Source organism: Podarcis gaigeae (assembly GCF_964106915.1).
Source record: "Podarcis gaigeae genome assembly, chromosome: 2".
NCBI classification, from domain to species: Eukaryota; Metazoa; Chordata; class Lepidosauria; order Squamata; family Lacertidae; genus Podarcis; species Podarcis gaigeae.
The window spans coordinates 22,612,550-22,683,234 of NC_139679.1; the positions used below are offsets into that span (position 1 = coordinate 22,612,550).

The following is a 70,685-nucleotide window of genomic DNA, read 5'->3' on the forward strand; positions in this document are numbered from 1 at the left end:
TGCTATTGTCAGGTGCTGGACTCCAACTCCCATCAGCCCCTGTGATCATGGTTGAGCGGTCAGGGGTGATGGGAGTTGTACTCCAGCAACATGGGGAAGATACAGGTTCTCCACCCCCACCCCTGATTTGCAGTCTTGCCACTTGGGCCAGGGTTGCCATCTTTCAAAAAGTAAAAACCAGGACACCCCAAATGTTGTTTTAGGAAGACCCCAAAATTGTATGTATGTATGGACGCGGATGGCACTGTGGGTTAAACCACTGAGCCTAGGGCTTGCTGATCAGAAGGTCAGCGGTTCGAATCCCCGCAACGGGGTGAGCTCCCATTGCTTGGTCCCTGCCCCTGCCAACCTAGCAGTTCAAAAGCATGAAGTGCAAGTAGATAAATAGGTACCGCTTCGGCAGGAAGGTAAATGGCGTTTCCGTGCACTGCTCTGGTTCGCCAGAAGCGGCTTAGTCATGCTGGCCACATGACCCGAAAGCTGTACGCCGGCTCCCTCGGCCAATAAAGCGAGATATGAGCGCCGCAACCCCAGAGTCGGTCACAACTGGACCTAATGGTCAGGGGTCTCTTTACCTTTACACACACACACACACACACACACACACTTTCCCATTTTAACAATCCAATAAGACCCACATTAACACATTCCAAATTATAATATCCAAATTTTATGCCAAATTATAAGTCTTTGGTTGACTTCCCATGCTCTGAGGTTCAAAGTGTTGAGCTTTTTTTAAGGAAACCACTGACTTGTATCTGCCCAAGTTCCAAGCAGTGACCTTGGAAGAACCTCAAGAGAGAGATGCTTCACTCTGCTGAAGAAAGTTAAGGCAGGATTCTGACTAAGAGCTGGAGTCCTATGTGGGAAGGTGGTGGTTAAAAAGCTCGATCTCTTTGCAACGGTTACAGGGAGGAGAAAGAGAGTCATTAATTCTCATTTAGCTTAGATGAAGCAAGGTGGGTGTAGCTGAATGGAACAGAGGCTGCTGCCTCATTCATCACTACCCATTGGGCATGACAGCTGCAATAGAAGGGAGCCAGACATCATTTTTTAAATGCAGCATCCCCTCTGTCCCAGAACGTAGCCTTATGGGGTAGGAGGCTACGCCTTTGCCCCTGTGGAGGTGGGGACCTTCGTAAACCCAGAAGACAGTTAACTACAGTTTAGGCTGCTGTATGAACAAAATCCTAAAGCAGGGCTGCCATATGTCCGAATTTTCCTGGACACTACCGGAAATTAAAAGGCAGAATCGACGTCCAGGGGGTAATTTCCAAAAGGTGGTGCTTTGTTCTGGATCTTGGGGAAGTCAATCACAAAATCTTTGGTGCATTTTTTGTAAAACAAACAAACAACAGCTCAACAACTTAGGGGTTTGTCTTTAAAAAAAGCTCAACAACTTTCAGGGTGTCCTGGTTTTCACTCTTTGAAATATGGCAACCCTACCATTTGCTCAGATATTTTCACATAGTTCTATACAGTGCTTTTTTCTTTAAAAAATGTTTAGGGGTTGTTATGTATTGAAGTACTCACCCTGGCCACCAGGTGTATCGTGTATACTGTATAGTTTTCACTCAGGTCCACGTCAGTTAATTTAGGCGAGAAACCCTGGGTTGTTGTTGTTACAATGTTGACAGCCGGCTGCCTATAAAAGTAGGCCGGCTGAGCTGTTTGCTGTTCAGTTCAGTTCCAGCTTACTATAAAGAACCACTTGGAGAGGGGGAAAATGGGGGGGGGGGGAGACCCATGAACTGAAGCGTATGTAACCCGAGGTACATACGCTTCAGGTTACATACGCTTCAGGTTACAGACTCCGCTAACCCAGAAAGAACTTTGAGAAGAACTTTGCTTCAGGATGAGAACAGAAATCGCACGCCTGCAGCGCAACGGCAGCAGAAGGCCCCATTAGCTAAAGTGGTGCTTCAGGTTAAGAACAATTTCAGGTTAAGAACGGACCTCCAGAACGAATTAAGTACTTAACCTGAGGTACCACTGTACAGTGGTACATCTGGATGCAAACGGGATCCGTTCCAGAGCCCTGTTCGCATCCAGAGCACAACGCAACCCGCGTCTGCGCATGCGTGGGTCATGATTCACCGCTTCTGCGCATGCGCGTGACATCATTTTGAGCATCTGCGAAACCCGGAAGTAACACATTCCATTACTTCCAGATCACCAAAGAGCGCAACCCAAAATCGCTCAACCTGAAGCAACTTCAACCCGAGGTATGACTGTATACACATGGCTTTTCAGGCTGCATGATGTGGTCTGTTTGGTCTTCCTTGTTTATGCATAGGAAGCAAGAATCTCACATGCATAAAACTCTTCAAGGGATGGAGGCCTTTCGAAAGCAGCAAATGCTTCCAAAGCAATTCTACGTCAAGGTACAGACCAAAAGCAGTGCTTGAAATCACTGTGCACCATCTGTTGGCTTTTACCAATGCCGCCTTGCCAAAGGCTAGTTGAAAATCTTCAGTCCCATTTTGTGAGAATGTTTGCCAGCACTTTTCAACGTGGAACTCTGCTGGCCCCTTTTGGCCTTTGGCTTGAATATGCTCTACTGCGGTTCAAGTAGAATGACACTGAGCTGGAGCCATATTATGAATTCTGAGCAGTATTATTTTTTTGAAATCATTTTTATTTGACTTTACAAATATAAATTTATAACAATCCAAATGTTTATCCCTATATGGAGATTTCTCTGAATCTTGAGGCTTCCCCCCATCCCTCCATGGGGTCCTATTCTCAACATTTATAACTGCATATTATTTCAGAATCTATATTTTGTATCCAACTGTATTTTCCATACTATTTGGTACATTACAAGTGAGATTAAAATCCTGCTAATGTTTTCATCTGCTTGCAGTGGTCTCTTAAATAAATCATTAATTTTCCCCCATTCTTTTTAAAAGTTTTTGTCTTCTTGGTTCCTGAGCTTTCCGGTCAGTTTTGCCATTTCGGCGTAGTCCAACAAGCTTAGTTTGCCATTCCTCTCTGGTAGGGACTCTTTCTTTTTTCCATCTCTGGAGTAGTAGCATCCGTGCTGCTGTTGTTGCATACATAAAAAGTATTTTCTGCTCCTTTGGAATGTCTGTACCTATGATTCCTAATAGAAAAGCTTCTGGCTTTTTAACAAAAGTTATTTTAAACCTATTTTTTTCAGTTCATTGTATAGCATCTCCCAGAAATCTTTTATTACACGACCACCACATATGATAAAAGGAAGCTTCTTTCTTTTTTACATTTCCAGCAGGTATTTGTACTTGTTCTATACATTTTTGCTAACTTACTAGGAGTCAAGTACCACCGGTACATCATTTTCATATAATTTTATTTCAGTGTACAACATGTCGCGAATTTCAGGTCTGTTTTCCGTAATCCTTCCCAATCTGCCCTCTGAATATTATGTCCCAAGTTCTTTGCCCAGTGTAATGTTACAGATTTAACCTGATCATCTTTTGTATGCCATTCCAAGAGCAAACTGTACATTTTCGACAATAATTTAACATTATTTTGTAAGGTCTTTTTGAAATCTTGATATCTCACAACTAAAATCTTTCTTTTTATCTTTCTTTCTTTCTTTTATCATTTAGTTGGTGAAACTGTAACTAATTTATTAATAAATGCTTTATCGCCTCATAATCTTTGGGTTTCACCTGGTGTTCTACTTCGGTAAACAGCTCTCTGTATGTTGGCCGGCATGAAGTCTGAGCATTTTTAGGGAGCCTCGCTATAGCTGCTGTTTAGCGTCTTGTCCTGTGTTCTCCCCACAAAAGGCAGAAGGAAAACCCACTCACGCTGCAATCCTAGGCAGGAACATAGCTACTTGGAAACTTGCTCTCATGCAGATGCATGAAAGATCACCACACTGGCAAATGCTAAGAATCACCATACAGTGGTACCTCAGGTTAAGTACTTAATTCATTCCAGAGGTCCGTTCTTAACCTGAAACTGTTCTTAACCTGAAGCACCACTTTAGCTAATGGGGCCTCCCACTGCTGCCATGCCGCCGGAGCCCGATTTCTGTTCTCATCCTGAAGCAAAGTTCTTAACCTGAAGCACTATTTCTGGGATAGCGGAGTGTGTAACCTGAAGCGTATGTAACCCGAGGTACCACTGTATTCCCAAAACTGAAAATCTGGACAAAGTTGTTGAGCTCAATATAAGAATTAGAGACTGCAGGTATATATTTTTATTATTTTAATAATGTTTAAATGTTTCTCTTTACTTGTATTTAACTTTTTAGAATGGATTAGGCTTGATTGTTGTGTGTTCTGCATTTGAGAGTCTGCCTCTCCCACGCTGCATTTCCTCGCTCCTTATCTACCCCTGAAAGTGGTCCAAATGGCAGGATGTTTTAGCACCAGAGTGCAAATCCGAGACCCAGGAAGAGGATTTTATGATGTTCTTCCCTCGCTGAAGGCTAGGTTGCCAGGGTAACGCCAGACATCTGAGACCTAAAATGGTCAAACCCACGGAGCCAAGCATGTTTAGCTTCTCATGAACTGGCCATGTTGTGCGGATGCCTGATTATCGTCTTCCAAAACAACTACTCTAACTTTAAAATGTAAAGCATAATGCTGGTGGCCAACAAAAGAGGTTCAAAGACTCTCTCAAGGCAAATCTTTAAAAAAAAAAGTAGTATAAACACTGAGAACTGGGAAACACTGGCCTGCCAGCGCTCCAATTGGAGAACAGCCTTGACCAAAGGTGTCATGGGCTTTGAAGACGCTCAAACTCAGGACGAAAGGGAGAAACATGCTAAGAGGAAGGCATGCTTGGCAAACCCTTACCAGGATCAACTCCTGTCCGGAAACCTATATCCCCACTGTGGAAGGACGTGTGGATCCAGAACTGGCCTCCACGGTCAGAGGGCCATCTCACTAGTGGCGCCCTCCCTGTGGAACGCCCTCCCACCAGATGTCAAGGAAATAAACAACTATCAGACTTTTAGAAGACACCTGAAGGCAGCCCTGTTTAGGGAAGTTTTTAATGTTTGATGTTTTATCGTGTTTTTAATATTCTGTTGGGAGCAGCACAGAGTGGCTGGGGAAACCCTGCCAGATGGGCGGGGTATAAGTAATAAATTATTATTATTATTATCATTACTACTATTATTATTAGCCCCTCAAGTTTGCTGATCCCAGCAAATAAGAGACCCCACACTCCAAGCTGGTCTGGGGCTCTAGCAATGGAAGTGAAACCAGCCACCATTCTGTTGCCTGGTAGTGTTTAGCAGAGTTTGCCCCAGACATCAGTGCTTGAAGTAAAGAACCTGCAAGGACCCTAGAAATCAAACAAGCTGAAAAGGTTTCCCTTTTTAAAAAGTCTTTATTGACATCATCGTTTATTTACATCGTTGTTTATGAGTCACCTTTTTGTCCAAAAAGGACATCCCAAGGAACTTACAGTTTAGGAACTTTTAACCTAGAAGCACCGCTGCTTTTAAAAAAAGAAAAAGAAATTCAGTCCATTAAGTGTTCTAAACCCAAGGACACTGGAAGATGTTACTAACCCAATCACAGTCAGAGCTTGACACCAAACCCATCTTTCGAACCGCACCCTAACCCACCATCTGTGGTCAGAAATTATATAAAGCCCCTCTCTGCCAACTATTTCCCAAAACTGTTACAGGCGTTTACATACAAAGAACGTAAAACACCCACTCACAAAAATTGACAAATCGAGGCAGCTCATGACAAAGTGTGGCTCACTGGAATAATCCTCCTCACCCTTGGGGGAGAGTTGTGCTCTTGCTTGCAAAAATAGCAATTTAAAGCAGTTAGGAAACGTTTTTAATTTTTCTCCTTTCTTCCCACAAAAGGTATGTTTCTTGCATACCATATTAGCATATTGCCTTTTGCGCCAATGCTTTGCAGTTCCGTGAAAGCTGGACTGCAGGTCAGCTTTCCCCTTTCACAGCGCCACCAGCCCCATCTTTTCTGCCATGCACTAGACGCTCTCGGAAAAGGAGGGGAGATTTCGGCTCCTGGTCCTCCCAGGCAACCCCACTGAGATTCAGAGTCCCAACAAGATTCGTCGGTGGTCAGGGAGTGAGCTTGAAAGGTAGCAGCTGGAGGTGGGTCTTCTAAAGTTCAGAAGACAACAGAACACCACACGTTGGTTCTAAGGAACTTCACCACACTGTCTCTGTATCCATGTGTCTAGCAAGCAGACATCATAACCCAGACCTTCACGAGGGCAAAACCCTTTCTGCTTCCATGGATCGGGATGGGGTTGCAGAGATAGGTATAAAGTGCTGGTGGATAAAAACAAGAGCAAGAAGTGTTATGCAATGAGACACGCATGGGCTAACCAGGAAAAAAAAATGTTTCTCTGCACATTTGACCCAGAACAGACTGGAGGAGGGTGGCCAACTTTTAAATGCCACATCTCAAGTAAAACTTAAGAGTTTAGGCTCCCAACCTGAGCTCAGGATGCAAGGGAGAATGCAGTCACAGAGCTCTGACCCACAATGCCAGCTCCAGCATTTAAATTTCTTTATTTATTGTTATTATTATTACTATTATTATTAATTCAACTTATACAACTAAAGCCAGAGGTCTCACAACAAGACCACAACATATAAAAGCAAACCATAAGCAGTAAGTCAACAACACCCCCCCAAAAGCCACATTCTTAAAGGGTGTTGGATGTCAATATGATCAACCAAAGGCCTGTTTAAAAAGAAACATTTTTGCCTGATGCCTAAAGGTGTGTGATGAAGGCGCCAGGCGAACTTCCCTGGGGAGAGCTTTCCATAGACGGGGAGCCACTGCAGAGAAGGCCCACCCTCCGGATCTCTCAAGGAGGCGGCACACGAAGGAGGGCCTCAGAAGATGATCTCAGGATCCGGGTAGGTTCTTACAGAAAGAGGCAGTCCTTGAGGTTTTGAGGCCCAGAGCCGTTTAAGGCTTTATAAGTCAAAACCAGCACTTTGAGGTTCTACTGGATTACTGGCATGATGGGGCTAATTCTGAGTTCATGCCATGAGCTCCTCTAAAAAATATATGCATCAATGCCTTGATTTTGCGTTGCCACAGAGAAGCTTGGGCCATGCCTTTCCCACACCAAGAGGTGGTTTGGAATTAAATGTGCCATGCATACAAACGTGCTTTGAAGAGAACATGTTTCTGTCAAAGGGAAGTTACTGGTATGTGTCTACATCTGACCAGAAACAGGTTCTTCAAATTGTGCAACTGTATATGTGGCATGCAGCACATATACACCCAACAGCACATTCGCACCCAAGGCATGGACTACGTGAGCACCAGGGGGGAATGTGTTGAAAAGCTCCTCAAAGGCTGCTGCTCCTTTGGAAAAGAAATGGAAAAGAGTTGATCACAACCCACCACTGAATTAATGGGCATGGGTTCACAGAGCGGAAGACTCCACATCGCAGAGACTTGTTAAATGCTGTCCTCTGCCCAACCTCACGGGCAAAAAGACAGGTGCAGACATCTCTGCACCACCAATTCCCTGCAAAATACGTCAGGTGGAGTTCACCTTCTCGTGCTGTCGTAGCTGGAAATACAGCCTCTTACGTGAATAAAAGAATGGCGAGGAGTCACCATTCATAATTGATAATAATAATAGTAATTTATAATTTCTTACTATTTATGCTGGGACATGGGGGGCCCTGTGGTGTAAACCACTGAGCCTAGGACTTGCCGATCGGAAGGTGGGCGGTTCGAATCCCCGTGACGGGGTGAGCTCCTGTTGCTCAGTCCCTGCTCCTGCCAACCTAACAGTTCAATGTGCAAGTAGATAAATACCGTATTTTTCGCTCTATAAGACGCACTTTTCCCCTCCTAAAAAGTAAGGGGAAATGTGTGTGCGTCTTATGGTGCGAATGCAGGCTGCGCAGCTTTTGGTGAAGACAGGAGAGCAAGAGGGATCAGTGCACACCGATCCCTCTTGCTTTCCTGGCTTCACTTCGCTGGAAAGGTGCTGCACAGCTTTCCCTCTCTGTGCAGCGCCCCTTCAGCTCCGTTTCTCCTCCCACTTTGCTGGAGAGGTGCAGAGCAGAGAGGGAGATAATTTATTTTTTCTTGTTCTCCTCCACTAAAACTAGGTGTGTCTTATGATCGGGTGTGTCTTATAGAGCGAAAAATATGGTAGGTGCCGCTCCCGCGGGAAGGTAGACGGCGTTTCCGTGTGCTGCTCTGGTTTCGCCAGAAGCAGCTTAGTCATGCTGGCCACATGACCCGGAAAAACTGTCTGCGGACAAACGTTGGCTCCCTCAGCCAGTAAAGCAAGGTGAGTGCTGCAACTCCAGAGTCGTTCGCAACTGGACTTAACTGTCAGGGGTCCTTTACCTTTTACCTTTATTTATACCCCACCCATCTGGCTAGGTTTCCCAGCCAGGCTTTGGAGACCTCCAGTCTGTTCACGGAGCTATATGACACTTCCGCTCTTCACGGAACATATTCAGAGTCCTGGGAATGCTACCAATTGCTCCGGCTAAAGGCAGAGGGGTGTTTTGCACGGGGCAGCTTGCTATGGCATGGCGTGCAGCCCATTGGCAAGCCACATTCATCCAAAAAATTTTGTCTCGTGAGAAGAAGTGCTTCCATTGTGCGGTGGCACCATTTGGAAACCCGAGGAGCAGCCAAGGTTTCATGCCTATGTGCAGCAGAAGGTGGGGCAAACCGCTGTGGCACACTGCTTGGTTCAAAAACAACCTTGTTTACCCCTTGCTGAAGGGGACTGGAAGACAGCACACAGCTCTTCATCAAGCTGAAGCACACTAAGATGCTTACCATGGCATCCTGGACCTCCAGCATTTTGGCCACAGGCTCTTTGCATCGCTCTGCCAAGGGCTGCGTGACAGAGGCGAGGCGGGCAGTGTAGAAGGCACATTCATCATTTAGGCGTGCCTCGTGGAAGCGCATAGGTGCACTAAGGAGGTCATCCAAGCGCTGCTTGACTTGGTCTACTGGGGAAAAGACAGCAATGGCAAAGATATAATAAATAATTATATATATATATATATATATATATATATATATATATATATATATTCATACATGCATGCATGCCTGCATGCATACATACATACATACATACATACATACCCTGCCCATCTGGCAGGGTTTCCCCAGCCACTCTGGGCAGCTCCCAACAGAATATTAAAAACACAAGAAAAAGTCAAACATTAAGATATGGACTATTTTGTAATCAATGATTAATTGCAATTATTACTATTACCCGTTTTAAAGTGTCCTAGCGGCAATTATTTATGGACTATGGCCAAATAGTTCTTAACACCTGAAGGACGGGGAAGACACACAATGAGAGCCAAGTGGAAAAGCAGGACATTTAAATTAATGTTATTATTTCAGATAGGATCCCTACCACACCAGTTGGTAATACAGGGGAACCTCGGTTTTCGAACATAATCCATTCCGGAAGACCGTTCGACTTCCGAAACATTGGAAAACCGAAAACTGAAAGCAGAAGCCTCAATCCAATAGAGAAACTCAAAACAGAAGCTGCGTAGCATTCTGCTGGAAATCGTTCAAAAACCGGAACAGTTACTTCCGGGTTTTCAGCATTCGGGAGCCGAAACGTACAACAATGGAGGCGTTTGGGAACTGAGGTTCCACTGTAAAAGGATATTAATATTATCACTTGCCTTAAAAAAAAATTAACATGAGAATCAAGTTAATCTATCAGGTCTTACCTGCGCTATTTCCACAGGATGACATGAGCCCGAGCAAAGGCATGGAGGTACCACTGCCGCTGGATGCCGGGAGCTGGACTGAAGGCATCCGAGGGATGGGGCAAACAGGTTGCTGGCTGGAGGTGGTGGCATGTGTTGTGTCAGGCTCGCGTGCCATAGCAACAGACCCTGGCGCCAGCTTGCAGAGGTGTGGTCCGGGAGACGGCACAGGGGTAGTGAGGAGACCAGGCTTGGGAGCCTCCTGGGCAGGCGAGCAGTGATCCGACAACAGTTTGTGCAATTCCCCCAGCGCGGGGGCAATGTCATGATTGACGCCGTCATTCACCTCCTGTTGCAAGAGCTGAGCAAGGAGCTTGATGCGCTGGGGGAAGAGGAGGACAAGGGCTGAAATGGGGCAGGTAACTCCAGCTCAGCCGCTCGATAGGCTTCATCTTGTCTATGGTGGGACCCCCAGGCTGAAAGTAAACCAGACCTCCCAAAATGCCAAAAGCTACCCAGGGGTCAACAGGGACTGAGATGTTCCTCTGCAGCCATGAAAGCTAGATAATCCCCCCCCCCCAAAAAAAATGTATGAAAGCACAATTTGTGCAAAACTGTTTCCAATGATTCCAAGCTCTTGCAGTAATAATAATAATTATTTATTATTTATAGCCCGCCCATCTGGCTGGATTTCCCCAGATACTCTGGGCGGCCCCCAACAGAATATTAAAAACATGATAAAACATCAAACATAACAAACATCCCAAAACAGGGCTGCCTTCAGATGTCTTCCAAAAGTCAGATAGTTGTTTATTTCCTTGACATCTGATGGGAGGGTGTTCCACAGGGCAAGCGCCACTACCGAGAAGGCCCTCTGCCTGGTCCCCTGTAACCTCACTTCTCGCAGGGAGGGAACCACCAAAAGGCCCTTGTAGAACACAGTGCTTCCGTTACAGCAGACTATTCTGATCCAACAGCTGCCTGCTTTTCCCTCTGCAATGCTCTCAGCTTCACCACCCACACCAACCCTACCAGTACTACAGGTAAAGCCAGAATTAGAACTTCATCCTTCTATTTCTTTGAAAATAAGTTTATTTTCCATCTTTCTCCAACCGCCTCTCTGCAGTAAACTCAACCTCACAATAGAAGAAAATTCAAAAGTTTGAAATGTTTCAGAAAACCACAAAAGAGAATGGTGTTAAAAGTAACCAGAATTTATCAGAATTTTGTTATCAGAATTTGCAAGCAGGGCCGGTTTAAAGGATTAGCCGAGTTATGTGCTTGGAGCCAGTTTCTACCTGGGAGAAAAATTAACAAAGATGCTTACCTGGAGTTTTCCCATTTCTGGGGTGATCACAGGAACAGCTGACACCTTCTTTGCCGATGCTGCTATCTCATCCTTAAAGAGCCGCACAGCAATGCTTTCCTGCGAGAGAAGGGAAAAGTCATCTCGCCTCCCTGGGTTCCACTTCCACCCCACCAAAGCTACCAACCATCGAGAGGGCAGGTGAGGACAAGGAAAAAGTGGGAAAGATGGCAGGATCCCAAACCTACTGCTCCCTGCATGCCAGTACCAACAGGCATTCTGGCTATATTCTAGGAACCAATTCAGGAGTAGGCTAAAGTTTAGGGAGGAAAAAAACCTACAAAAAGATATCAAGCCGGAAAAATGACCATTGCATACTTGGGTTTAGCAAGTCTGCTGCTACTGGCAAATTAGGCAGCATGCATATAAAAATATACCCCATTTTACAAACATTCAAAGCCGTAGCCAGGAGATATGCCTTTGAGCACCTCATAAAAATGGGAAGAGGAAATAGAAGACCTTCCCCATAACATGTCCTCCATATCTTTACTATGGTGCCCTCCTAGAACTGCTGCTTGCAGTCTACAGATGTAATGCTGCAAACACCTTTTTTAAAAAAAAACTTACACAAAATTAGATCTGACAAATAATCCTCACAACCTATCTTACATGGGGAAGGGGGCAGAATGCATGATCTGATTCAGGGTTTCCCAAACTTGGGTCTCCAGCTGCTTTGGGGCTACAATTCCCAACCGAAGTGTTCCGGTTTTCAAATGTTTTTCAGAAGCTGAACATCCAGTGCAGCTTTCATTTAAGTGCAAGAAGCTTCTGCATCCAATCTGAAGCCGCGCCTTTGTTTTTGAACGTTTCGGAAGTCAAACGGACTCCCAGAACAGATTAAGCTTGGCGCTTTTGTTTTTGCTATTTATTTTGTGTTTTTGAGGCTTTTTCAGTTGTGGTTTTTTTATGATTGTGTGGAACCCAGTTCAGCTACTGACCGATTGATTGTGTGACTGTGGAAATGGATAAAAGCCGCCCCCCTCCAAACAATGACTATCATCAGTGCAGGTAAGAATTTTATTTTCATTTTTATTTTTTATCATCTACAATACTGTCTTATTTATTTTATAGTACAGTACATTGACTATTAGGGACACAGGTGGCGCTGCGGATTAAACCACAGAGCCTAGGACTTGCCGATCAGAAGGTCAGCGGTTTAAATCCCCACGACGGGGTGAGCTCCCGTTGCTCGGTCCCTGCTCCTGCCAACCTAGCAGTTCGAAAGCACGTCAAAGTGCAAGTAGATAAATAGGTACCGCTCCAGCGGGAAGGTAAACGGTATTTCCGTGTGCTGCTCTGGTTCGCCAGAAGCGGCTTAGTCCTGCTGGCCACATGGCCCAGAAGCTGTACGCCGGCTCCCTTGGCCAATAAAGCGAGATGAGCGCCGCAACCCCAGAGTCGGTCATGACTGGACCTAATGGTCAGGGGTCCCTTTACCTTTTCCATTGATTATTGCTTGCATTTTATGGATCAATATTCTCATTAGATAGTAAAATTCATGTTAAATTGCTGTTTTAGGGGTTGTTTTTAAAAGTCTGGAACAGATTAATCCATTTTGCATTACTTTCTATGGGAAAGTGCACCTTGGTTTTGGAACAGACAGATTAAATTTGAGAACTAAGAACTCAAACAACAGAAGCTGCCAGACTATAAAGATTTACAAATCGCTAAGAAACCACATACAAGGCGTTCTTAAGCAGGTGCTCAAGCATAACTTATTAAGTGACCGGAATGCATCGGAGCAACATGAATCCAAACAGCTGCTCCCATGGGAAAGGGCTCAGAGTTTTATCCACATGAATTTACCCATGCCACAGCAGTGTCATCCTCCTTGGAGTCCACAGAGTCCTTCAGTGAGGTGATCTTGCTTGCCAAATTAACCTGGAAAAAGCAAAATGGACAGGGGTTTTTTTTGGTACCAATGGGTTTCAAACCCTGCTACGTTTTTACTGCCAGCCTAGTCACACAGCCAGGAATTACTTTCTAGTTCTACAACCAAGGAACCTTTAGGGGAAAGTAAGAGAAATCAAAATCCTGGGAGCATTTTTGTAAGTAACACACACCAAGTTACCACAATCCCACAATACCTCAATCTCTTTGAGCTGAGGCTCAAAGAGGGGAAATTTTTTACACAGTATAACATACCTTCAGCAGCAACTCATTGCCGCGAATAACGCTGACATACACGTGCACACACTTTTGCATTTAAAGAAAGAAGCAAAAAATCAAGTACATGGCAGATGAGTTTGCTGGTGGGCCAAAGCGCATGGAAATGCTGTTTACTTTCCCGCCGCAGCAGTACCTATTTATCTACTTGCACTGGTGTGCTTTCAAACTGCTAAGTTGGCAGGAGCTGGGACAGAGCAACGGGAGCTCCCCCTGTTACACAGATTCGAACTGCCAACCTTCTGATCGGCAAGCCCAAGAGGCTCAGTGGTTTAGACCACAGTGTTGCCTGCGTCTATATTTAAGAGCATCCTACTTACTAAAGATTCCAATACCTGCTCACAGAAGTAGGAATGGGACATTTCAGAGGGTTTTTGGTAAAGGACTCTCAGATAGTTCATTTTCTGAGCATTTTTAGAATATCAGTTCCTGCCCTCCAACTTGGTTTAGATAAAACATTGGGCACCCACCTTCTTAGCTTTAATGCAGGAAGAAACAGGCGCCCGGTTCCGTATCCAAGGACTGCGATGCTGGTCCAACATAAGAGAAAGTATTCAGAGGATGGCGTGATGGGAGTCACAGTGAACAGCAAGGCACATAACTTGAAAAAGGATGAAACTAACAACTGCATCGTTCTGCCCGGATACTGAGGTCCAGCACCGAGGGTCTTCTGGCGGTTCCCTCACTGTGAGAAGCCAAATTACAGGAAACCAGGCAGAGGGCCTTCTCGGTAGTGGCACCCGCCCTGTGGAACACCCTCCCACCAGATGTCAAGGGGAAAAATAACTACCAAACTTTTAGAAGACATCTGAAGGCAGCCCTGTTTAGGGAAGCTTTTAATGTTTAACAGGTTATTGTATTTAAGTGTTTTGTTGGGAGCCGCCCAGAGTGACTGGGGAAACCTAGCCAGATGGGTGGGGTATAAATAATAATAATAATAATAATAATAATAATAATAATAATAATAATTAAAGATGCTCAACAGTCGAGCATACACTCTTCATGCAGAAAGTCAATACATGCCATCTCTAGTTAAGAGGATCCCAAGGGGCAATGCCCCAGACCCCAGAGAGCCACTGCCAGGCACAATAGATAACATGGGGCTAGGTGGCTCAGTGGGCTGACTCAGGATAAGGCAGCTCCCAGGTTCTTGCACCACTTTAAAATATTTATTTCCCACTCTGCCTTTCCATTCATTTCCAACAATAAGATAATCGCGTAAGTTAAAAAGAAGAAGTGAGAAATGAAGTTCAGCTGATTAAGAGAAAAACAGAGAAACATGACAACTATTATTATTCACTACAAGCCTCTGCGAAAGGGGCCAGACGGTCAAAACACATGAGAGTGGGTTGAGAGTCAAGCATTTCTGGGGAGCTTGCACCATAGCTAGTGGGCTACCACAGAAAAGGCCCAGTTGCCACCTGCTTTACCTCCATAGCTAGTGGGCACCTAGTAAAGGGCTTCTCAAAATGATGTTACTGGCCAGACAGGTTCAAAAGGGCACAGGTAGGGCACCCTGGGTACAAGGCATATAGGGCTTTATCTTTTCTGTGGGGTTTTTTAACCCAAACTGCCAGTTGTGTCTGAAATTACACAGGAAGCCAGCACAGATGTTTTTGGGCATGGGTAATATATGTTGCCAGCAGCAGGGATGATGCACAGTCTGCTGGTTTCAGACTATTAAGCCCAAGACAATAAAGGATAGGGCTGGTAACTAATCTCTGGTCCCAGCCCACCAGAGCTACATTTCCCTGTTTCACCCCAGCAGCATCAACACAAACAGTAGTTTTCCAGGACATGCCCATAGCTAGCTAATAAGTGGATGCACACTTCTGGGGGAGACTTTTAGCGGCAGGCAACCTCGCCAACCCCGAAGCACAAACCGAGGATTGCGGGGAAGCAATGGGAACCCTCCGAGCTAATCCATAGGGGGTATGGTCAGCAGCTGAACACCTTCCGCCTGGTGTGTTGGCTAGCTGGGCTCCAGAAGCTTCCGATTTTTGCTGACCTGCAAAGTGGGACAAAAAGGGGGGGACCAGTTATATTATTTTATAATTTTCAGTTTAATACATTTCAATAATTTTATAATCATTTTAACATTTCAAAACTCAACTTCCTACCCCCTCTTTCTGTGCTTCCTTAAATTTGTTTTTTCTATTTTCTGCATATTCGAAATGAACTTAATTTACGCATTATTCATCTACTTTAAACGTATGCTCTTATAAAACTGTAGGTTATCACAATAATCCTGTCAATGTTTACAGTTTATTTGTAAATATTCAATAAGCCATTTCCATTCTTTCATAAAAAGTTTGTCGTCTTGATTTCTTATTCTTCCAGTAAGTTTCGCCATTTCTGCATATTCCATAAGTTTTTGTATCCATTCTACTTTCGCTGGGACTTCTGCTTCTTTCCATTTTGGGGCAAGTAACATTCTTGCCGCTGTAGTTGCATAAATGAATAAATTTCTATATAGTTTGGGTAGTTCTATCCCGATAATTCCCAAAAGGAAGGCTTCTGGGGTTTTTTACAAACCTTATTTTAAACGTCTTTTTCGATTCATTATATATCATTTCCCAGTAAGCTTTAGCCTTACTACAAGACCACAACATATGATAAAAAGAAACTTCTTTCTCTTTACATTTCCAACACTTATTTGATTTTGATTTAGGAAAAATCAATGATAAGCCATGTGCTTTGATACCAGGAACTTGCAACTCCAAGCAGCCACAAGGAGGACAAACACCCCAGCAACTCCTCTCTTAAGTATACCTTTAAGACGCTGTGTGGAGCGGCAGGACACACGCCCAAACTTTTCCGTTGAGCGCACACTCGTGCAGGGCAATGGCAAACAGACACTTTCCCCCTAGAGGAAAAGAAACAATCAGTTTGCAACTCTCAACAGTGCAAGCCTTGCTCCCAGAAGGTCTCCCCCTACCCAGACAGGGTCACTCTGTACACAACTAAGAAAGTACTTTTGCAGGAAGACTGTGGGGAAACTGCGTTGAGCAGACAAAGAATCCAGTAGCCAGCCGGTGGTGGACCAGTGTGCCCAACTGTTTTCATATCCATTTAGACTGGGGAGGGATCCTTTTTTAGCCTAAGGGTCACTTTATTATTATTACTAGTAGTATTAGTATTAACCTTTGCGATTAACTTGCCTAAGATTCAGGACAAAGTGCCACGTTTCAGAAATCCACCCCCACCCCACCCCCGACAATTTCGCCTTTAAAATCCTGGTCATGTCCTGGGAAATCCAGACATATGAATTCGACTGGCCAGCTAAACCAGGTGAGGGTAGGGCCCAGGGCTCAGCAAACTTTTCAGCAGGGGGCCGGTCCACTGTCCCTCAGACCTTGTGGGGGGCCGGACTATATTTTTTTTTTTGGGGGGGGGGAATATTAACAAATTCCTATGCCCCACAAATAATCCAGGGATGCTTTTTAAATAAGCAGACTCATGTAAAAACACGCTGATTCCCGGACCATCCGTGGGCCAGATTTAGAAGGCGATTAGACCAGATCCAGCCCCCGGGCTTTAGTTTGCCTACCCATGGGGTAGCCGATAGGTCTCAAACCCCCAGTGAGTTAGGGACTTTCCCTCCATGCGAAGACAGGCTCTGGTGGATTGAGCAGATGAGACCAACAGCGGGCCCAACAGACAAGAAGGCAGTTTCTGCATGGACTACAGAGGGAAATGAGGGGTAGATGGGACTCATTAGCCTGGGAAGGTAGCCCATCTAGGAGAAGGAAAACTCTGATCCTAAAGCTCCACTGCCTTGTGGGATTTCTTGGGGAGAAGAAAAGGCTAAGGAGTAAACCCTACACAAATCCAGAGGAGAATCCCTAAGACGGTTGGATGGCGCCTTGTACACCTCCTTCTGGCAACTCCTGCAGCCCAGCTGGTGCCCGATGTATTGCTCTGCTTTCCTTTGGAGGTCTTGCCGTCTGGGCAGCCCAGGACCTCCATGAACACTGCCCAGGCTTGTGCCCCAGGGAGGTCGCTTCGGTTCTGCAAACACAGTGGCTTGACTTCACCCCCAGAGGCGCACTCTATTAACTCTTGAGAAAGACGGATGCCAACAACAGCAGCAAGGAACAGAGCAAGGTCCCACTTGTTGTATTCCAGAATGCCAATGGGCATCCTCAGCTGTTTCACACCAGACACCTTCCTTGGGATTGTTCCACCAACCCTCTGGAGATTGCAGCTGCCTCTTGCCACCTGAATGCCCACCTAGGAGCAAATCAGCACCCAGGAAGTAGAGGAGTGTGAGAGGAAAGCACATGCTGCTGGGACAGTGGAAACTGGGACAGACACCTGGTGACAGGGAGGGCACTACAGAAATCAAGACCTCCAATACTGTACTCTGCTCACCCTAGTGCTCAGATCGGCAGTCGCCCTTAGGGCCGAATGGCTCACGCCGATGTTCAGCAGGATGCTAGCTTTGGCAGCGGGGTCAGGCACGAACCCGTCATCTGCAAATACAAGGGACAAAGTTGGCAAGCAGCCTCACCATTAGCTCCTGCTGTTCACATTCCAAAGGAAACCAAGAACAGCTCTCTGCGAAGCAGGTCACACAGCCTTTATAACCAGTTTGGTTTTGCTCTGTGTTATTCCCACTTGCATGCTTTGTTCTCAGCAAGACATGAGAATTTCATGAAGCGGCAATTCAGGCACTGTACATGGAATGCCAACTGAAGGTAAGGAATACGGCTGAGACCATTATTATCAAATTGCACACGCAAGCTCTATCTTTCAGTTTTTGACTTTCATGCTAATTAGGGCTGGGTGATATATCAATAGATCATCGAAAAGCAGTTTGAAGTCTATATTGTGATATCCATTTCATCGTCTGTAAGCTTACAATACAACACAAATAGTGCTGTGTGTGTGTGTGCATGTGTGTGCGCGCATGTGCGAGCGCGCCATGCAAAAATCACAATGTGGGAAAAACTGAAGCCAGACGATGCTTCTCTCAATTCCTGCAGCCTCTGTTAATTCTGACAGCTCAGCAGTCCCCTTTCTCATGTGGGGGGCAGCGAATCACAAGAATGGGAAAAATCACAATGCAGGAAAAACCGTGAAGCCAGCCAATGCCTCTACATAGCTCCATCCTTATTTCAGACATTGTAATATATCAGTATATCTCGCTGGTGATATAACATGAAGTTGAAAACCAGGTATCACCCAGCCCTACCATTTGCCTCCACAAAGCTCCATTCTAATTTCATACGTTGTGATGTATCGGTATATCGCAATGTTTAAATGGAGATATTTTGCAATGTTGGAAACCAGAATATCTCCCAGCCCTACTGCAAACGCTTGCCATCAAATTTTTATCTACACCCATAGTGGGCAAGAATGCAAGCCTGTTGGTGTGCTAAAAGGGGAGAGTGTGCTGGATTTTGGACAGTGCTGTGACGAACATATTCTTACGCACGGCATAGGCACTTGAGAAGTGGTTCTGGCTGATGGCACTGTGCATGAATCAGCTGGGAATGACAGCGTGTATGGGGTTTTTTTTACATTTTTTACATACAATGTTAGGTTAGGAAGAAAGAAAAAGGGGGAGTGGGGAATGGTGAGTGGGGTGGGGTCGGGTGGCAATGCTTCTATTCTTCTACTTAGTGTACGTGTGGGGTTTTGCGTCAGCGTCACTTGTGTGGGTTTTCTTGTTGTATTTCTTTGGTGGTGAGAGAGGTTGGGGGTGTATGTTAACAGTTTAAATACTAAATTGTCAAATGCATTACGTGTGCCAAGTCTGGAAGATAATCTATTACCCATATCATGTCTTGTGAAGCAAGGGTTCAAAGTATCTTTTTCCAATTCAGGTCATACAATAGGAGAAGGCAGGAAAAGTTGCTACAGCTTCACTGAAAAATGGCCGACTTGTGTTACAAGACCAACCAAGCTGTGAGAATGAGTCTGAGGCATGTGTGAACGCTGTCTAACAAAGCTTTGCATAATGTATGCAAACACCCCTGTCCATGTGTCTGGATAGAAAAGAATGAGTGTGGTCACTCACCTTTCCATGGTGTCCCTGTGATTTCCTTCCTCCCAGCTGAGTCGCTGTTTTAAAAGCAGACAGGAATGAAAGGTTACACAAGCCTCAAAACAGCCGACATATGTGGAACACCTGTCTGCTGGCACCCCCCTTTACAAGGACACAACAACTATCTCACACACACACACACACACACACACACACACACACACACACCGTGGATTTATGTTGGGATGTATTAGTGGCAGAGGGTAAAGGCACGATTCAGAGAGGAACAAGTTGCAAACTTTTGCATTCTTCCCATACCTACTGATCAAGGATGAGAGACACTCTGTAACCTTGGCTGTAGACATCAATCTGAAATGTGCAGGCAAGGTGAGCATCTTCCCGAAAGAAGGTGGAATACAGAAGAGTTGGAATGTAGGACTTTGCTGTGGAAGCAAGAAGGGAGATGGGGACCCTACCTACCACCACCACCCCGAGAAATATTGGGAAACCAAGGCAAGCAGAACAACAGAATTTTTTATTAGCTGTGCCTTGTGGCTTCACAATACCCTTGTGTTTCACAAATGACGCAAGCTGCCGCCCCAACTGAGCAGCCAGTTCTTTCCTCACCTTTGTGTTGCAATGCCCCCCTCCACCGTGCCGTTCAGACCTTCTGCCTCGGGCCTGGGGGCAGAATCTTGGCGCTTGCCCACTCCCGGGTTCTCCGTGGGTCGGCTTGGCTTCGCCACCTCCACCTGAAGCAGACGTCAAATAGAGTCAGAGGTGCAAGGCAAACAGCCCCCAGGCACTATTCCGGAGGAAAGAGGCACAGCGCCAGGCAAGACAGCATTCACGCAACGGGACTAGCCATACATACAGCAGTGTAGCTAGCTGCTTGGGCGCCCAGGGGGGCGTGGGCACCATGCACCGGGGGGCGAAGCACTGTAGTGCAGCTGAGGGGGAGGAGGCAGGTAGACCCAAGCCCCCCACTGCCATTTCGGGCAATGCAGAGCCCACGTCACACCCAGGAGAGACGCGTGGCTCGGGCGCAGTAAGTGCCACCCCCCGCAGTATGCAGTCCAATTCACACACACACCGGGCTACGTCTCTGCATACAGAAACACGTTGCCAGGTAAAAGGGAAGCCTATCAGCTTTGGGCAGGGGGTCATAGGTACAGATACTGCTGTCCACAGACCTCGCTATCAATGCACACTAAAAGGTGGAGTTGAGGACAGTCCTCTAATAAAGTCTGTATGAAAGGCTGAACAATTATTTAAAAGTGTAAGAAGCACAAACAGCACCAGGGGTAATGTGTGTTCTTAGGTGTGCTAGCAACTGGGAATGGATGCAGAAACAACTAGAACTACCACCTTTCAAAACATGCTGAAGTTTTCTTCCCCCTAATACCCTGGAGAAGGAGTTAAGTATTCTAAGCCGTTTGTGTGCAACACACACACACACACACAGAGAGAGAGAGGGGGGCGCCCTCCCAGCAATATCCACTGAGAAAGTGCAATGATTCCTTCAAAATGCTGCTGCATCTGGTGCCACTTTGGAACAATAATTTCAGTGGAACTGCTCAGTACCCACTTTGGGCAGGACTTCCAGCGAGGAGGATTTAGAGGTTAAAAAAAAAGTCTGGATGGCTGGTCAAGTTTGCATCCATTGCATTACACCCTGATCTGCCACCCTACCTCACGCTTAGAGGACACAATCCCAATTCTTGCTTGCCGGGGACTCTTCCAACCACAAGCCTACACAGTGGTACCTCGGAGGTCGAACGGAATCTGTCCCGGAAGTCCATTTGACTTCCAAAACATTCAGAAACCAAGGTGCGGCTTCCAATTGGCTGCAGGAAGCTCCTGCAGCCAATTGGAAGCGTTGCAAGGTGTTCGTTAACCAAGGTACGACTGTATGCACTTATTAGCTAGCACAGCAGCTCCAAAGCAAACATCTCCAGAGGCAAGTTCAACCTTTTCACACCTTCCCAAATCCCAGCATTCCTTGCCAGGGTTGCCACCAGATTGTCAGAGAAAATGAAGAAAAGCACCAGTTACCTACCCGAGGCCCAGGGTTCTCAAATGTAGCCGACCGCATCTTAAGCTGCTGAGTGTTCAAGGACTGTGGCTGATTCACATCTGTTGCGGGACAAGAGAGTTGGGTTTTTTTTAAGGAAACCAGGGGGGGAAAGTTTCATTTGCCATTTGAGAGCAATTTCTCTACACCCATAAGTGTTTGTTTTGAATATTTCAAAGTCCCACCAGATTGCAAACACAAGGAGCTGCATGAAGACTCTGCCTGACCGAACCCTGTTCTCCCAGGTGCCAAGAAAGAAACCCAACTTCAGTTGTACCTTTTGAAGTTGATCTGGAGATGTACGACATGCGAGGAAGATTCGCGGCAGGAGCCCCTGTGTATAACGATCCTCGACCAGTCTACAAGGAGAGAGAAATGGAAGTCCAGCATTTCCAAGTTACTGCAATGCTAGGCCTGTTTCCCCACATTACAGTCACCAGGATCCCATGCAATAGCTTCCATAGCTTTGAGAAAATGGCTAACTAGAACAAGGCATGCATCTAGGCTGGATGGGCAGGCTCAGACCCAAGACAGTGTAAAATCAGGACAGAGTTATGCTTAATGGTTGTGTGACTTTAGCACCAGCATGGAACACCTTTCCCAGTACGAAGACGGACTACTTTGTTCACATCCCTATGGGCCAGCCCGTCAGTTCTCGCTATTTATATAACTCTTCCGACAAAAAGTTGTTAAAGATGCCTTAAGAACAGGTTTTGACAAACATTTCAGCAAGCCTAAATGCCAGCACACAAAAATTAAACACAAGTGCACAACAGCACAGCACTGAAGCCGAAATCACAAAACGTAAGTCAGAATTGAATCCATACACAGACACAGACAGACAGAAGCAGATGGTCAAGCAGAATTTCCTTCATTGAAAGCTCCATCTCGTGAGCTATAAGGGCAGGGTCGGCCCAAGACATTTTAGCACCTGAGGCGAACCATGAAATGGTGCCCTGCTCCATGCCAGGAAAGAAACGATGGGAGAACGTCTACATCAGGAACAAGAGGGAATATTGATCTACACTGGCATCCGTTGCCCCTGTCAGTGGCAGACCGGGCAAGTCTCAAATTTCAGCTGTGTGATGAAATTTCAGCCCTGTGAGACGCCAAAATTTGGTGCTCCCACCTCTTACCCTCCATAGTTCAACATAGTGTGCTCCATTGTTCTAAATCATAGTTGTGGCGCCCTCTGCAGCACCCTCGAGGCTCCACACCCAATGTGACCAAACTGGTCGTGCTCTCCTAAATCTGCCTTTGCCCTTGTGGATCCTGCCGCCGGAAGCAGTTGCTTCGCCTTGCCTTATGAGTGGGCCGGCCCTGTGGAAGATAAACTAAAGACCTCCCTAAGCTCAGAGCTCTTGCCCAGAGCAGGGGAGAGACCCTGTGGCCCAACCCAAGGTATTGTTGAATTCTCAACTTCCACCAGCTCCTGGCAACCTGCCCACTGGACAAGAATGAAGTTGAGGGGAGCCCAGCGGTATTTGGACGGCCACAACTTCTCCACCCCAGGCCTAGAGGTACAGACTACATACATGCCGGATAAATGCTCCATTCCAGTGCTCCCCCAACTTGGGTCTCCAGCTGTTTTTGGACTACAACTTCCATCATCTCTAGCTAGCAGGACCCGTGGTCAGGGATGATGGGACTTGTAGTCCAAAAACAGCTGGAGACCCAAGTTTGGGAAAACCTGATCTATTCCATTTCAATACAGCAGACAAGCACACGCCACACAAATGCACAACAGCACTGATGTATACGGTAGAGACTCACCCCAATGATGGTTGAGCATGCTCTATTCCCTCTTAAAGGGACTCGTCCGGCCAGGCTGGGCTTGTGGGCTGCACTTACCATGTGGTTAGTCAGCCCTGTGTTGGACAGGATGCTAGCAAGAGCTGCTACATCTGGCACAAACTCAACTGTGCTCACTTCTGCAAGAAAAAAAAATGTTTGGGGATCACATCAGCAGCAAAGAGAAGTAGATAAGTGTAATCGGTGGGGGTGGGTAATCCAATGCAGTTGGTCAACCCACATACCTCAAAGCTGGTCTCTAAAGCTCTGAAATATTCTCCCAGCCCTGCATGGGACGTGTCCTCAAAATGGCAAGAGCCAACTCCAGAATGATACCAGGATCCCCAATAGAGGATTTAAGATCATCCACAGTATAGTCTGTCACAAGCAAACAGCATGGTACAGTGCAGGAGAAGCTAGGTGTTTTTGCTTCTTCTATTTTACAGACTAAAAAATGGGTTAAAATAGGATAGAGATCATTGCAGGTTGAGAAACTGGTTTAAATCTAAATAGCTGAAGCAAATGAACACAGGGAGCTATTAGAACCACCTTGCTGTTTATTCACACTCATAGGTTGCCTGGTAAACGGCCCAGTTTGATTCCTCCGTCAGATATCCCAACTTAAGAAACAAACCCTTTTTCCACTTCAGTAGCTTCATAAAAAAAGGTAAAGCACCCCGGATGGTTAAGTCCAGTTAAAGGTGACTATGGAGTTGCGGCGCTTGTCACACTTTTCAGGCCAAGGAAGCTGGTGTTTGTCCACAGACAGGTTTTCCGGGTCATGTGGCCAGCATGACTAAACCGCTTTTGGCGCAATGGAACACTGTGACGGAAACCAGAGCGAACGGAAACGCTGTTTACCTTCCCGCCACAGTGGTACCTATTTATCTACTTGTACTGGTGTGCTTTCAAACTGCTAGGTTGGCAGGAGCTGGGACAGAACAACAGGCGCTCACTCCGTCACAGGGAAGTTGCATTAATCCACTAGTTAAAACCCAAACGTGCAATTTTGTTTTCCCTTCAAAGACATCGGGTCTTTCAAAACCAATAATGAGTCTTCTCAGCTGTGATCAGCCGCAGTTTAAGCACCCTGTTGCACCTTCGTGTGTGTGTGTTTCAGGTTATCCTTGTAAGGAACTGAGCAAGGTGGCACATGCTTTTTTCAGTAAAACATTGAATATGCAGAAAAGGCTGATAGCCACGCAACCACCCTTTCTACCTCAAGATATTTATTTGTGCTACATTAGAATCAAGGGCTTTTCACAATGACTCTAAAGCAGCTTATCTTTACCAACAGTCATCAGAGGCAGGTTAGGCCAAGACCACCTAACAAGGATATAAAACAAGGTTTTCTGCATCGAGCGCTGTATTCCAGCTAGCCATCGTCCCCAGGCAGAGGTCAATTCACCTCCCTTACATTTTATGATTTAGCAAGCAGCAGAGCCCAAACAACCAGAGCTCAGCCAAAAACCCATCAGCATGGACCGCTCATTCTATCAAGTTAAGGCCAATCACAAAACATGGTTCACAATGATTCATCTCTGCCAAAAACGAAACAGCAGCAGCAGCACACTAGGAAGATCCTTTGCTGTCGTGATCAATACCTTTGCCATTGAGCACGCGACCTTCGTTCCTGTGACCCGATGTGCTCAGATGCATCTCTCCCAGGGGTTCTCTAGAAAGGATCTTGGGCATTAACCCAGATGCAGGATCCACCACAGCATCATCAGATACTAAACCAGAGTGAGGCATCTTGCTCATCTCGATCCCTTTCCTCCTCACATTGGACGGACATGTCTAGAGAGAAAAGATAGAAAAGGATTCTACTCGTTCCAGTGCTATGTTCCAATCAAAAGGCTTGTTGCCATTCAGGAAAGGGCAACCGAATTCTGGAAGAGGGCAAGTTTGGGGATCACCGATTTAGATAAAAGGCAAGGAAAAGGAGATGTGATAGATAGCTAGACAGATAGATAATGATTATGCACGCATTGAAAATTTGGGAGGATAAAAGTTTTTCTCCCTCCCTCATAAGACTAGAACTCGGAGGCATCTGATGAAAATGAACAATGGAGGATTCAGGACAGACAGAAGGAGGTACTTATTCACTTCCACAAGAAGCAACGATGGCCCCCAACTTGGAGGGCTTTAAAAGAGGATCAAGCAAAGTCAAGGAGGACAAAGCTATCGACGGCTACCTCCAATATCAAAGGCAGTACATCTCTGAATACTAGTGGCTGGGAATCGCAGGTGAAGAGAGCACTATTGTGCTCATGTCCTACTTTCAGACTTCCCATAGGCTTCTGGTTTGTTGCTTTGAGAACAGAATACTGGACTAGATGGGCCATTGGGCCTGATCCTGCAGGGCCGTTCTCATGGGGAATGCTGACAGCCCTATGCACTAAGGCTGTACATCAGAAGTGTTTGGCAAGGAAAGTGCTCCAAAACAGCAAATGAGGATGCAAGGACTGGTTTGACAGACTAAGCGGGGATAGGATCTAGAAATGGGAGATCAGCACAGGGCATTTCCGACTGCTGAAAATTCTACCCAGGTTTCTATTTGCAGCCTTCGGCAGCTACCACCCAAGCAGATTTCAAGCTTGTTCTGAAAACCTCGAGGGCTAGAAACCATTTCATTAAAAAGTGAATACCAGCACTGAAAGAGTGAGAGGCTGCAACAAGCAGGATGCAACACAGGTAATTTTCTCAAATCGGAGAGGGAATACCTAGCCCAAGCCAAAGGCAGCTCCACCACACTCACCTGCTGAAGGTTATTCTGTGGCTGCTGCCAAGACTGCTTCACCTCTCGTGGGATTCTGTTTTTGCGCAGCACTGGGATCTTGCTGCTGCTCAGGGCACCTGCAGCAAGTGATGCACTTTTCTCCCGTCCTTCTCCTGCAGATGTCACAGGAAGGGGCAAGACTTCTTGCAAGTTTTCCTTCCCAACTCGAGCCATTTAGAATTCCTGTGCTGATCCTACTGTCAAATCCTTTGTGGCAGTATTTGCACCTATGGGTAGGGGAGAGAAAAGGCTTTTGAAGCAAGGAAAGAGAGTGGGAGGCACAAGGAAGCCACCCATGGGGCAAGACTAATGCATATAATACTAGTTGTTCCCCACAACAAGTGCTTGGTTTGCTGTTTTCTACCTGGAGAGCACAGCAGGCTAACTGTGTGCCTTCAAAAGTGTACTGAAGAGCTATAACACAACCAGGTACCCAAACTGGAGTAAATAGCAAACCGTCCCTTCCTTTGCCAGCTGTCACCTGGCAAAATTCTTTTCAGCAGGCTGTTAATACAAGGTGTGACCGGGAGCTTTGGTGAATGGTCACAGAAATCAGACAGTGAGAAATATTCGAACATACAATCAGCATCGGAAACCCACAAAATGCTCACAGTTGTGTACGGAGATGAAGCTGTAACTCAAAAGACAGTGTATGAGTGGTTTAAGCATTTCCGTGAAGGGTGGCAAACCATTGAAGATGACCCACCGTCTGGCAGACTGTCGACGAGCAGAACTGTGGCTAATGCCAACAGAGTTTGTGAGTTATTGATGTGGGATTGGTGTCTGTCCATCCAAATGATGGCGGAAGAATTGCACATTCCACAGGAAATCGTTGCTGAGCTCACCGAGTTGTCCCACCCTCCATATTCTCCCGATCTGGCCTCACTGGATTTCTTTTTTTTTCCAAAATTGAAATCTGCACTGAAAGGGCACAGATTTTCCAACATTTCACACGTCCAAGCTGCTTTAACAAGGGAACAGAAAGTAGTATGAAAAGAGGACTTCTCCAAAAGTTTCCAACGGTTCTACCAATGTTGTCAATGGTGCATTGTATCATAGGAAGCCTACTTTGAAGGCCTATAAGGTATATATGTTCAAATATTTCTTGCTGTCTGATTTCTGTGACTATTCACCAAACTTACCGGTCACCTTGTAGAAAAGGGAAGGGAAACGGTGCAGGGTCACTAATTGTCGGCTCTGTTAAGCAGCCAGGCTCTCCGCTCAATCAGCTATCACCAGTCAGCAGTCATTCCATCAGGTTGCAACAGAGGCGGGAAGAAAAGGTTTGTTGGAACACTTCATTAGAACAGCTAAGAGATGGGCAACTTTGTATCCGAGCTTGCTTATTTCCTCCTCCCTCATGACCCATTTTACTTCCGTGCTATGACTTTTTTAGATTGCAAGCCCAAGGGTAGGTACTGCCATTTTTCTCCTTCTCTTTTTTTAGTGATTTGCAACCTACTCTGGGAACCTTTCTTGGCTGAAACACGGAAGACAAATTCCTTCTTTAAATGAATAATTTAAATAAACTGCTGGCAAATTCCCTCTTGTTTGTGAATATTCTATAACAGCTGGTAAGGTCCAGGAAGCTTCACAGCTAGCAAACTAATATCCTTTAGCACATTAATGTACACCTAGAGACCCCAAACCAACACTACAGGCCATTTTCAGAAGGCCATCCAATAAGAGGAATGGGAGGCAGGGCAAGAGCTCGTCTTGTTCAGGGCCATGACATCTTTTGTATAATAATTTATTATTAGTTTCCAATTGCAATAACCCAATAAAAGCCTGATTGTCACAATACCAAATTATAATACCATCAATGATGCCAATTGTTCAGATGCCAAATTGTGTTATTTTGTTCCGCCCCCCGCATGCTAGAATGGACGGTTTGATCATTTACTTTAACTCTGCCTTCCAAAAACTGATCAGTTCCAATGACACCCCAGTCAGAATAACGAACCCTTAATACCGCAGCTGCAATTTTTTTTTAACGACTTCCATTGGCGTTTAACGCATCAAATAATTTACGGTCCCACAAGAAGTGATGACGAAATTCAAACACTCTCTTTCCTTCTTCTCGCGTGCGGCTATTAGTCTAGAATAATTCTGCCTTTGACGTGAGGGCGGGCGTCCGGGAAAATCCGGGCGCGTGGCAGCAGCCCCCCTCCGTGGCCCCTTCAAACTCTTCGATACCAAAGAACCAAAGCTCGTCTCGCTGGCCGCCTACCGAATCCCGGAGCTCAGTAAAGGCTTCCATTCCTTCATTCCCTCAGTCCCCTTCCCTTGAACCCCGGACCCTCTTCTCTCGCGCAGCCCTCCTTCCTCTCCCCCCCCCGCCCACCTGCCTCCGGCCAACTCCTTTCCTTTCCTCCTCCGCCGCCGCCGCCGCCTCCTTCTCCTCAGGCGAGGCCGTTGACGCGCAGCCATCCGCCTCTCCCGAATCAAGTTCATAAAGCAGCGGGACGAGCTGATTGGCCTCTCCGCTCCCTCACGTGGCCCGGCGGAAGGGGCGGGGCCGCAGGGAAAGAGCCGCGGGTGGGGCCGGAAGCTCCGGCTCGCCGAGCTTCAGGAGAAGGAGGAAGCGGAAGTTGCGTCAGGACCGAGTTCCGGAAGGCCTCTCGTTCACACTCGTGCACCAGGCGCGCCTCAATTCTCGAGTCAGGTATTGCGGTTTTCACGGGCGGGAGTGTTTCTGAGCATGTATAAGTTCGTTTCCCCTTCGCTACCCAAGCAGTGGCGGGAGGGAGGGAGGAGCTAGTTTGGGTTGTCTATGAAGAGTGCCGGATGGGAGCGGCCACCGAGACCACATAACACTGGTCTTGAAAGGCCTACACTGGCTCCCAGTGCGTTTCCGAGCACAATTCAAAGTGTTGGTGCTCACCTTTAAAGCCCTAAACGGCTTTGGTCCAGTATACCTGAAGGAGCGTCTCCACCCCCGTCGTTCTGCCCGGACACTGAGGTCCAGCTCCGAGGGCCTTCTGGCGGTTCCCTCGCTGCGAGAAGCCAAGTTACAGGGAACCAGGCAGAGGGCCTTCTCGGTAGTGGCGCCCGCCCTGTGGAACACCCTCCCACCAGATGTCAAGGAAATAAACAACTATCTGACGTTTAGAAGACATCTGAAGGCAGCCCTGTTTAGGGAAGTTTTTAATGTTTGATGTCTTATCGTGTTTTTAATATTCTGTTGGGAGCCATCCAGAGTGGCTGGCGAAACCCAGCCAGATGGGCGGGGTACAAATACTAAATTATTATTTTATTATTATACTCCCTGGATGACCTTGGTCATGTCCTGTCTTTCACAGATGTGAGGATAACATGCGGTGGGTGGGTGGGGAATCCCATCTGAATGCCATCCCGAGCTTACTAGTGAAAGAGTGGAGTTGGGGATGGGTTGGACAGAATTGCCAGCTTTTCACACCCTATTTCTGAAAGGTGTCTCTGCCTTCCAAAATATATAAAAACATAATTTTAAAAATTCCCTATGCAGGGTTGCCTTCAGTCGTATAGTTGTATAGTTACTTATCTCCTTGGCTTGGGGGTTGCATAACTCCATACTTGGTATAACCAGGATTTGGGGGGGGCAGAACCTCAGATTTGTATTATGGTGATTTGTATTCATTTTTGCTGTTGGGGGGCAGGGGGACAGCTACGTCCATGATTCCATATCCTCCTAACATTTCTCCAGTAGGGACGTCCTACATTACTCTCCAACATTTCTCAGATGAAAGTAGGGAAATCCTCAGGAAAAGCGGGACATTGCACTGTACTGTACAGTTCCTAGTTTGAAAAAACATGACAACACTCTAGAAGACTCAGCTGCAAATAAAACATTTTAAACGAGTTGTAAAGTGAAATATACAAATGAGACACTAGATAGCGACACTGAGCCATGCATAATTCAATGTCTTTTTCAAAACTTTTGTTTAAAAAACATTTTGTCCTTTTTTTCTTTTCACGTTGGTAGCCTGAGACCGTTGTGGACGCCATGGCCAAAATCAAAGCCCGTGATTTGCGAGGAAAGAAGAAGGAAGAGCTGTTGAAGCAGCTGGATGACCTCAAGGTGGAACTCTCTCAGCTGCGGGTGGCCAAGGTGACCGGTGGAGCAGCCTCCAAACTCTCAAAGATCTGGGTGGTTCGCAAATCCATTGCCAGAGTGCTGACCGTCATTAACCAGACCCAGAAGGAAAACCTCAGGAAGTTCTACAAAGGCAAGAAATACAAGCCTCTCGACTTGCGGCCTAAGAAGACACGTGCCATGCGGCGCAGGCTAAACAAGCATGAAGAGGGTATGAAGACCAAAAAGCAGCAGCGAAAAGAACGCCTGTACCCACCTCGGAAATACGCTGTGAAGGCATGAGCCCGAACTGCAGCATTCTGATCCTCTGACCAGCATTTTCCTATTAAAGGTGTTTTGGCTGTTTAAAAAAAATAAAAACACATTTTCACAGCGTTTTTTATATGTGTGTTGATTCCACCTATGTTATGTTTTGAATCGTGGTTGCAGATTTCATAGTGATAACTTTGTTCTCCCTTTTTTGAAAACTGCTTTAACTTTCCAGGTAGCATGGCAACGACAGGGAATGGAGGATTACCCTATTTTTTCTGTGTATAAGACGAGGTTTTTCCCCAAATTCTTAAAGTTTAAAATTGGGGGTAGTCTTATACTCTGAATGTTGCAATTAAATATATAAATAAATTATTATTATTATTATTATTATTATTATTTATTTATTTATACCCCGCCCATCTGGCTGGGTTTCCCCAGCCACTCTGGGCAGCTTCCAACAGGACACTGAAATACAATAACCTATTAAACATTAAAAGCTTCCCTAAACAGAGCTGCCTTCAGATGTCTTCTAAAAGTTTGATAGTTATTTTTCTCTTTGACATCTGGTGGGAGGGCGTTCCACAGGGCGGGCGCCACTACTGAGAAGGCCCTCCGCCTGGTTCCCTGTAACTTGGCTTCTCTCAGGGAGGGAACTGCCAGAAGGCCCTCGGCGCTGGACCTCAGTGTCCGGGCAGAACGATGGAGGTGGAAACGCTCCTTCAGGTATGTGCCATACATGCCGCCACACATTGTCTGGCAGTTGCAGTTCCTTGCAGGGGAGGGGCAGGGCACACTGTGGGGCCTCCGGAGTCTGCCTCCCCCACTCCCACTCAGGCACCCTACAGCTGGAGGGGAGGCAGCGCATGGGTGAGATGACTTCGATCCCCTTGGCCAACCGGAGTGGTTCACGTAGCCAGCGCGGAGCCGGGCAGCTGAGCGTGAACGAGGGCGTGTCCCCGGCGGCCGGGAACTGCAGAAGTCAAATTGATTTTTTCTGCTCCGCTCTCAAGCATCCAGGGGAGCGAGCTGCACTCTGCCCCTTGGGCGTATGCAGGCTCTGCGCTGCCTCCCCCCGCAACTGTAGGGCAGCTGAGTAGGAGGGGGTAGGCAGACTCTCGAGGCCCCGCGGTGTGCCCACCCGTCCCCTGCAAGGAGCTCAGTGATGGCATCCAGGGTGGGCTTAGAGGAACAGTCGCCATTACACAGCTTGCCTCACTGTTTGATGTTTAAAATATTTATTTCTTAATTTTGGGCTTTAAAAATTGGGGTCGTCTTCTACATGGGGGCATCTTACAGATGGAAAAATAAGTGGTCACTTTTCAGTAGTGTTTACTAGTATGCTGTGCATCCACACTGAACCAGTTTGTTTTGATATGATGCATGAACTGTGTGCCACCTTTTTTTTTACTATGCCCCTTTCCCTTATGGCTTTTTAAAAGTTAAAGGGACCCCTGACCATTAGGTCCAGTCGTGGCCAACTCTGGGGTTGCGGCGCTCATCTTGCTTTATTGGCCGAGGGAGCCGGCGTACAGCTTCCTGGTCATGTGGCCAGCATGACTAAGCTGCTGCTGGCGAACCAGAGCAGCACACAAAAACACCGTTTACCTTCCCACCAGAGCAGTACCTATTTATCTACTTGCACTTTGACGTACTTTCGAACTGCTAGGTTGGCAGGAGCAGGGACCGAGCAATGGGAGCTCACCCCGTCGTCGGGAGTCGAACCGCTGACCTTCTGATTGCCAAGTCCTAGGCTGTGTGGTTTAACCCACAGCGCCACCTGTGTCCCTCTTATGCCTTTTACAGCAGCACAAAAATTAGGCAGGTGAAACTTTTTCCAACATGCAAACGGCCAAATGGTGGGGGAAAGCCTCACAAGTTCAGTTTCCTTGTCAGGCTCACGCTCAAGGCTCAGATACAGAGCAATGCATGCCTTTTCTGCATGTGTTAGAGTAGCTTGAGCAAACGAGTACATTTGAGTTCAGCAGGAGTCACAGGAAGACCACCAAGCATGAGAGAGAGAAAGCACAGAACACAGAGGACTTCTCAGTATGTTGTTTATTGGCTGGTTGGAAGCAGTACATGGCCCATTTCACACAATGGCCACTTGTCATCAGATAACTGTCACTAGTCAGGGGTGATTGAGAAGCACCAGAAACAGAGGTCTACTGCAACCATTCATAGAGTCTCCATGTACCCTGTTTCTTCGTAGGAGTGTGGGAGACAAGGAATTGTCCCGTGGGGTTGATACTACATCATTATTCCTCAAGCTAGACATCAGTGAGACAAGCCAAGTTGTAAGGGAAGGATGTTCTGGAAAGCTGGTTGTATGTGCGCATGCTGGGAAAGAGCACAAAATAGTGGGATTACTGGGGAATTGGCATAAAATAGTAGCAGGAGAAAGAGGCAGAGAGGAGCTTGTTTGGGTTGTTCATGAAGAGTGCCATTAGCATGGTGGAATTAGCACCATGAATTCTTATCAGGTCTGAGTAGGAATATGGGAAACAGGCAACATGGTTATCAAAAAGAGGGGGAAATCAGCACCAAAACCCAAAAAGGGGATCCCTGTTTTCAAAGCCTATTATCAAAAAGGGATGATAAGGAAGAGATGCAAGCAAGGCTGAAATGGTTATCAAGCTGCAGAACTCCGTGACGTGACAGCAGCATCATATAAGCGAATAATCCCAAAGAAATTCTCATAATACAGCCCAGTCCTATACCAAATTGGATACATGCCAAACTGCATGGGATTGCAGGCTTTTAGGTCCGAAAGTACTTTTGCTGTTTTCCCCAGCAGAATTTTACAACCAGAGCATATTTGCAAATGTTCCTTGATCGTCATGACTATTATAAGATTGGATCTAAAACAAAAGAAAAAAATCCCTGGTTGCTGTCCCAAAGGAGGGGGTGTAGGGAGAAAATGGGTGTCATGGCTACTACAAATGTGTACTCTTCTTTATTTTGAACCTTCAGTGATAACTTCAGTCCTCAAATGTCAGATTTCTTGCAATCCAGAGTAAATAATGAAACACTTTTTGTCAACTAGATGCTCACAAAACACTAAATGCCTCTCATAATTATTGGTTCTGAAAGGCAACAAATAGATTCAAGTGCTAGGACCCCTGTAGCAGGATGGACAAATACAATTGACAGGATGCAACCCAAAAAGCTGTTGTGGCCTCGCATTATACTGCCTTGGTGGTTGAGTCTGTCGCATTGCACCCCTCTAACAGCTAAACCAAAAGCGCCTCTTGAGAAGCCACATTTTCCTGTGTGTATTATTTTCAGAATAGCTGCCCAGACAAATGAATCATAAAAGTATTACTTACAAGGCGGTAAGCATTTTATTCATGTGATAGGGTAACATTAAACTGAAGAGAGAGAAAAGCGGACAAGCATTTCTCTTCTTATCTCTGGTCCTAGTGCTGTGGGACTACAGCACTAAGATCAGAGATGAGCTTCTGCCTGCTGATGAAGCATCAAATTTGAGTCATATGACATCAGGTGATTGACAGATGGGCAGTCCCACCCACCTGTCAAAATGGTCCACAGGGGGTGAGTCAGTTCTGGATTGGAGGGTATGAAATGTTAAGGGGAGAACGAGAGAAAGAAGGGGAAAAGATCAGGTGACAGAGCTGAAGTGAAAAGACAGGATGTCAAAGAAATCTGAGTATGTGTGCAGCTATGAGAAAGCTGGATTTAAGGGAAGAAAAGTTGAGAAGCCACTGTTCTCCAGTAGGAGAACCGTTCAGGTCACTATATATCATGTTTTGATGGGGTTAGTACATGGACATCTGCATGAAAAAATAGTGTTTTTGGAGGGAGTAAAACAGTCAAAGGTGGGTCAGGCTACTTTGTCACCCAAAACAAGAAGAAAAAGAGTGCACATTTTGCCTAATATATCTCATGCTAAAAATTTGCTCTTTTTTAAAAGGAAGGAAGGAAGGAAGGAAGGAAGGAAGGAAGGAAGGAAGGAAGGAAGGAAGGAAGGAAGGAAAGAAAGAAAGAAAGCTGGGAATCAGAGTTATTGTTCGGGGTGGCAGCAATTCCGCTTTGCTCCATTCCCACAGACACCTATGGATTAGCAAGGAAGGATTAGGAAGGAAGGAAGGAAGGAAGGAAGGAAGGAAGGAAGGAAGGAAGGAAGGAAGCTGGGAATCAGACTTATTGTTCGGGGTGGCAGCAATTCCGCTTTGCTCCATTCCCACAGACACCTATGGATTAGCATTACCTAATCAAAACTTATTCATGTCAAGGAATTGTGATGGATGGATGGATGTGTGTGTGTGTGTCCCCCCCCCCCCCCCGTTTATTAGATATCACAGGCATACCTTGGTTGACGAATGCCTTGCAACTCGAACGTTTCGGCTCCCAAACGCCACAAACCCGGAAGTGAGTGTTCCAGTTTGTGAATGTTCTTTGGAACCCGAATGTCCAATGCGGCTTCCGATTGGCTGCAGGAGCTTCCTGCAGCCAATCGGAAGCCACGCCTTGGTTTCCAAACATCGAATGGACTTCTGGAACGGATTCTGTTCAACTTCCAAGGTACAACTAGTTATTTTAACCGTGTTAGCTCAGATTGTACTAAAAAGCCATGCCTAAGTGTTTCCCTGTGTTCCAAGGACTCTCTGTTCAGCTGCCTTCTTCACGCCTATGGGACTAACCTGTATGCGATACAGATGATGGGGAAGTCCAGCTGTGTTCTTGCCTGATAAGACCAGAACCATCCCTTGTGGAAGCTGCAGAAAGTGCAGGCAGGGGGTTGCACAAGAAGATAAGAAAGGAAGCAAAGGAGACCAAGACTGTGTGGGAAGTCACCCTAGGGGATTGCTATTGTAGCTATGGCCTGCCTAATGCTGTTGGACTACAACTCCCACAATCCTTTGCCCTGCTGGATGGGGCTGAAAAAGTCCAATACCTGGGGGTGGCGGGAGGACACAAATCAGCCCGTATGCAGTTCAGCCTTTGAAAAGTTGTCTTTCTCAAGGACCACATTTTGTCTGATTGGAGAAAATTAATTTGATTTAACCCTATGGATTGCCTCTAAGGAAGAGGCAAGGAAATATCGCTTTAAGGCTGTGGGATTTACTTCTGAGTAAACAGTTAGAGAATTGCCTGTTAAGATTGTCACTAGGACACTTATGATAAACAAAACCCCATAAAGGCTAGGGTGGGGGGAAAGCTTTTTTAAAGAGCCTCCTGCAAAATCTGATTTCTTAAAAAAAATGTAATTCTGTTTTCTAGCTTGGGTACACATCTGAAGATTTGGAGGACAAAATAATGAGAAATGGAATTTGTATAGTGCTTTCAGATGCTCTAAGCGTATCACGTGAATTAGCTCATTGTAATTCTTGACTTAGAGGGCTGCTTTAAGAATTGCAATGAGATAATTCATGTGATGTGCTTAGTCAGTAGCTTTATCTGCCCATACTGCAGATGGGGAGGGAAAACACTGAGGCTTAGAGAGAACAACTTTGCCTAAGGCTACCTAGCGAGTTCATGGCAGAGGTGGGGTTTGAACCGGGGACTGCTCCAGTAACATAGCTCACTTTCTTAGCCAATATGCTACACCAGCTCACACTTACAGTCTTGATTAAGGAGATTCTCATTTGTGAGAATCACTGAAAGCGGCGGTTTTGGTCTAAGAGGCCGGTATGCAGAATCAAGGCCAACAGGGGTGGGCAGTAAACAACAGACTGCGACCAAACTTTTGGTCCTCTTTGGTGTTTCTAGGCTGACTCAACTTGCCAGATGTGAAAAGCTTACCAGCTGCAAAGCCATGAATGCTTTATGGCAGGCACCCCCAAACTCGGCCCTCCAGCTGTTTTGGGACTACAACTCCCATCATCCCTAGCTAACAGGACCAGTGGCCAGGGATGATGGGAAGTGTAGTCCCAAAACATCTGGAAGGCCAAGTTTGGGGGTGCCTGCTCTATGGACATGATCACACAATCGCCACCAGGGTTAGGCTCTACACACAACTGGCAGATCTGTGCCAGCCTAGCCTGGGCTTTCATGGATTAACGCCCGACGCCCTGTAGAAAGGCAACGCTCCTCTTCTTTCACAACACTGGCTGGAACGGGCAAGGCGAGAGACTGCGTGGTTAAGAGAGGTAGGAGGCAGCTGGAAGAGGAAAGCGGGGATGGAGAAACTCCCCGCTCTCCAGCCCGTGTGTGGTTATTGCTGGGGTCTCCACCAGGCTGCCCCCCAGGAAGGCTAGAAGTGCACATTGAAGGAGCAGGGCTGGCTGGGGAAGCCTGGTACAGTGGGGGAAGGCGGCCAGAGGTCAGAGGTATCATTCACCATCATCATAAATAAGGCCAGTGCGGCTTTGTGGGGGGGGGTCTGCTGCTGGGACTTCTGCACATTAGATAGCTGAGTGCCCGTCTCCACGGCATTGGGGGTGGGGGGAGGGAGGGAGGAGGTGCCTGGGGCTCCCCAAATCACTTCTCTATCTCAGCTCTCTGCTCTTTCCTCGATTCAGTCACCACCTGCAGGAGACAAAATGGGAAAAGCCGATAGAAAACAAGTCAGAGCCGAGAGGGAAAGGCAAGATCGTCTGATAGGTATATGGCTGAGCGTGGAATAGGCAACGCTCACAGGATCACAGACAGGGCATTCCACAGTTCCTTGCAAGGAACACACCTGAGTGCTACATTTGGGACAGGGTTCATTTTGTTGTTGTTTAAACCAACAAAAAATGTTTCTAGGCCTCAAGATGGTCAGCCATGGTTTGAGCAGTTGTGAGTTAAAAGCTGGAGGGAGGAGGCTGGGTGGGATTTCTTGGTGTTAGCGGGGAGACTTCAGTCTCTTGCATACCACTCTGCCTCTCCCCGTGGCTGATGTAAACAGAAAAAATATATGCTAATATATGTAAATTTGCACTACTTGCATGATTTATACAGCAGGAGGTGTTGACATGCCACTGTACCACTAAGGCTGCTCATGCTTTCTGTGTCGCCACACCAAATCCATGTTTCTGTCTCCCACCCCAAATCCACAACACACAAGATAAGGGGTTATTTGAATGAGAATGCCTGGCCCCCTCAAATATTTTATTGTGGAGGTCAAGGCCAATAGGAGTTGGCTCCTATGCATGAGAAACTGTTTGCATTTCCTGCAGAGTTCATTTTTGCACTGCCTCATCTGCACCTACACTGAAGCTATTGTGCCGCACCCTGCACAGTCATTTTGTGTTGTGTTGTGCCCCCACCACATTCATTTCAGAACTGGCACCTGCAGCACTTCCTCAGAATTCCAGTTGTGTCCACTTCTCCCCACCCCACCCCAAAAAAAGCTTGGAGATCCCTGTTACGCAGAGACCAGAACTTAGAGTACCTTGTTGAATTTCTTCCCCTCCAAACACACACACACACATAACCCTGGCCAGAGGCAATTCAGTCTCAACTCCACATAGCTACAAGTCGGGTGCTCATATAACATCTCCCACATGTAGAGCCACACAATCTTGACCGGCCAAACTGATTCCATAATAATTGTCTAGAGCAAATAGCATTGGGTCTCCTCCTGGAGAAAGGTCCCAACTGCAGGAGAGGATTGAGCCTCCTGAGCTGCAGTAAACCCGCAAAGAAGAAGAAGAAGAGATAAAACATCAAACATAAAAAACTTCCCTAAACAGGGTTGCCTTCAGATGTCTTCTAAAAGTCAGATAGTTGTTTTTTCCTTGAAATCTGGTGGGAGGGCGTTCCACAGGGCAGGTGCCACTACCGAGAAGGCCCTCTGTCTGGTTCCCTGTAACCTCGCAGGGAGGGAACCACCAGAAGGCCTTCAGAGCTGGACCTCAGTGTCCAGGCTGAATGATGGAGGTGGAGATACTCCTTCAGGTATACAGGGCCGAGTCCGTTTAGGGCTTTAAAGGTCAGCACCAACACTTTGAATTGTGCTTGGAAATGACCGGTGTTATATGGTCTCGGCAGCCATTCCCAGTCACCAGTGTAGCTGCAGCATTCTGGATTAGTTGTAGTTTCTGGGTCACCGTCAAAGGTCCAAGCGGGAGATAACCAGAGCATGCACCACTCTGTCGAGACAGTCCATGGGTAGGTAGGGTCTCAGCCTGCGTGTCACCGGAGCTGACAGAGGCTGGGAATCTAAGCAAGCCAATGGAGATAAGGACACTGGAATGCGGACTGGAATGTGAGAGGGAGGAGGGGCAGCCCAGTGGGAGTGTTTCAGAGAGCAGACAAGCAGAAGATAGCAAAGCCCTAAACACCAATACTAGCTCAGAGACAGAAGGGGAGAGGCTGGGAATAGCTAGCCCAAAGACTCAAAAAGATCAATGAGAGGAGGGAAAAAGAACTGAAGAGGAAGGGTTTTTTCCACTGTTGGAAGAAGAGGAAGGGGCAGAGTTTAGACTGGCAACTGCTAACTTGGAGTCAGACACAGAGTGAAGGAGCTCCAGAGTGATTTATGTGTCTGAGCAATAAACCTGAGGTAATTACTGCCGGTGTCTCGCTTCTGTGGGAGAGTCAAGCCATTACACTGCGTACCAGATGGAACTGGTAGACATCTGCCCTGGACACAGAATTGACCTGCGCCTCCATGGACAGCTGTGAGTCCAAAATGACTCCCAGGCTGCACACCTGGTCCTTCAGGGGCAGAGTTACACCATCCAGGACCAGGGAGTCCTCCACACCTGCCCGCCTCCTGTCCCCCCCAAACAGTACTTCTGTCTTGTCAGGATTCAACCTCAATCTGTTAGCCGCCATCCATCCTCCAACTGCCTCCAGACACTCACATCAGGCAAACCTGCTTCCCCTTTGCTCTAGGCCTAGACGCAGTCCTCTCTCTAGAGAATTTCTCCTGCTTAAGACTACACTGAGGTCTGGGCGCTTCTATCATCCTCCTCAATTTGGGAGAAAGAAAGGTAAACAACTTGCCTCTCCATCCCGGGTCTCGATGGTTTTGATCAGCACTGTCTTCCTAGAGTGGCTCTCCACCGTTGGCTCTGGCTCTGAAACTACAAGGGAGGGGGGCATTCAGAAGAGAGGGCATGGCAGTTTCAATACAATATGCACCTCCCCCTACATCACCAGCACCCCCCAAAAAAATACTCCAGTCCAAGCTGGGTGAAATCAGAAGGGATTGGAAGGAGGCAGGAGAGAGGTGTGATTTCTTCCTGCCAGTTCCCAAGGAAAAACAGCAATAAAAGCTAAGCTCAGGTGTCGTCTGTGGTGGGTGAGGAAGATGATGTTAGAATTCCTGCTCCGTGATTGTAGTCATGGGATTGTTGTCTATCATCATCACATGATGACGGTGTATGTTTTTGACTCCACAGAGTGGGAAGTGATGGAAACAGGATGTTTGTGTTACTGTGTTCCGTGAAGTGGGACTATTGTCCTTTGTTCTTTTTCTCTTTGCTGTCTGATGCTAGAGAGAGAGGGAGCCATGTTGCAGTGCTCCGTGTGTGTTTATATGTAAATAGATTAGCCAAAATGCTGAGTTGCTGAGGTCTGTTACACATGATGCGCAAACTCTGCTGATCCCTAAGTGTACCGGTGTCGGTTGGCATCAGTGTCTGTGATGTTTGGGCTGAAGAAAGCTTTTGAAGCTCCTGAACGATTGACCAGGAGGGAGAGAACATGCCAGCTGGGCATGTGTCTCTACCAGGGTCCTACTTGAGTGTAGGCAGAGCTCCTGAAAGATCCTCCAGGGTAGATTCTTGCAATCAGTTGGTGTGCTCCCAGAAATGTCAACCATAAATCCATCTTTGGGTGAGGTGGAGCTCAACAGCTGGAAAGGGGTGTAAGTCAGAGCAATGAACATGCTCTCTTCCAAAAGTCCATGTTTGTGTGCAGCAGTGTGCGTAGGCACACATGATGCATTTTTTATGTATCCCAAATTTGGAGATATAAGCTTACCTGTTGTTTTGAAGCCGAAGGAGGCCATGGACTGAACCGGCACTGAAATCCTGCAGGGAACAAGCCACAGTGAGCTCTACAATGAAGTCCCCCAGGAAGGACTTGGCTGGTTCAGAGAGATGCTGAAAACGCTTCTTGGAAACGTTAAGATAAATTCAATAGTGTAAACGAGTTTCATTGGATGTAATACAGTGGTACCTTGGTTCTTGAACATAATCTGTTCCAGAAGCCCATTCGACTCCCGAAACATTCAAAAGCAAAGGCGCAGTTTCCAATTGGTGCAGGCACCCCAGAAACAATAGCCAACAGCCACATTAAATGTTCTGCTTCTGAAAGACGTTCGAAAACCAGAAAACTTACCGGTACTTGCGGGTTTTCGGTGTTTGGGAGCCGATTTGTTCATCAACTAAGCCATTCGAGAACCAAGGTTCCATTGTAATGGAATACTGAATGGTTTAGTTTATGTAAAATATGCAGGGATTTATGATATGCAAATAAGCCATGGAAAGAGAAAAAGGGAAGTCACAGACATTTCAAGGTTATTTAAATGATTATTCTAAAGCAGGCTTCCTCAGGCTTGACCCTCCAGATGTTTTGAGACTACAATTCCCATCATCCCTGACCACTGGTCCTGCTCGCTAGGGATCATGGGAGTTGTAGGCCAAAAACATCTGGAGGGCCGAGGTCGAGGAAGCCTGTTCTAAAGTGTAAAACAGGAAATTCAATGAAAATTATATATAAATAAACGTCTCTCTGGGGCATAATATGTGGTGCCTTCTTCCCAATCAGGAATTGATGTTTCTACCAGCTTTGTTTCTGAGAAATCCTTGGCATGTGTGGAAGTTCGTGACTATTAAATGATATCCTGTGGTGTGGGAACTAATGGGTGGACAACAAAAAGGGATTCTGCAAACACTTATGGTGGCAGAGAGGCTTATACTGCAAGGCTGGAAGGACAAATACCCACCCACTCCTGCAATCCACTACTACTCAGTGGCCTGAAGATCTCACTGCCCTTTCTACATTTAAAACGCATGGCTTAAAATACAGACGTCTCCCCACTTGCGCAAGTGGGGAATTACCATATTTTTCGCTCCATAAGGCGCACCTGACCCTAAGGCACACCTACTTTTGGGGGGGAGAAGTCAAGAAAAAAAATATGCATCTCCTGGGGGCTTTTGCGGGAGGTGGGGGAAGTGAGAGAGCCTCACTCTGTCCCTTCCCCCACCTCCCGCACAAAGATAGCCAGGGATAGCCGCGCAAAGCCTCCCGAGGGCAGCGAGATCAAGGCTCCCCGCTGCCCTGTGGAGGTTTCGCGGGCTACCCCAGAGCTGCTCAGGAGGTTGTCAGGGCTGGTGGGGGAAGCCCGGTCCCCCCCCCCAGCCCCAGGAACCACACATTCGCTTCATAAGACACACAGACATTTCCCCTTAGATTTTAAGAGGAAAAAAGTGTGTCTTATGGATTGAAAAATACGGTGCCCTGTTCGCCTCTGTCCCGCCCCATTCTGCCCCTGTTCTACCCCATTGGGGCATCGAAAATGGTGCACATCTCGAGATGGCAAAACAGACTGGAAAACTCAGAAATCAAGAGGACAATAACTTTATAAAAGAACGGGGGAAACATATAAGTTATTTAAGAGACCACTATAAGCAGATGGAAACACTGGCAGGATTTTGATCGCACTTGTCGTGTCATGATTACCACGGACAATATGGTTTGATAAAAAAAAAATGCTGGAGTATGGAAAAATATGCAGTAATAAATGTTTAAAATGGGACTCTAAGGAGGGGGAGGGAGTCCTGAGATTCAGAGGAATCTCCACATATAGATCTGTTTTTTTATTCTTGGCATATAACTTTGTACTTGTAAAACCAAATAAAAATGGTTTAAAAAAAGAAGAAAGAAAACGGTGCGCATCTCAGCAGGAGGGAGCATGTGAGATGATTGGGGAGTTGCCCTCATACGGTATGCTTATTTAAATCTTGGCATTTAAATTAGAAATCATGTGATGTTCCTGTTGTTAATGACAGCTGGCGGTGTTTTCTCTCTCATCTCTTTCCTTCTGTCATATTTACAAAAATAAAATATAAAGACCTTGAGAAACCATTGAGCTCCTTTAAAACCGCTCTCCTCCTCTGATCCTGCAAAGGCAGAGATGGACCCACTGTGAGATGGGCCGAACCATGCAAAGAGCTATAGGGGAGTCCTCACCTGCTCTCCTCCCCCTCCAGCAGCTTGCGGTAGGTGGCAATCTCGATGTCAAGGGCCATCTTGACGTTCAGGAGGTCCTGATACTCCCGCAAGTGTCGTGCCATCTCTTCCTTCATGTGCTGAATCTCCTGCTCTAGCCGTGCCACCGTGTCCTGGTACGAGCCCATCTCCACCCCGTATTGGTCCTCCAGGTCTCTCATCTGCCTCAGCAAAGCTTCGTTCTGGGGAGGAAAATAGAAGCAGAGCTTACATGGGGGATGCAGGGAAGCAGGTCTCAGAGACACCTTACCCAGAAGCCACACCGACTCCCAAATCCTGCTCCTAATTCTCAACCCAGTGAGAACAGGCAAGGCTGTGGACTCAGAGCTTCCCAGGCCTTGGAAACAGGGCGCAAGGCTGGCAAGGGCTGAAAATAGTTGTCCTCTTTTTTCCCAGCTGCAAAAACGGACACAGTCACAGAATCTGGAGCATCCCACAATTATTATTATTATTATTATTATTATTATTATTATTATTATTATTTACATTCGCACCTTGGTTTTCAAACAGCTTAGTTCACAAACAAACAACTCGGAAGTCAAATGTCGCAAATCCGGAAGTAGGTGTTCCAGTTTGAGAACTTTGCCTCAGAAGCCGAATGTCCAACGCGGCTTCCAAAGCTTCTGATTGGCTGCAGGATGCTCCTGCAGCCAATCGAAAGCCACGCCTTGGTTTCTGAACGTTTCTTAAGTCGAACAGACTTCTGGAACACATTCTGTTCGAAAACCAAGGTACAACTGTATTGAGTTTATTTACTGCCCTATACCCAGAGGTCTCCGGGTGGTTCACAGCAAAGATCACAACATATATAATCAGAATACAGTGGTACCTCAGGTTAAGTACTTAATTCATTCCGGAGGTCCGTTCTTAACCTGAAACTGTTCTTAACCTGAAGCACCACTTTAGCTAATGGGGCCTCCCGCTGCCGCCACACCGCCACTGCACGATTTCTGTTCTCATCCTGAAGCAAAGTTCTTAACCTGAAGCACTATTTCTGGGTTAGCGGAGTCTGTAACCTGAAGCACCACTGTAAAAACAACAACCCAATAACACACACACACAAACCCCAGAAAAGAGCCACATTTTAAAAGGGTATAGGATGTATACATACACAATCACACTGCAAAATGTGGCACTGGGCAGAGAGAAGTCAGAAGTTCCAACGACCTCTGTGCTCAATTACACAGCATATATCGCTTTTCAGCCTTTATGGTTTTGAAGCTAAACTTGAAAATATATGATGGGGATGATAGCTCGTGAAATCCCTGGTGAACTCACAAAGGCCAGAAGAGGACACCAATGGCATCATTCGCTCAGGTTGCAGCCTTGAATCCTCACCCAAGAATACAAAACATTTTGCAAAGGTGGGAGGCTGCTCAGCTGCTGCCTCCCAAGGAACTGGAAAAGAGGGCTCAGGACAGGAAGGGCGTCCTACTGACCGTTCCTTTGAGTCCATCCACTTCACAGGTGAGGCTCTGGATCTGGCGCCGGGATTCGTTCATCTCCTGCTTGGCCTGGCGAAGCGCTTCGTGGTTCCGGTTGGCTGCGTCCGACAGGTCAGCAAACTGCAAGTGGTTGGGGGAGTCAGTGGAGAGAAGGGAAAGACCCACCCACAAAACCATCTCCTAGTCTATCTCCTAGTCTATCAGGGGGTCTGGAAACCAAGCCATATGAGGAGCGGTTGAAGGAGATGGATATCTTTAGTCTGGAAAAGAGGAGACTGAGAGGAGATAGGATAGCCATCTTCAAATATCTGAAGGGCTGTCACATGGGAGAGGAAACAAGTTTGTTGTCCCTTGCTCTGGAGGGCAGGATTCCAACCAATGACTTCAAGTTACAGTCAAACCTCGGTTTTGGAACATCTCGGCTGCCAAACATTTCAGAAGCCAAACGCCGAAAACCCGGAATGCTTCCATTTTTGAACATGTCTCAGAAGTTAAACAGCTTCCAAGGTGTGTTTTTCAATTTTCCTCACTGAACTTGCTGATCCTTGGTTTTCAAACGTTTCAGAAGTCGAACAGACTTCCGGAACGGATTACATTCGAAAACCGAGGTTCCACTGTACAAGAAAGTAGATTCCAACTAAACATAATGGAAAACTTTCTGATAGTAAGAGCAGTTCGACAAAGGAACGGTCTCCATCAGGAAATTGTGGACTCTCCTTCCTTGGAGGTTTCTAAGCAGAGGTTGGATGGCCATCTGTCATGGATGCTTTAGTTGAGATTCCTGCATTGCAGAGGGTTGGCCATGCTGACCCCTGGGGTCCCTTCCAACCAGTTCTATGGTTCTATAATTCCTAGCAATAACACACTGTTTGTGTGTGTGTGTTTTGAAATGGCACTGTAGTCATAGCCGGCCGTCCCAGACTGTACTCCAAGGAAAGGGGAGCCTGTGGAGTCTCCAGATGTCACTGGACTCTAGCTCCCACCCTTCCCAGCCAGGACAGGCTCTCCATCAATATGTAGCCCATCCTCCTGCCTGTCAAGGTTTCAGGGAATCCTATCCCTCCCACGGTGGGTTGCCAAGAAGCAGAAAACAATGCGTTCTTACCATGTAGCTTATTCAATATTCACAGAGAGAATTGAAGGAATGCAGGAATGTGTCCAGGGCAGCTGTTTACCAGCTCCATCTGGTACGCAGGCTGAGACCCTACCTGCCCACGGACTGTCTTGCCAGAGTGGTGCATGCTCTGGTTATCTCCCACTTGGACTACTGCAATGTGCTCTATGTGGGGCTACCTTTGAAGGTGACCCGGAAACTACAACTAATCCAGAATGCGGCAGCTAGACTGGTGCCTGGGGGCAGCCGCCGAGACCATATAACACTTGAAAGACCTACATTGGCTCCCAGTATGTTTCCGAGCACAATTCAAAGTGTTGGTGCTGACCTTTAAAGCCCTAAATGGCTTCAGTCCAGTATATCTGAAGGAGCGTCTCCACCCCCATCATTCTACCCAGACACTGAGGTCCAGCACTAAGGGCCTTCTGGCGGTTCCCTCACTGCGAGAAGCCAAGTTACAAGGAACCAGGCAGAGGGCCTTCTCGGTAGTGGTGCCTTCCCTGTGGAACGCCCTCCCACCAGATGTCAAAGAGAATAACAACTACCAGACTTTTAGAAGACATCTGAAGGCAGCTCTGTTTCGGGAAGCTTTTAATGTTTGATGTATTACGGTATTTTAATATTTTTTTGGAAGCCGCCCAGAGTGGCTGGGGAAGCCCAGATGGGCGGGGTATAAATTATTATTATTATTATTATTATTATTATTATTATTATTATTATTATTATTACTACTATCCCTTAGATAATGGTGTTGCTCCAAGTAAAGTCCCACCCCCTCAGTCCCTCCTTGTGATGGCCTGGGAATCAGATTCAGAGGCTGAACCGGAGGAACCCCAGCCTGCACAGGAGTCCCCACCTCCAGGGCCGGCTGAGCTGGGGCAGGGCCTTGGATCTGAAGTGCCTGCACCTGTGCCGGATCCTCAGGAGTAGGCACCAGGTGGTTCCACTCTGGCTCCGGAGGTGATTGAGGACACAGTGCCTACAGGTGTGCCTCTCCCGGCCCTGCCAGAGGAAGGTGAGTCTCCCCCTGGGTCCAGTAACTCCCCAGCCTCTCCTGAACTGCACAAGCTTAGGGCAGAGAGGTGGAGGGAACTGGTTTCTCCCAGGAGGAGTGCTCGCCTTAAGGCCAGGAGAGGAGGGTCTCCTGGGGGCCGGGACTGCCCCTGGCCTCAGAGAAGATAAAGGCCAGTCAGCCCGGTCCCAGGTTGTGGGAGCAACACCTGACCTTCCAGTCTTCCTGTCCCTGCCCGGCTTCCTGCTTCTGACCTTCCAGTGTTCCTGTCCCCGCCCGGCTTACTGCTTCGGACCTCGCCTCGCTGCTTGTGAACTGTTTCCAGGCTAGTGACCCAGGACTGGACTTTGACTACGACAACGGTAACCTTCCCCCCCCCCCCGGACTAGCACACTCCTATTCTACGTCACCCCTGAATTGGCTGATTTTTGCTTTCTGCCTCTGAGCTTTCTGTTCTGCTACTCTCACAGCATGCCTGGTCCTGAGAGAGGGGGGGTCAGGAATACTTTCGAGAGACACTGTCTGTTAACTGCCTCTCCCCCCGGTACTTCTCCTTCCTGCCGCTCCCCCAATATTTCCCAGCTTCTCCCCTCTGCAGCCTCTGAACTATGCCCTTCTGCAAACCGCTGTTCTAAATCTATACTGTCCTCCTCTTCCCAGGAAGGTACAGAGGGGGAGCAGCTCCCAACATTCCTCCCCAGTCCAGCCCCTGACACCACCCCTGTAGCTGCACCCAGTTTAGGTACCTTGGATTTGTACCACTCCTCGGCCTCCTGCAGGTTTTTGACTGCGATGCTCTCATACTGGGTGCGGATATCCCGCAGGGCGGCTGTCAGGTCCGGCTTGGCCTGTTCCACCTCCACTTGCACCTGCTGCTGGCTGTGCATGCTCACCTGCATGTCGTTCAGCTCCTGCACACGCCGAGACATCGATGGGGAAAAGGATACAAAGATGCAAAGGAACACAGACACGACAAATCACACACAGAGAGTTTGTAAGAGGAGATACTACAAAAAGAGCACAAATGCAGAGGAGCACAGCTATAAGGAGATGCAGGCCCATTATACGTAGCCTCCCTAACGTGAGACTACGTGGCAGAGAAAGTATGCTTCTCGGTTTTTGTCTCATTTATATACTACTTTTGGACCCCCAAAGTGGTGAATAGCATTAATATATATCATGAAAGAAAGATAAAGCGGAAATGGGATACGTACGCTAGATTGAGCAAAACAATATTTTTAAAATAGCACAGAAATTCGGTCAAGAATAGGGGTTAGGCAACAAGATCTGGCTATTAATCTATAGGTGTGGCACATCAGAGGCGGGAGAAATCTGCCATTCGATTTTGCTTCTTTTCTTTTCTTTTCTTTTCTGCATAAGGAAAAGGACTAATCAGAACTACCTTGTTTTCTTCTTACACTGCCTGTAAGATGTTAGGCAGTCCTAAGCTTTCCCCCAAGTCATTGGGGGAGTTCAGGGATAAGATGGGATGCTAAGAATGGCTGGAGAAAAACAACAATTTATTCTCTCTGTGTCTCTGTGTCTGTCTGTCTGTCTGTCTGTCTGTCTGTCTGTCTCTCTCTGTCTCTCTCTCTCTCTCTGTGTGTGTGTGTGTGTGTGTGTGTCTTTCTCTCTGTCTCACTGAGGGTTACCAAACTTTGGCACTGTTTTATTCCAGCTGCTGGAATAGCTTCATGTGTGTTTGCATGAAGATTTGGGGAGAAAGCGTGCTTGTATGTGGCATAATACTGGAGAAAAAAAACAGATGAGGAGGTCACTTACTGGCATAGAGGAAATGCATGGACTGACTTGATTCAAACAGGAATTTATTTGGGCAATGAGCTTGTGGAAAACTGATTTGGGGTAATGTTCCTATTATAAGATATATGTTATGGTATTCTTATGTTATGGTATTCTTAGGTGGCACATAATCTGTTCGTGGAATAAAATACTTTGAGATTGGTGAATACGCTATGTGCTTACCCTATACCATGCCCCACAGCATTTCCAGGGGGTGGGGCATCAGTCTTGTCTTTGTTTTTCTTCCACTTTTTATTTTATTGGCTTATTAACAAAAAAAAAAGTGAAAACATAACAAAAAGAAAGATAACAAAAGAATCCAAAATTTAAAGCATAAAGTATCACAGCCTTGAATGCTAGAGGGGCGCATTAGTACAAAATTCCCATATACGGCACAGTTACACACCCAAGAGTGGGGCTGTGGGTGCAACTGTATCCATTATTCACTGCTAGACAAAGAAGAAGCAAGTAACTATCTGCTGCATGCAAGGATTTCTCAGCTGCATCAATCCTGCAAATTTTCATTCATAACCCTGGATACAAGCTATCCTGCTCAAGCACCCAAGGGTGGGGCTGGGGATGCAACTGCACTTCTGCTGTTTACCACCAGATGGAGCACAAGCAAAATGGCTTCTGCAAGACCCTCAAGACATCAGAAATGTTAAAAAGGTAAAGGGACCTCTGACCATTAGGTCCAGTTGTGGCCGACTCTGGGGTTGTGGCGCTCATCTCACTTTATTGGCCGAGGGAGCCGGCGTACAGCTTCCGGGTCATGTGGCCAGCATGACTAAGCCACTTTTGGCGAACCAGAGCAGTGCACGGAAACACCATTTACCTTCCTGCTGGAGTGGTACCTATTTATCTAGTTGCACTTTTGACGTGCTTTTGAACTGCTAGGTTGGCAGGAGCTGGGACCGAGCAACGGGAGCTCACCCCATCACGGGGATTCGAACCGCAGACCTTCTGATCGGCAAGTCCTAGGCTTTGTGGTTTAACCCACAGCGCCACCCGCGTCCCTTTTTATCAGAAATGTTAAAGGACTCTAAATGGGATCCCCATGAATCCTGTGCGTGAAATCTTCCCCTACCCCATGCCCACTTCTGCTGCTTCTCCTGCAGCCCCTTACCTGTCTCCCAAGGCTGCCACCATCCTCAGGAGCAAGCCATGAGTTTGGGATAAAACGTAATTCCTGTTGCGAGGCATGTATTGATAAGGTTTGAGCCCAGTCTTCTGCCCTCCGGGGAAGCAGCAGCTGCTGCCGTCAGTACAAATGGCACACCTGTCCAGTTGTATAGGGTTCAGCTGAACTCTCAAAAGCCTCTATGTAAGCCAGTCAATGAACTAGTTGTAGTAAGGTTGAAGCTTACTGGGAAATGATATATAATGAATCGAAAAGGGTGTTTAAATTAACATTTTTTTGGGGGGGGGGACACCAGAAGCTTTTCTCTTGGGAATTATAGGGCCAGAACTACCTAAATTGTATAGAAATTTATTTATGTACGTGACTATAGCGGCAAGAATGTTACTTGCCCAAAAGTGGAAAGAAGGAGAAGTCCCAGCAAAGGAAGAATGGATACAAAAACTTAGGGAATATGCAGAAATGGCAAAACTCACCAGAAGAATAAGAAACCAAGATAACAAACTTATCATAAAAGAATGGAAATAGTTTATTGAATATTTACAGATAAATTGTAAACAGATAAAAATATTAGCGGGATTTAATGTCATAACCTGCAGTTTTATAAGAGTATTTATCTATAGTAGATAAAGAAACGAGTAAGTTAAATTAATCTGGAGATGCAGAAGATAGAAAAAAATGAATTCAAGGAATCGCAGAAAGAGGGGAAGTCAAATTTTGAAATGTCAAATTGATTGGAAAACTTGAAATGTATAAATTTGAAAATATAAAAAAAACTAAAAAAGAGAGAGAGAAAGGGAAGTTTCAAATCTGCCCTCCACTCAAAGGCCACCCCTGTTATTTCCCATACCTCTTCATGTAGTTTCTTGAGGAATTCAATTTCATCCATGAGAGATTCGATCTTGCGCTCCAGCTCCAGGCGCGAGAGGGTGGCATCGTCCACATCCTACCATGCCAGGGAGGAGAAATGAGCCATGATCAGAATCGCAGCAAGACCCTTTCCATTTCAACGTGAAATACATATGGGTCAGAGAAGGATCGGGGAAAGCAAACAAGGTAATTCCAGCCTCATCCGCCAGGCTGCGATGGTGGGCTGAGGGGGAGAGAACAGGGTGCCTCAGTTCAGCACCACGGACAGCAGCCACAGCTGCCCAAAGCTGCTTTCAAGAACTTGGCTTGAGCCTTTACTGTTCAGTAGGAACCTCCACCCATGTACGAGTGCAGGAGCTAATACATGCAGCAGTTTGCAAACAGCAGAGTGTGCTGGGACCCTACAGTTACTCATGGGTAAGTGGGCCAGCCTGCCCCACCTATAACTTCGCTTACCTTGCGGAACAAAACCAGGTTCCCTTCAGCATCTTCGCGCTTGTGCATCTCCTCATCCAGCCTGTAGAGGACAAAGAACAGCCAAGAGCTAATAATAGGGCTAACTTCATAGTTTGTCATCTTCCCCCGGGTGACACACTCCCCACTTTGGTCACACTTCTGCTCTGCTGCATAAACTCCCGGCATCCTTTTCCTTATTCCAGAAGCAGTCAATTTTTTATTCCTCCCTACACTCTGGACAGCATCTTAAAAAGCAGAGACATCACCTTGCCAACAAAAGTCCGTATAGTTAAAGCTATGGTTTTCCCAGTAGTGATGTATTGAAGTGAGAGCTGGACCATAAAGAAGGTTGATCGCCGAAGAATTGATGCTTTTGAATTATGGTGCTGGAGGAGACTCTTGAGAGCCCCATGGACTGCAAGAAGATCAAACCTCTCCATTCTTCAGGAAATCAGCCCTGAGTGCTCACTGGAAGGACAGATCCTGAAGCTGAGGCTCCAATCCTTTGGCCACCTCATGAGAAGAGAAGACTCCCTGGAAAAGACCCTGATGTTGGGAAACATTGAGGGCACAAAGAGAAGGGGACAGAGCATGAGATGGTTGGACAGTGTTCTCGAAGCTACCAGCATGAGTTTGACCAAACTGTGGGAGGCAGTGGAAGACAGGAGTGCCTGGTGTGCTCTGGTCCAGGGGGTCACGAAGAGTCGGACACGACTAAACGACTATACAACAACAACATGCTCAGGACTCTGCTTTTATAGGCAAAGCAGGATGCAAGAACCAGTCAAATGAGCTGCACCCAGGAGTTCCTGCTTCTACCCCCCCTTGCTGCCATCCGCCACACCCCTACATCACAAGAACACAATGCCAAACAGACTTCTCCAGTCCCCTGACATTGGTCGACCCTGCGCTGGTAACACCCACAGGGCTTACCTAAAGCAGATAGCCAGTGCAGGAAGAGTAGGGGAAAGTCACTGAGAAGTATCAGGAATAAGGAACATTTGGTTAGAGGTGGAGATGGAGATCAAGAGAAATTGAGACCGTTCTAGAAATGCTTTGCATTGGCATCAGAAGCTTTTGGCCATTCCATGTTTATTCAAGTTGCATTCTCCATTCTCCTCCTTGGGAAGTGATGGTTTTTCAAGACACAGACGGATGCTGTCATTTGGCCACACCCTTCCCCGGTGATGTATTCTCCACTCCACCCCGCAACACCAATGCCACCATCTCCCATAGTCCCTGAGCTGACGCAGGAGACAGATGGCACTATTAGGGCAGGGAGGCTGGAGAACATGGCAAGTCCCACGTCACTCTGCATGGCTGAAGGGGACCACGCCCCACCTCTCCCCCAGGCTTCAGCTCCTTGCACACGCCTTATCCACCCCCTTCTCTTCTTCCCAAATAGCCCACCCTGCCCCAGCGTGAGCGATGCCAGGATGCAGAAATTCAAACCCCACCCCACGGCGCCATGGGGAATGCAGTCTCGAGGCTGTGGCTTTGCTTGCTTTTGCCTTCCAGCACAGCGATGTGCGCATAGAAGCTGCAATGCCCTGCAAGGAACCCCTCTCGTGTGTGCAGCGTGGGACCCCATGCGCGCCACGTGCCCCTTTTAAGGAGGCTGCTGCTACCCCACCCACACTGGCTACCCACCTCTCACAATTCCTTGCCAGCTCACAGGGATTCCCCCTGTCCTCATCATACTGCCCCTGGAATAGAGAGCTCTCTGGCTAAGGGCGTTATTGCTCTGGCGGAAGCTCTCTCGCCACACCCCACTGCTCTACCAAGTTCCAGAAATAGCCATCTTCTTGCACCCTGCCCCCACCCAGACATCTCATGGATGACACAAAGTGGCAGAAGTTCATCTCCTCCCTGCCACTCTCCACCATCACCTTCCTGTTTCCAGGACCCACAGTCCCACAATGCATGTAGCTCTTCTTCTCTCCTGTATCCCTTGCTTTATTGCCCTTTATCACTAATTATTATTATTTATTTATTTATACCCCGCCCATCTGGCTGGGTTTCTCCAGCCACTCTGGGCAGCTCCCAACAGAATATTAAAAACACGCTAAAACATCAAACTTTAAAAACTTCCCTGAACAGGGTTGCCTTTAGATGTCTTCTAAAAGTCAGGTAGTTATTTATTTCCTTAACATCTGATGGGAGGGCGTTTTACAGGGCGGGTGCCACTACTGAGAAGGCCCTCTGTCTGGTTCCCTGTCACCTTGATTCTCACAGTAAGGGAACCGCCAGAAAACCCTTGGAGCTGGACCTCGGTGTCCGGGCTGAACGATGGGGGTGGAGACACTCCTTCAGGTATACTGGGACGAGATCAGCACCAATTGTGCTCTGAAACGTACTGGGAGCCAATTTAGGTCTTTCAGGACTGGTATTATATGGTCTCAACGGCCACTCCCAGTCACCAGTCTAGCTGCCGCATCCTCCTGCCATGTTGGACTCATCCCATTAGTGGAGAATTATTCCCCACCGCACCCTTCCCACCCCGCTGACACATCTCAAGGACCAGTCTTACTTATTTGCTGTGTGTATCAACCTTCCTAGAATCCCTATATCTCCCAAGACATCTTTTTATTGTGACTGTTTGTTTGTTTTTTTAATCTATCCCTCCACACAGTTCTGGATGGAACAGTTTCCAATCAACCATCTTTCCACAATCTCCATTGGGAGGCGGAACCAAAACGAAGAGATTCTAGCAAACCTTTCCACTGTGCAGAATTCCTGGCTTGCAACTCTTCCTTCTGCAAGTCATCAAAGTTCAAATTCAATGCCTCCGAGTCTCCCAGACCTACACTGTCAGCGCAGAAAAATCCTAACACACTTACTCAAAAGCAAGTCCCAGGATGTCCGGTTCTCAGTGTGCATAGGATTCCATGCACAAGCCTAACCATGTATTTTCAGAAGGAAGTTCTATTGAATTCATCAGGGCTTATTTCCAGGTTATGATTGCGGCCTTAATTGTTGTCTTGTCCCAGACTCTTATGCAGCAGTGGGTATACAGCCAGGAACACTGGATCCCAGGTTTACCGGGGTGCAACTTTAATCCTTCTTTTAGGATTGAGAATAAGCTCCCAGCACAATCCAGCACATTCCCCCATCACTGCCTAAGGCTAATAAAATAAAATAAGAAAAGGTGCTCTGATTGCAGGACAGTGATTCATCATTTGTAATGCATGCAGTTGGAATATAATGAGTGGATTAGAGAAAGAATTGTATAGATTTAGTTGGTTCCCATTTGTTGATCAATCATATCAGGAACCTAGGAAGCTGGCCATTGGTCCATCTAGTGCAGTATTGCCTGCACCAACAAGAAGAGACCCTACAGGGTCTCAGACCAGGGTCTCCCTTGGTCCTACCTTCAGATGCAGGAGAATGAACCTGGGACCTTCTACATTCAAAGCAACTGCTCTCCAGCTGATGCACAGACCTTCCCCACAAGGTGTTATATAATGCTGTTTCCCATTTTTGCTGCTTTGCTTTTGAGCTGGAAACTAAGGAAGAAATGTCTGGATCCCAGAAAGGCCCACTGCTACACAGTCATGCCACCCCTCAGGACTTTGGGGTGTAGAAGGACACTTACAGAATGAGCAAGTCCCCCAAATGCAACAGAACTGGCATGCCACATTTTGAAGCAAATTAAGTATAATATGTATTCCCACCCAAAGAGCCTGGGCAGTTAAGTGCACAGTCTAAAACCATCACTTTCTGAACCTTCCTTACTTAACCCACATATCGCTAGGCTGCATCCATGGACTCTGCTGACTTGGAGGCAGGACAGGGGTGTCTATTATTTCAGGCCGAGTCCCTAACCCTGGCTTTTGCAAGAGGACCTGGAATTGTGCCTCTCTGGCGCTGCCACCAATTAAAAGTCTTGCTATCTTCGGAGGGAGAAGTGCCATCAGAGTGCGACGCTACCTCTTCCCTATTTCCAAGCAGAGAGAGTTAGCAAAGATTTCTGAATATTGAGGGAGTGGGAAATGGGATTCTGCACGAGATCAGAGGCAACCATCTTCATCTACTCCAAATGATGCGTTTGGGGGCCGGGCTGACTTCATCTTCATCTACCCAGAAGGATCCCTTTGGGGGGGGCTGACTCCAACTGAGTTCTGGCTTGTCTTTTGCTTCATCTTTCTCAGGACCCTCCCACCACCCAAAGGAGAACCCAGGAATCCGGGGGGGGGGCGCCTGCCGCGATTAACCCCTCCCGCCCCACACCAGACACTTAAAACAACGCACAAGGCTGAAGTTCCGTTTTCCGCACAGGATATGGCCCGGCTTGCCCCCTCCATCATCCGAGGAGGACCCCGGCGTCCTGGCACGCCCCCGCCCCCACCCCGGCGCCTCACCTCTGCTTGAGGGCGGCCAGATCCTCGGCCATGTTGTCCCTCTCGACCTGCAGGCGGTCGCGATCCTTGCCCAGCGCGTCCACCTGCCTGCGCAGCTCGCGGAGCTCGTCTTGGAAGAGGTCGGCGGCGCGCGTGGGCTCCTTGGAGCGCGCGTGGCCCAGCTCGGCCAGCAGCGCCGCGTTCTGCGTCTCCAGGTAGCGCACTTTCTCGATGAAGCTGGCGAAGCGGTCGTTGAGCTCCTGCAGCTCCTGCTTCTCGTTGCTCCTGGTGGCCAGGAACTCCTGGTTCAGCGCCTCGGCTACCGAGAAGTCCAGCTTCTCGCCCGCCCCGTAGGAGTAGCGCGGAGCCGGCGCGCTGGAGGAGCGGAAGGTCACCGCGCCACCGGCCCGGTAGGAGCGCATGGATGCAGCCGTCGAGGGCGTGCTCAGCAGCCGCGTGGCCGAAGAGGACGAGGCCAGGCGGGACGAGGAGTACGACAGCGGGGACAGCATGGGCGGCGGCCCGAAAGTGCGGCGGTACGAGGTGGCGCGGGTGGCGCCGGAGTGGTGATGGTGGCTCATGGCGCAGCGGCTGGGCGAGGAGAGAGATGGAGGAGAAGGAGAAGAGGCGGCGTCGAGGCTGGGACGGAGCCGCGAAGTTCTCGACGGGGGAAGAAGGCGCCGCCTTCGGAGATGCCGCTTTATAGGCTCCCAAGTCGCGAACTGGAGGGGGGGAGGGCAGCAGGAGGAGGAGGAGGCTCCACCTCTCTTGGATGCGGCCCAGAGCCCCGCATTGCAGCCCCGTCGTCTGGGAAAGGGAACCACCCCGCCCAGGCTGCTCTGCAAAGATGCTCTGGCGGGCAGGAGGGGAGGGTGAGTGGGATCCCAGGCGCCCTGATCGGTCCTCCATGTCATAGTGCCAACACCCTGGGGTGCCTGAGCACCCACAAAATTCCCCGTGGATGGGCCGGGACACCCACCAATTTCGGTGCCAGGCCCATGCATGCTACATGGCACCCACGGTCGCGGTGCCAAGCTGGCACGCCTGCTCCAGGTTGTTGGAGAGACAGAGCATCACACTGCAGCCCCCCCCCCACCTCCTCCCTCCTATGCACGTTTCTGTAGAAGTGAATCCCCTCGATTATCCGCAGCGGACCTGACACCCAGGGCCTTGCAGAGCCAGGCAGAGGCCCAGGCCAGGTAGATAATGTGCCCCCCCCCCCTTTATAAATAAGTAAGTATATAAATAATATTCACAAAAGTTATGCTGACAAATAATTTTATTTCAAGGCTTAAACCGTATCTGCATACAAAGATAAAATGGAAAATACAGTGGTACCTAGGATTAAGTACTTAATTCGTTCCATTCTTAACCTGAAACTGTTCTTAACCTGAAGCACCACTTTAGCTAATGGGGCCTCCTGCTGCTGCTGCGCCGCCGGAGCCCGATTTCTGTTCTCATCCTGAAGCAAAGTTCTTAACCTGAAGCACTATTTCTGGGTTAGCAGAGTATGTAACCTGAAGCGTATGTAACCCGAGGTACCACTGTATAGATATACAATAGTGAATATGCTGACCGAGGCCCCATCTGGGCCTGCTGACACCGGACTGGGACATCAGGGCCAGGCAAGAATGGAGAAGTGCATCGTTTGTGGTTGGGGTCTCTCTCTACCCAGGGTGGGGGAAGTGCCTGCGTGGGGGGAGCTAGGGCACAGGGCGGTGGATCACCAATTCTCCCCCTAGATCTGTCGGCAGAAATGGAATGGGTTGCTTAAATATGTCAGGGCCGTGGTTCCCAATTAGTTAAATCCTGTTTTTCAAAAGCCAACCCATGGACCCCACTGCTTTTGAAATATTTTGATTCCTCTATGGTGGTTTTTGTTCTGTGAATGGTGCCACAGACCCCCTGTGGGTGGGTCACGTGGACTCCCTGGGGTCCGTGGACCACCAATGGGAAACCATTGAGAGGAAGCAAGAAGGCAGGCGAACTAAGTGAGATGAGGGAGCCACCATTGCGTGGCAGAAAAGAGGCATTAAAATTCAGCAGGGTAGTTTATTATTATTATCGGCTGCCGAGCAGGAAGAGTTTTCTGTGGCTCCCGGAAACCTAGGCTCGTAGAATTGTAGAGTTGGAAGGGACTCCAGGGGTCATCTAGTCTAACCCCCTGCAAAGCAGGAATCTCAGCTAAAGCATCCATGACAGAAGACTGGAGCGGGGTGACATTTTGGCAATATTCAGACCCCATGTGCATTCAAGCCGTTGCATCTTGCACCATCTGCACTGATCCAACTGCACTGGCTACCAATGAGTTTTTGGGGCCCAATTCAAAGTGCTGGCTTTGAACTATAAAGCCTTAAATGGCTCAGAACCACAATACCTCAAGGACCGCCTCTTTCCATATGAACCTACCCAGACCCTGAGATCTTCTGAGCCCACCTTCCTGTGCCTCCCCTATCGCTTGCTTAATAAGCCACTCTGCGTTTGCCAGCTTCCATCTGAGAAGCGGGAGAGAGAGAGAAATTGATCACAACAGCAGCAGCAGCAGCAGCAGCATTGTCAAGTACTTCAACTTGCATATGCAGCAAGCATGAAACTATGGGGATACACACACACGCACACACACACACAAATGCAAGTCATGGGTGATGCAGGCAAGAGAGCTCACACCCACAAGCTGACTCACATAGGCCTGGTACCTCATCCAGTTTACCAACCTTGCAGTCTGCATAGAAATCAGCTGCGGTTTCAGGGAGACATCCATACCAACAAACCATACGCCAAGAAACCTGTTTAAAAATCTCAAATGCATATCATATCGCAGTTGGTCTTATCATTCCTGACCACCGCTCCACGCACATATATATATTGGGGAGGCTAGACTTTTTGGAGCTGAAGAGCTGCATCAGAAAACTTTGACAGAAGCCCTTTCTTTTTCTCTCCCCCCCCCCCATGTAATACCGGTAATTTTTTGTGATTTTATATAAAGTTATACGCAATAACCATTCCAAAACATGAGAATAGAGAAGGTTCTTCCGAACCTTCAGACCTCCTTCCCTCCCTCCGTGAGTTCCATTTCAAAAAGTTTAGTCTGTTTTCCTGAATCTTTTACCGTTATCAATCTATTATATAATCACAATAACCAAAGTTCATTTCAATTTACAAGTGTCATTCTATCCCTGCCAATGATTTCAACTGTCTACTGCGGCCTTTTAAATATATTACAAAATTATTCCAGTCTTTTAAGAATCCTTGGTCTTCCTGGTTTCTGATCTTTCCCGTCAATCTTGCCAATTCTGCCTATTCCATCAATTTGATCTGCCACTCCTCTCTGGTCGGTGCTTCTTCATTCCATCTCTGGGCTAAAAGCATCCTTGCTGCCGTCATTGCATACATAAACAGTCTTTTATTTTCTTTTGGTAGTTCCTCACCTATTTTATACTTAACAAAAAAGCCCCTGATATTTTAATACAGTAAAAGTTTTCTTAAACATTTTCTTTAATTCATTATATATCATTTCCCAGAAAGCTTTTACCACCCCTTTACAGAAGCCCTTTCAGTGCTGCTGCTTCTCCCCGACCCATAGTCCTTGAGGTCAACTGTTTTCTTCCACCCAAGACACACACATATGCCCACGGCAAATGCTTCTTGCTACTTCACCTCCTGAGGTTCCTTGACTGTTCAATTTTCCCCTCCCAGCCAGCGTTTTCTCTCCAAGGCTTAACAGTGCAGTCTGATGATTCATATGCTCTAGTAAGTCCCATCGTCTCCAACTGCACTATACAGTTAAAAAGCAGTATCATATCACTTTAAACAGTCGTAAAGGTAAAGGGACCCCTGACCATTAGGTCCAGTCATGGCCAACTCTGGGGTTGCGGCACTCATCTCGCTTTACTGGCCAAGGGAGCTGGCATACAGCTTCTGGGTCATGTGGCCAGCATGACAAAGCCACTTCTGGCGAACCAGAGCAGCGCACGGAAATGCCGTTTACCTTCCCACTGGAGTGCTACCTATTTATCTACTTGCACTTTGATTTGCTTTCGAACTGCTAGGTTGGCAGGAGCGGGGACCAAGCAATGCAAGCTCACCCCATCGCAGGGATTTGAACCGCTGGCCTTCTGATCGGCAAGTCCTAGGCTCAGTGGTTTAACCCAGAGCGCCACCCGTGTCCCTAACTTAAACTTACAATAACTTATAATAAGACTAAACCTTAACACTGTATACCGAACACCACACCAGAAGAAAAAGAGATAAAAAGGGAAAGGGAAACCTAGGCTCCTTTTGGCCTTACTTTTATAGTTAGCATGACCTTGACAGAAGAGATAAAACAAGTAGTTTAAACCAGCTGTACTCCACTTCCCTGAAGGAATAACCCAAACATCATGAACTGTCTGCTTTCTTCTTTCACACAGAGAAGCTTCCAGAACCCTCTTGAAGTAAGTAGAATAGGAAAGATCTCTGCACATCAGATGAATACTTTCTGCACTAAGAAATGCAAACTGAGAGCCCCCCCCCCAAGTTGATGGGCATTGCCATTAAATGTGTGTTTCTGCCATGTCATGTGATCCATGTCATGTCATGTGGGGTATTCTGTGATATGTCATTGATGCAATCATAGGGCATCGGCAGAGGATTCTTACTAGATCCTCTACACATCATTCTACTTTTACTTGAAATTCTGTGATGCTTCCTTAATGTCATTCCAGAGAGGGCAGTCTGATATTAGAGCACAGCAAAAGTAGGACATGCCCCCCCCCCCCCGCATAGCACAAATGTTTGAAAAATATACAGATTTCAACAGGAAGCAACAGAACAGTGTGTCCGCTCTCTCCCAGGCACAAACAGTATTAGGAGTTGGATCATGTGTAACTGCCCTGATAACTGGGAAACAATGGCCTGCGAGCGCTCCAATTGGAGAACAGCCTTTTCCAAAGGTGTCATGGGTTTTGAAGATGATTGAACTCCGGATGAAAGGGAGAAATACACTAAGAGGAAGGCACGCTTGGCAAACCCTCACCGTGATCAACTCCCGCCTGGAAACCTATGTCTCCACTATGGAAGGACGTGTGGATCCAGAATTGGCCTCCACAGTCACTTACGGACTCACTTTTAAAACCGTGTTTATGGAAGACAATCTTACTCGGCTGTGAGTGATTGCCAAAGGAGATGAAGACCTAATACCTCTCTGACTGGCACAAAAAGGGGGAAATAGAAATCTATTCCCTTATGGCAACACCACTCATACAATCCATCAGCCTGCCAGAGGGAGTACTCTCAGTGGGAGGCGGGGGGGGGGAGGGAGGGAAAGGGAGAGAGGGAAAGAGAATAGCTGGAGGGGTTTGTCCAGTTCTTGACCACCTGCTGAGGTTGCCAATATCTAATTAATGCCAGATACAGAGTAGATGGCCATTTAATGGGGCCTTCCAGCCTCACAGCTGAGTAACATCAAGAGCTGGAATATTTTGAGATCTAACAAAACCTATTTCATATGTGGCATGCCATGGGAACACAGCCGTGTTTATATTGTAAGAAAAATCAAACTTCTCTGTCCTGGAATGTTGAGCCATAGAATCTCTGTCAGCTGAGATATCAAAAATGCACTGAAATGGCAAAACTGACTGGAAAACTCAGGAACCAAGAAGACAAAAACTTTAAGAAATAATGGGGGGAACTTACAAATTATTTAGGAGACCACTGTAAGCAGATGTAAACATTGGCAGGATTTTAATAACACTTGTAATGTAGCTTGTAATGTACTTATAATGTAACACTGTGGATAATATGGAGATATACAATGTATGGATTGTGAAATAATATGCAGTTGAAGATGTTGACAATTGGACCTATAGTGGGAAGTCGGGAGACTCAGAGAAATCTCAATATATGGTTATGTATTTGGTATTGTTATAACTTTTTGTTTGTAAAATCAAATTTACATATTTTTTACAAATAAAATAAAATGCATATGCATATTTACTTATCTTGGCTCAATTTAATTTAAGTGGGTTTTCCTGGGGGGAAGTGGTGGCAACATTGTAAAGCATTCTGAACATGGAAAGTATAGAAATCGTAGCAAATGTGCCCAAGATTTGATGGTGGGTGGGTGTCATATCATAGCAAGCATAGAACAAGCTGGGTAATCAGATTGCATTTCCTGCAAACCCCTGTGGCTCTTAATGATTAATGGAGTTTAGCTTTAAAAAAAAAACAACAGGAAAAAAGAACCTAAGAGATCTGATCCCTCATCAGCAGGAAGTGCTGAAGACAAAGAGGGAGCCAGACAGCCACAGATTAAAAGACAAGCAAAAAATAAAACCCTGCCCTTGCTATTATTACAGTCCTTATTCCCTGGCTGCTTGAGACACACACTAAAATATATCCCTCCTCAAGAGCAGTTTATAAAATCGGCTGAGGTAGAATATAGTTCCACTGGTACTGCTGATCTCATCGCCTGGCAAGCGATGTGATGTTGGGGTGGCTTTCCTTAAGCTGCTGCAGATTTTGCCTTCCTGAACGTTTACTGAATGAGACCACATAACACCGGTCCTGAAAGACCTGCATTGGCTCCCAGTACGTTTCCGAGCACAATTCAAAGTGTTGGTGATGACCTTAAAAGCCCTAAATGGCCTCAGCCCAGTATACCTGAAGGAGCGTCTCCACCCCCATCGCTCAGCCTGGACACTGAGGTCCAGCTCCGAGGGCCTTCTGGTGGTTCCCTCACTGCAAGAAGTGATGTTACAGGGAACCAGGCAGAGGGCCTTCTCGGTAGTGGCACCTGCCCTGTGGAACACCCTCCCACCAGATGTCAAGGAAATAAACAACTATCTGACTGTTGGAAGACATCTGAAGACAGCCTTGTTTAGGGAAGTTTTTAATGTTTGATTATGTTTTAATATTCTGTTGGGAGCCACCAAGAGTGGCTGGGTAAACTGAGCCAGATGGGCAGGGTATAAGGTAAAGGTAAAGGGACCCCTGACCATTAGGTCCAGTCGTGGCCAACTCTGGGGTTGTGGCGCTCATCTCACTTTATTGGCTGAGGGAGCCGGCGTACAGCTTCCGGATCACGTGGCCAGCATGACTAAGCTGTTTCTGGTGAACCAGAGCAGCGCACGGAAACGCCGTTTACCTTCCCGCCAGAGGAAGTAGAAGGTATCTACTTGCACTTTGACATGCTTTCAAACTGGTAGGTTGGCAGGAGCAGGGACCGAGCAACGGGAGCTCACCCCGTCGCGGGGATTCAAACCGCTGACCTTCTGATCGGCAAGTCCTAGGCTCTGTGGTTTAACCCACAGCGCCACCCGCATCCGGGCGGGTTATACCGGTAAATATTATATAGTATATAGTATATACTATATAGTATATACTATATAGTATACAGTATTATTATTACTGCTACTACTACATGAGGGGTAGAGAACTTGTGCTTCTCCTGATGCTCTAAAGCAGGGGTCAGCAACCTTTTTCAGCCGTGGCCCGGTCCACCGTCCCTCAAACCATGTGGTGGGCCGGACTATATTTTTTGGGGGGGGGATGAACAAATTCCTAAGCCCCACAAATAACCCAGAGATGCATTTTAAATAAAAGGACACATTCTACTCATGTAAAAACACGCTGATTCCCGGACCATCTGTGGGCCGGATTGAGAAGGCGATTGGGCCGCATCCGGCCCAGGGGCCTTAGGTTGTCTACCCCTGCTCTAAAGGCTCCAACTCTTCATTCACAGCCAGCAGGGATGATGGGAGTTGGAGTCCCAACAACATTTGGAGGGCCACAAATTCCCCACTCCTGGTTTACTCAGTCATGGAGCTGGGGAAATGGTTCAGGCATTTGTGGTGATAATAAATGGCTTCACGGGAACAACTTGCCACACAGTGGTAACGGACCCTACCAGTTTTAGGTGGTCCTTAAAATATTTCTGTATCGCTTTTCATTTGCAAAAAGAATTGGTGAAGTGATTCATGCTACGAATCTGATATCCGATACAGAGAAGGAGAATTAAATATCTGGTACCAATAATCACTGACAGGATCAGTAAAAATAATCACAATGGCCAAAGGACATCAGGAACTGCTATCAATAATATTAAAGGTCAAGGAAAGGCTAGGGAAAGAGAAAGGTCTTCAACCAGCAATGAAAACACCCTACAGTTGGAGCATTTTTTCTTTTTACATATTATCTAGTTCATATCCTGCCCTTCTTCCTGAAATGTCCTCAGAGTGGTATAAAGAATAAATTTGGCTCTAAAGGAATAATGCTTTGTGTACATTTAAATCAAAATAGATTTCTTGTATTAAACAAATTTTTAATTGTGGTTTTTGACCACTGAAACTATTATGTTTCATCAGAGGTTGTGGGAATTGGCCCTGGATGACTTTTGTAGCTCTATGAACCCATGCATGGGGTATGTGGGTGTCTAGGGAGCAAGGATAAAAAGAAGCTGACCATTGGATCATGAGCCTTGGAGCAAATGAGGTGGTTGAGAGTGTCAGCATTGCCCTTGAGCCAGTGCACCAACTGGACTCATGCACCTCAACCCCGACTGGGCTAGGCGAGCTGGGTAGCACTGCCAGAGACCACCTTTCTCACAGGAACAGGTCACAGTGCTGTGGACTCACAGCTTAGAGCTGAGAGCACCGGATTCACTGTCTCAATAATACAGTCGTTGCGCAGCAGAGTTTTGCAGAGTATAAACCACTCGGAGAGCAGCTCTGTAGAATATCTTCCTTTTATTCTGTAACTACAACTATGATACAAAACTATATACAGAGCTGAATATTCTAAGCATAAATCAATGCTACACTGAGAGTCTGCAGCTGCTCTTAGCAGCAACCTTATCTCTAGACACGATCTCTCTCCGATACACTGACTGACTGACTGACTCTCTCACACACACATTGATGTGGTGCTGGGGCAGAACAAGCAGACAGCAGAACACGCCTCCTCCTCTCTGGAGAGTCAGCAGAGATCATCAGGAGATTCTTGGGTATGGGAGGGGTGAAATCTCCTCAGAGAGAGGCTTGGGTGCAAATTCCTGCTCAGCAGCCACTGTCCTGCATGAGCTTTGGATAAATCTCCCCTTCTTTCTTTCCTACTTCTTCAGCTCTGAAACAGACAATATGAACAACATACTAATGTGAAGATCAGAGAGGCAATTGCGGTGGTGCCTTTGAAAGTGTGAGGGAGGTAATAAATAAAAGGAAATGTCTGTTATCAGGGACAGATCAGAGAGGGCAGGCTCAATTCCACTCACCAGCCTTGTGTTCCGTTAAATGGTTTTGAGCACAAGATGGGGCCAGTCCTGCCAGAGAGAATACTTTTTGGGGTTTCAAGGTTCTGAAAACTGAGATCTGATGGTGTGTAAATTTACTTGAGTAAATCCGGTAATTCCCACACAAGGCCTCTGGGCCCCGATTTAGCACTGCAGAATGGCACTGCCAGGGGCAGGGCCCAAGTGCATGGTGGGGATTAAGATGGAGGCAGCACCCGCCAGCCAGCTTAACACTGCTCTCAGCGCCAGGACCTAATTTACACATGTACCAAAAAAACCCCCGACCACATATAAATAAAGAAAGAAGAGGTGGCAGCATCAGCTAGGGTGCCTCTGCAGGTTTGCTGGCCCCTTGGCATTTGCTGTTGGGTAATGATGCCAAGCCTGAGACAAAAGCCAAAGAAGGCTTTGAATGTGAGATAATTCAGGACCTAAATTAAATGTGTCTTGTCTCACATTATACTCTTCCTGCAACCTTCCAGGAGAGTCTTATCTGGGTGTCTCAGTAACACAAATCAGCCATCATGGCCTGGGGAGATCTGAAGTCATAAACAACTAATGCAAGGATCCAAAACTCTTAGTTGCAGTGGTACCTCGGGTTAAGTACTTAATTCGTTCCGGAGGTCCATACTTAACTTGAAACTGTTCTTAACCTGAAGCACCACTTTAGCTAATGGGGCCTCCTGCTGCTGCCACGCTGCCGGAGCCCGGTTTCTGTTCTCATCCTGAAACAAAGTTATTAACCTGAAGCACTATTTCTGGGTTACCAGAGTCTGTAACCTGAAGCGTATGTAACCTGAAGCATATGTAACCTGAAGCGTATGTAACCTGAGGTACCACTGTAATTATTTGGGGGGGGGAGATTTTTTTAAAAACCAATGGCAGCAACAGCAGCACTCCCTCCCCCCAACAAACCCTGAGCACAACACCCTTCATGCGTGCTAATAATAAAAGCTAATCCCACTTTTCTGGCGCTGCTGATGGTTTTGATGTTAGTGGTACCACCACTCTAATTTGTCTTGGGACAGATTATGAGGTCGGCATGATGTGATGCGGACACAGAAACAGATTAATCATTCCTGAAACAAAAGCTCTGAGGAGGAACGCAGACAGTCAGTGGTGGACATTTCTGAGATCACTCATTCTCGGAGAGGTCTATCTGCCACTCCCTGCAGCTCTAGTCTGTCTGCCGCTGCCGCCAGCCGCCAGCCAGGCCCCTCCCATCTGAGAACTCTGCCAGCTACTTACGGGAAAGCCGGGCAAATGAATATATCTGCTGAGGGACTTGAAATGTGCCCAAAGGACAGCTAAAGGGGAGGGAGAGGGCAGCGAGCGAGCGAGCTAGAAGCAGAGCAACGGAAACATCCGTGAAATGGCAACTATATTGGATTTTCAGCCTTAATGGATCCGCCACAGCCACACCAGCCTGGGGGAAAGGGTTTTGCTAAAGGAAGGGTGCTGAATCAAGTGGAATCCTCATTTTTATTTTTATTTTAAATTGTTGCTTGTTGGAGAATCAGGAAAGGAAATGCTTGCATGTGCCAGCAATAATAATAAAATCATTGTTGGGGGGCAGTGTTAGAAACTGGGATAGTAAAGCTAGGAGCCAAATGGCTCCTGAGACCGGGGTTGTGGGTGCCAAAACAGAATGTCTAGTTGCCATTTGGGGGGTGGGTGTCAGCAACACTTTCTATTTATTATTTTGATAAGCATGAACTACGTAATACATGATTCACGTAAGTGACACAATGCTAAAATCACATTTTTAACAGAAATTGTTAATATGTGTTTAATTTGGTGTTAGTGATAAAAATATTGGTACCGTACTTCAGTTTTCGAAACACTCTTTATTGTTAAACTCCTTAACATATTGTCTGTCCTTAACATACACTTTGAGGCTTAAAAGCAAAGATATTTCAGTAATCCTTGAGGGTCAGAGCACAAAATGGCGCCCACACTTTGGGAGGTGCTCGCAAATGGAGAATCTTTAGGTGCAAAATGCATCCGGCACCCTGCTAATTTCAAACCCTGTTGAAGGGGCAAGTTGTGCCTCACATATTAAGCTGGGGGGGGCGTAATAGCAGTAAATAGAATCTATCAGGGAAGTTCTCGCTTTGTGGGCTCAGCTGCCATATCTGAGCGGTGAGTTTTATTCTAAGCACCCCGAAGACAATTACGAGCGTCCTGCAATTCCAGACCCTCCAAGTGTCCCTGTTTTCCAGAGATGTTCCTAATTTAGAGAAGCCATCCTCGTTTCTGATATGATCCCGGAATGTCCTGCTTTTCCTTGTTGTTGTTTAGTCGTTTAGTCGTGTCCGGCTCTTCATGTCCCCATGGACCAGAGCACGCCAAGCACTCCTGTCTTCCACTGCCTCCCGCAGATTGGTCAAACTCATGCTGGTTGCTTTGAGAACACTGTCCAACCATCTTGTCCTCTGTCGTCCCCTTCTCCTTGTGCCCTCCATCCTCCCCAACATCAGGGTCTTTTCCAGGGAGTCTTCTCTTCTCACGAGGTGGCCAAAGTATTGGAGCCTCAGCTTCATGAACTCATGTTCGTAGCTTCGGGAACACTGTCCAACCATCTCATCCTCTGTCATCCCCTTCTCCTTGTGCCTTCAATCTTTCCCCACATCAGGGTCTTTTCCAGGGAGTCTTCTCTTCTCATGAGGTGGCCAAAGTATTGGAGCCTCAGCTTCAGGATCTGTCCTTCCAATGAGCACTCAGGGCTGATTTCCTTAAGAATAGATAGGTTTGATCTTCTTGCAGTCCATGGGACTCTCAAGAGTTTCCTCCAGAACCATAATTCAAAAGGATCAATTCTTCGGCTTTTCCTTAGGATGTCCCTATTTTCATTGGAGAAATGTCAGAGCATATGGGGTTATTTGACCCCCAAACCCTCTGAAGGCAATCCTGTATAGGGAAGTTTTCTTAATGTTTAGTGTTTTATTATGTTTCATATATAAAATATCTCAGAAGCCGCCCAGAGTGGCTGGGGCAACCCAGTAAGATGTGTGGGGTATAAATAGTAAAATTATCATTATGATATGGGACGTCCCTGTTTTCATTGGAGAAATGTTGGAGGATATGGAGTTATCAAACCCGCCCCCCACCAGCCGTCTGAAGGCAATCTTGCACAGTGAATTTAAAAAAAAAAAAAAAAAAGTTTAGTGTTTTATTATTTTTCTTATATATCTTGGAAGCCGCCCAAAGTGGCTGGGGCAACCCAGTCAGATGTGTGGCGTATAAATCGTAAAAATTATCATTAGGGTATGCAATTCTGTTGTGCCCTGCGTCCTGGCGCTGCGTCTGGCGCCATTCCCAGAGCCACTCATCTCGCCAGATCGATCCCTACTGGGGGAGGGGGGGAGCCTCCCCACAGCCCCTCCTTAGTGCTAGCATAGGGCACTTCGTGGGAGCCAAGCATTAGCTTTAGTAAGAGGCTGGCTGGGACGTCCTCCCTTGTTAAAACCCCGCAGAAAGATTATCGTGTCTCGCGAAAGCGCTAAGCGAAAGCTGCAATGCGGGGAGAGCGCCGCTTCCCACCCCGAACCCCTCTTCTGCGCCTAGGCGAGCGCTAGAGGGCGCTGTTGTTGAGCCAGCCGTGTCTATGGCGGGCGGCCAACGTCGCGCACCTCGACGGCTAAAGGAGCATCTCTGAATTGGGAAAGAAACCGTGAGCTTCCGCCTGCTGCAAAGGGAGAATAATATCGTGGGAACCTTGCAAAACGGGTAGGCGACGCTTTCAGAAAAGCAGCCATCTGCCCCACACTCTGTGGCCAAAAGAGGCAGGCTCTCCAACATTTCTCCAGTAAAAATAGGGACGTCCCATTCCATAATGATGATTTTGCTTTTATATCTATATATAAAAGATATAGATCTTATATATAGATATAGATCTATATATATAGAGAGAGAGAGAGAGAGTATGAGATTTCTAAATTTACAAAAATACATGCATTGTCTCTTTTTTCAAGTTGCGGTTTTTTTTACCGATCAGTTTCATTTGTTGTGAGATACAATGTTAGCTTAGGAAGGAGGGGGGGTAATTTTACTATTTATACCCCAAACATCTCTACTGGATTGCGCCAGCCACTCCGAGTGGCTTCCAACATATATATAAAAAATAAGAAAACATTAAACATTTTTTTAAAAAAACCTCCCCTATACAGGATTGCCTTCAGATGACTCCGGGGTTGGATAACTCCATACCCTCCAACATTTCTCCAATGAGACACCTTAAGGAAAAGTGGGACATTTTGGGATCAAATATCAGAAACCAGGATAGCTTCTGTAAATTTGGGACTGTCCCTGGAAAATAGGACACGTGGAGGGTCTGCTATTGTTGTGGTTTTCCAAACAGCTTATGGAGAATACTAATGGTCTTGACTTTCCCATTCAGCTTCCTTTTTTGCTAAACCCCTCATTTTTGTCTAGCCAAATGTGACTGTTATACTTCCTTGGCAATTGTCCCCTTATGTATGCATTGAGTTGAACAACATGTGCATCTAACACCAGGTCCTGGGCACCACTTATGGCCCAAAATTGCCTCCCCTCTGGTTGGATCCTAGGGCAGAGTCATTTAGGGTAGAAATGTTACTTCTGTGCATGCCTGGAACACACATCTTCCCGGTCTCATTCCCTCCCAACATTTCTCTGACGAAAATAGGGATGTCCTATTTGATGATGATGATGATGATGGGCAGGCCGGGTCGACCTCTTATATACCTTGAGTCTGTACTCTGAACAGTGACACCAGGGACCCAGAAGGTGCAGGGCTTGTCAGTCCAGCCCTGCACAGTCTCATCAGGGCTGACCTTAAGGCAATTGGAGCAATTTGGGCCCCGCGGGCTGCTCCTAAGGGGCCCCCTGCACCAGGGCAATCTAGATGGATTTCATTTATATCTGTAAGATTTTGCAGACTTTGGCTGTGAACAACAACAACAACAAAAATTTGCCAACAACAACAACAAAAATTCAAGTTGCGCTCCACTGCTTCAAATTGGGCCCCACTGGCTAGCCCTGAGTCTAATACAGTGGTACCTCGGATTAAGTACTTAATTCATTCTGGAGGTCCGTTCTTAACCTGAAACTGTTCTTAACCTGTAGCACCACTTTAGCTAATGGGGCCTCCTGCTGCTGCCGCGCCGCCGGAGCACGATTTCTGTTCTCATCCTGCAGCAAAGTTCTTAACCTGAAGCACTATTTCTGGGTTAGCGGAGTCTCTAACCTGAAGTGTATGTAACCTGAAGCGTATGTAACCTGAGGTACCACTGTAGTTGCTGGGCCTGAGTTGCCCTGCCCTCGCATGAAGTCTTGGGTTTGCAGTTTTGGGAGAGGGGAGACTGCCCGTTGGGGAGCAGGAGGGCTGGCGAGGCCCCATAGATTTACAGGCCCTAGGCTTTAGAGATGGTTGGATAGTGTTCTCGAAGCTACCAGCATGATTTTGACCGAACTGCGGGAGGCAGTGGAAGACAGGAGTGCCTGGTGTGCTCTGGTCCATGGGGTCACGAAGAGTCGGACACGACTGAATGACTAAACAACAACAACAAGGCTTTAGCCTACTTAGCTATACATAAATCTGGCACTGGTCGTGGGGGCACTATGGACAATCCCTTGCCTAGAGCCAACACCGTGCTGTATAAATTGTGGGATGTAACATAAGCAGTCAAGTACAATACTTCCTGTTTGCCCTGTTAACGGAGAAATCTGAGGGCTCCCTTGGACAAAAAAAAACAAGGACACCAGCCAGGAATACCAGAGCAAAACAGCAGCCAGTAGGCTTGGTCTTTATTGAAGCCTGTCGCGACAGGACTCCCACCTGCCACCAGGTGAAACAAAATGGAAGCCCAGAACAAAAGAAGACCCCAACTTTTATTAGTTACTAATCCCCCAAGCCACACCCCTAGCACTACAGCACAACTACGTCATGACTACATCATTGACACATTACAAAAAGGAGGGGTTGAGGGAGGAGTTGTGGCGGTAACCTGAGTATCTTGGCACTTGGCTGGTTCCTCCTTTCCCCCTCCCCATGAGTACATTCCAGAGGACAAAGGGGAGTTGGTGGTTTCCTGCCCCCCAGAGGGAAGATCTGATCATTGTCCTTTGTTCCAGTCCGTGTTGAATCCACTCCCATATGCAAGTCCTTTGTGACTTCGATGGTCTTCTGTCTGGGACCATCAAGGTTGTCATGCCAACTGGGTAGGGCTCCTGAGTACGTGTTGGTACGCTTAAGGGATTATGGCCATCCTGTATCAAACCATCCCCCTTTGATAGTCCTTCCTTCATGGAGCAAAATAAAAGTGGACCGGTGTAAATCCGATGTACGGTTGATTTACTATGAATTTATAACGTCATATATGTCATGTGTGAGTGTGTGTGTCGTGTTTATACAAACTGAATGTTTGGGGGGGTTCCTGCAACAGCCCAGAGTGGACACGTGGGGGGGGGGTTTACTCTAGCCAGGATCTTCCTCCCCCTGCGTGTGACCAGGTAGGTGGGCGTGACATAAGAGGGGCTGGTCATGCAGCAATCTCTCTCCTTGACTCTTCTTTTCTTGATGCCAATCTCTTTATATTGATGTATTTTGCTGTCTGCTGACTCTCAGCCACCAGGACATGGGCTCATTCCCATATGGGATGAATTCAAACCCTCTTCTGTAACTCTAAGAACCAACCTAACAGGACCAGTGGTCAGGGATGATGGGAATTGTAGTCCCAAAAGAGCTGGAGGGCCAAGTTTTGTGTAACCCTACCTAACAGGACCAGTGGTCAGGGATGATGGGAATTGTAGTCCCAAAACATCTGGAGGGCCAAGTTTGGCCATGCCTGCTCTAAGCTAAAGCCTGCCTTCAGGGATCCGACTGTGAACTGAATGTGAATAAACTTCTTATTGCTTTTAAAAGAAGCTTCTTGTGTCTTTATTCTTTTTTTTAGGAGGAATAAAAGGGGACTTACC

General features: G+C 47.1%; 2 protein-coding genes and 1 pseudogene across 6 annotated transcripts; 1 reads left to right on the forward strand and 2 right to left on the reverse strand.

The window, feature by feature from the left end:
* Positions 1-5,311: 5,311 nt before the first annotated feature.
* Positions 5,312-28,329, reverse strand: TROAP (trophinin associated protein). 3 transcript variants are annotated; one of them, XM_083727541.1, is made up of 17 exons: positions 28,177-28,329; positions 25,812-26,059; positions 24,658-24,850; positions 23,036-23,193; positions 21,540-21,621; positions 21,248-21,324; positions 19,816-19,940; positions 19,222-19,265; positions 17,571-17,671; positions 15,969-16,062; positions 15,080-15,204; positions 13,667-13,726; positions 12,837-12,911; positions 10,992-11,090; positions 9,686-10,046; positions 8,763-8,935; positions 5,312-6,259 (listed from the first exon to the last, which is right to left on the reverse strand). In XM_083727541.1, the coding sequence occupies exons 2-17, from the start codon at positions 26,004-26,006 to the stop codon at positions 6,194-6,196; spliced, it is 2,028 nt and encodes a 675-aa protein (XP_083583667.1). In that variant the 5' UTR covers positions 26,007-26,059; positions 28,177-28,329; the 3' UTR covers positions 5,312-6,193. The 3 variants fall into 3 exon arrangements, with proteins under 3 accessions (XP_083583667.1, XP_083583666.1, XP_083583668.1); XM_083727540.1 differs by having other exon boundaries at positions 8,763-8,938; positions 28,177-28,328; XM_083727542.1 differs by lacking the exon at positions 12,837-12,911 and having other exon boundaries at positions 8,763-8,938; positions 28,177-28,328.
* Positions 28,330-28,351: 22 nt separating this feature from the next.
* Positions 28,352-30,261, forward strand: LOC310839277 (large ribosomal subunit protein uL29 pseudogene; annotated as a pseudogene). The gene is made up of 2 exons (XR_014568604.1): positions 28,352-28,497; positions 29,797-30,261. The product of XR_014568604.1 is annotated as a large ribosomal subunit protein uL29 pseudogene (transcript).
* A 1,938-nt stretch (positions 30,262-32,199) lies between these two features.
* On the reverse strand, positions 32,200-55,794 carry PRPH (peripherin). 2 transcript variants are annotated; one of them, XR_014561343.1, is made up of 10 exons: positions 54,485-55,778; positions 50,124-50,184; positions 49,648-49,743; positions 46,606-46,770; positions 43,728-43,853; positions 42,250-42,470; positions 40,036-40,085; positions 39,055-39,134; positions 34,371-36,648; positions 32,200-34,230 (listed from the first exon to the last, which is right to left on the reverse strand). XR_014561343.1 is itself a non-coding variant. In XM_083727568.1 (9 exons), the coding sequence occupies exons 1-9, from the start codon at positions 55,465-55,467 to the stop codon at positions 36,601-36,603; spliced, it is 1,830 nt and encodes a 609-aa protein (XP_083583694.1). In that variant the 5' UTR covers positions 55,468-55,794; the 3' UTR covers positions 34,788-36,600. The 2 variants fall into 2 exon arrangements, 1 of the variants encoding a protein (XP_083583694.1); XM_083727568.1 differs by lacking the exon at positions 32,200-34,230 and having other exon boundaries at positions 34,788-36,648; positions 54,485-55,794.
* Positions 55,795-70,685: the final 14,891 nt, after the last annotated feature.

Bases quoted from the DNA above. Each gene is read 5' to 3' on its own strand.
- PRPH (XM_083727568.1), bottom strand. From the start codon at position 55,467: ATGCATGGGCCTGGCACCGAAATTGGTGGGTGTCCCGGCCCATCCACG. The intron at 46,771-49,647 runs GTATGGGAAATA...CGGCGTGTGCAG, and splicing joins TCAAGAAACTACATGAAGAG to GAGCTGAACGACATGCAGGT. The intron at 39,135-40,035 runs GTAAGCTTATAT...CCTCCCTTGTAG, and splicing joins CTTCGGCTTCAAAACAACAG to TTTCAGAGCCAGAGCCAACG.
- TROAP (XM_083727540.1), bottom strand. From the start codon at position 26,006: ATGGCTCGAGTTGGGAAGGAAAACTTGCAAGAAGTCTTGCCCCTTCCT. The intron at 16,063-17,570 runs GTGAGCAGAGTA...CTTTTCCTCTAG, and splicing joins CTGCCGATCTGAGCACTAGG to GGGGAAAGTGTCTGTTTGCC. The intron at 15,205-15,968 runs GTATACTTAAGA...CCCACTTTGCAG, and splicing joins CTCCACACAGCGTCTTAAAG to GTCAGCAAAAATCGGAAGCT.